Raw genomic sequence first — 51,717 nt, forward strand, 5'->3', positions numbered from 1 at the left:
GAGAGAGTGAGTAGGGCTGAAAGAGGATACAAAGAATATCAGCCAAGTTGAACTCTTTTTAAAACACACCCAGACAGGTGGTCCCCTACCTTAAAGCAGGTGATGGTTCTTGTCTATGTGGTGAGTGGCTCATATTGGGTGTGAATGTACAGGCAGTGATCTGTAGGGAGCAGACTAAACAGCATAGAGTGATCAGTAAATTTTATTCCAGCAAGCAACTCCAGAAAAGGGCATTTTGCCCATAGTAAAGATGGCTCTCATGGCCGGACGTGTGCGAGCAGGCAGCTGACGCAGGAGCAATGATGTCATGGGGAAAAGGCACAGAGAGAGTGGCCGCCGTGCCTAAGGCAGATAATGTATCCCCAGGAAAAAGGCAAGAAGCTGAACCAGGTTAAGAGGGGAGACCAAAGCAGGAAGAAGCAGACGAGGATAGAAGGAAACCAGAAGAGGTGGGGATAAGGGTGGAGCTTATCAGGAGTATGCTGCCATGGAGGCACAAAAAAATACATATTCGCTTCACTCTCTTAGTACTAGAGCAAGTAGTAGAGTCTTGGACCATGTTAGTCATTGATATTGCAGAAGGTTTGGAGTTTAACTGATGCCTTTTATTGCCAATTTAAGTTATTTAACCCCTTCATGACTGAGCTTTATTTTTGTTTCTGTTTGTAAATGACTGACTCACTTTTGACAATATTGCTGTGTGATTCTTCCACATCAGTAATATACTTTCTTACAAAGTGCACCCACACATATTATATATTGGTTTTTAGAGGACAGATAGGGCTATATATTTATATCACATATGTGTACCTAACACCTCACTTAGGACAAATCATATATAAAAAAAAGAGGAAAAAACTTAAAGAAAACACTTTTTCCCCCAGTTTTGATTTGTAGTATTTCTTACAAAAAGAGAACAGCTAATCAAAAATGCAATAAATGCATTCATTTATTTTTCCTTTATTTGGAAAAACCTCACATCCCTAGGGTTTTAGAAATGTTTTTGCACTTCTCGGCCTAGAATTAAAACCTAACATTTTAATCTTTTTTCTCTGAAAGCTAAAAGTGGTCACCTGGGCATACAATGTCACTGCCACTAAGTGTCATACTTTGAACATCACTGTCATGTGGGGGAGTTTAAAAAAATTAACCCCTTAGGGTGAAAAACAAATCTGCAGCTCAGCTGCAAATTTTCATTGTAAGGGGTTAATTTTTATATAAATGATAGTATAAAAATATATTTAAATATATCATTTTATTTGTTACATTTATTTTTATTTGTTACATTTATTTTTTTACACTTTTTTTTTTTAAACATTTAAAAAAACATTTTTTTATTATTTAATTATATCAAGCAGTCTTTGTGAATTAATCTCACTTTTACTGCTTGATAAATTAATTCATCAGGACTAGAAACATTATGTTTTTATTGCTGAAAGTTAAAAAAAAAAAAGCCGGTATACATCGAGTTTCCCGATCTATAGCAGCTGTCAGAGTGACGGCAAGAGCTGCAAATGCGGCTCTGCTCTCACTCTCAGACAACCGATTCCTGAAAGGGATCGGGTGTCTGAGAAACCTTAACTCTTTCATTAATGGATGCCTCTATACTGATTCTCAGTGGTTACCAGCATTGCAGAACGCAAATAACTGGTCACGTACAGTGTACGTGGCCAGTCATTTGGGCTTTTTGTGGCGCGACGTACAGTGTACGTCTCACGTCACGAAGGGGTTAAAGACCATTTCCACTTTTGCGGAGGTGTAAATGAGTGTAAATGAAGCAGGCATATGCATTTGCAGTATATGAACAAACAAACTTACATTGTTAGTTAGCTTTCCTCTTCATATTGTAATGGACATGGCTGTGGTTTGCAAGCAATCTGTGCATATTACACCTGAGCTCTCCACCCCCATTCATTAGTATTACATAGTGCCAACCACCCTGGACAGTGTATTGTGTATAAAGGCAGAGCTGGTGTCTAGTGACCGTGTTACACAGAATCACAGGGAGGGGGGCAACTGTTTACAGCCTGTACAAGACAATCTGACCCTGGTATCAGAATGAGTTTCCTGTGGAGAAAATGTTGAATTTGTAGGATTCAGGCCTAATAAAAAGTTAATAAAAAAATGAAGAAAGCCTGCAATGTAAATCAATCAAATGTGCACATGTATACATCATCACTGCTCCTCTTCATTACCATAATAAATGCTAATCACTTACAAAGGTGGAAATTGGCTATAAGTTAAAGGAGAACTATGGGGTCAGTGTTTTTCCCCATAGTTCTCCTTAGGGTAACGGGAGGACACAAACTAGCGTCCTCCCGTTACCCTAAGCTCAGTATACCGCGAGTTACAGCTCGCGGTATACTGAGACGCCGCAGCCGGGGCGGATCACGACTTAGATGACGGGATCTGCCCAGCTGCGTGAGTGACAGCTGGCTCTGCCTATCTAGAGGCAGAGCCAGCTGTACCCGCCCCCTCCCCCGTCCGTTCCGCCAGTCAGCGCTGGCAGATCGGAGCGGGGAGAGGGGAATCCAAATGTATCTTATTTGTGTATCATTTGGCTGTGATGGACTACACTCTCTTTAGTTTACTAATAGTATTGAGATTGTAGTCCATCACGGGAGTGAGCTTGGAGTAGTGACTACTTTACAACACACACAGGGACCATGGGGAAAAAAAGTGGTCACCCTCCAGAAGGAAGGACAGTGTCAGCACCAATTCAGAGATGATTTGAGGATCTACAGCCGAGTGATACACAAATAAGATACATTTTTGTTAATAGTCATGGTGCTTGAATGTATTTTTAAGGTTAAGGGCTTGTTCACACCAAATGCAGACCAGATCTGCATGGGTTTCTGCACATGCAGTGCAGTGTGTTATACCGCGTTATTTGCCACGTTTTTGATGCGTTCCGGGCCGTTTTTGGTAAAAATAAATAAATATTTATATTTTTTAGTTTAAAATCGGCTTTCAGTGTGTTCCAGGGCATTTGCATGCGTTTTGATGTGTTTGAATGCGTTCCAGAGCAGGTAAAATAGGGCTTGCTGCAGTTTTTTTACATGCTCTGGAACTGAACGCTGCAGTGTGAACTAGAGCCCAAAATATCATTGGAATAGATTGGATGCAGTTTTTGATCCAATCTGTAACTGCTCTGCTCCTGGAACGCGCTTGGTGTGAACAAGCCCTAACTCCAGAGTTTAGTGTCACTTTAAGGCCTGGAGATAAAAGTGTTGGTTGGTAGTTCCTAGGGATTTGGCTCTTCTTCAAATACTGTGGTTTTCCAGATTGTGTGTGTTTTGTACATTATGTAGAAATCATTTGGAGAATGTAAGTGACATCATTTAGTTGTGAATGCTGCTATAGACACGCAGATGTATTTCTGGAGGAGATATCTGGCTTCTGGTATTTCTGAGAGTTATACAGAACCAGCATGTGATTGCCAGCAACCACTCACAGCTTAGCAAAGGGTGAAACTGACCTTTCAAGCAGAAAATCAGATGATAATTTTGAGTAATTCTGAGAATTCTGCTGCTACTTAAGTGAATGGTTGTCATGTGGTTTTTGCTAAACTAGTGTTGGCCAATAGGCAGCTCTGCCTGAACAATGAGCCTTTACTTCAGTGGGTACTATGTGACCAATGATCTGGAAATGATCGTGTGACCAGCTGCCATATGAGCTATCACTCCCAATGTCTGGGAAAAGGTTGGTTGCTCACTGCTTTTATTAATATTTGTAAGTTTAACAGGATTTTAGCAGGTCCTTGAGAACTGGAAAGGATTTGGCCTTTTCCTTTAAATGTGGAATATTAAAAGGCCAAATTTCTTTCTAAGAGTGAATAAAGTGGGAAAGGATATCAAATGTATATGCAAGTGGTTACAAATGTATCTTCTAGTGTGAAAGGGCTATTTATTGAGTAAGCTCATATAGAAAAAAAGAGATGTCTTGTTCTCTTACATGTTAACAGATTGCAACCAGCTCTTGTGAAAGATCTGAGACCAAGGAGAGTTCACATTGCACAATGGAGTCTGATGCTATTGCTACACTTCGTACAGGTCAGTAGGCAACTACAGAATTTAGATCAATAGACTAAAAGTGTCCGTACACTCTTTGATTTTCGTTCTGAAATCGAACACGAACGTGGTTTCGAACGATAATTGATCAGTTGATGGGCAGCCAACGATTTTGATTACTGTACTCCTGGCTGAATTTCTTAAATCGGTCAGGCTGGAAAACTTTTTTCAAATCGAATGAAAATTCATAGATTACTGGTGTAATCGCAAAAAATCGCAGCAAGAACACTGCACATGCGCAAACGAAAATCCGTTCTGTCGATTGACAGAATTCGGTTAGTATTGCTAACGAACGATTCTCGAAATCCACATTGGTTTGTGCTTGATGGGCTATTTGGGCTAGAATCGAACGAGGGTTCTTGGCAGCAACCAAAATTTCTGCACGAAAATCTGTAAGTGTATAGGCCAGCTTAATGCAGGTCAAGCAGAGTTTCCTGGAGTCATTTTAGAACCAAATTCACATGGCATAGCCAGTTTCCCTGGCCATGTCACTCCTCTTGAATTTGATTCACTGGTGGCCTCATTTAGTGTCTGAAAGAACTGTTTCTGATGTGTCACAATATTCAGTCACCATCAAGCAGTCAGTGCAAGCTCAAACTATCCAGTATAGGTTAAAAAATGCACATAGGCTCTTAATTAAGACCTACCTACTATTAAATTTCGTTATCTCCCAGTAGGGTAAAGCTGGCCATACACCGGCGGTAGATTTTCATACATGAACTCTCATCAGGACATTTTATAATGCCGTCAGAGACTTGACAAATGTTAGAAATGAATGCAGTTTCTCCAAAAGGAAAACCACAAGTGTTAGGCTGACTAGTTAGCCGTGTTTGTGGGAGGAGTCCTGTACATTAAAGCCCCCCCCCCCTTTTCCCTATACTCACCCGTCGGCTTGTTGTTGTCGTCCCACTTGCCTCACCCCTTTTTAGTAACATTTACTCTGAGTATGCCCCCTTATTTTGCATACTGACCATATGTTAGTGAAGGTTCTCATTCATCCAGGTTATGGTATATCTGTAAAAAATATTACAGATATACAAAATATACTTATTTTTTACAGACATAGTGACCATGGCACACCCCAGATCAATGTAGGCAGGTTTGTTATCTCAGTTCTCAGGTACGTATCAGTGGGGCTCTGACTACAATCACTGTTAGAATTGTGAAACATTTTTCATCCTGCTCCTTCAATTTTTTTTAATCACTGTAGTCGAAAATGGTCATCGATTTGACCCCATTAACCATTAGAAAATAAAACAAGTGCCCTGAAAACTATTTTTTTTAAAAACAAAATTCTGCTAGTATATGGCGAGCCTGAAGCATAACTCTGGGCACACGTTTTATTAACCCTTGCAGTGGGGCTACCTCCGCACTGCAAGGGTTAAGTGCTCCTTCCAGCCTATTTCATCCTCTGCTGCAGCGATGGTATGTCCCTCGAGGTCCTCACATTCTATACACTGTGTATAGAACGTCATGACGGCTGCAGCGGATGGAGAGAAAGGCTCCAGGGACCAGTCTTAGAGCTGGCTCAGAAGATCGGGTGAGTATAACTTTTTTTTTTATGAACTTAGACACAAACTAGCACTTAACCCCTTACAGTGAGGGGGTATCCCCACTACAAAGGTTAATAACATTTGTGCCTGGAGTTTTGCTTTAAGAAACCGTGAACCAATACACCCCCATACAGTGACACCCCCACCAAAGCACAGTCAAAGGACACTATAATGCATGTATACATAAAACAAGCGAAATATGACTGTGACTGCTTATGACAGTCATGCCAGAGATCTGCTCGTCAGCTGTTTATAACCTGTACACAAAGTCATCTTTTTCTGAACATGCAGGAACGCTAAGTCTTCTATGGATAGCATTCTGTTATCTTCTGTCCTATGCATACCTTGCTCTGGGTGATCAAGCTTTACTGGATCTTCATAAATGCTTAAAATACGTACAAATATATTTTGAGATAAAATTCTAAGTGAATAAAGCTTGCCAGTTGCATCCTGGTAGAACCTCCAATCTGTGTATAGAACTGTACTATATTGCTAAGCTAAACTATTACAATAGAATTTGCTAGGGGGACAAAAGTAGAATATCATTCATTTTATATTGGATGGGATGAAGACTTATGAGTCATTGTATTACTATTTATCTTGCATATGGTGTATTCTAGGTTTATGTATTGGACTTTGTATTGGCAGTTTGTGACAGGACGGAGCATATTTTGTGTAAATCTTGTTCCATTATTTTACTGTGACTGCAGTAATATGCAGAAGGCACGCATATCTCTTCCGTAATGATACATTAACCTGAGTGCAAGGAATATTCCAAAACTATGTAATTATCAGAATTATTATTATAAGACCAACCTGGGTGATTTTAAGGGCAGGGCAACCGAGACTTTAAGCCAGAAGACTGAGGACATCTAGTGGTGGAAAAGAGTTACAGCGCGAGACAGCGCTGAAGAGGAGGTGAGTGAAAAGCAGGGATTTAAATAGCAAAATAGAAAAGTCACCAGCACTTCAATAAATTAGTTTTTTTGTAAAAAAATGTTTTCATCTCGCATCTAGTTGAAATAGGGGGCTTCGGGGGTCCCTTTCTAAGGGAAATTGATTTATTGGTGTGCTGGTGACTTCTCTATCTTACTTCCAGGCATTGTAAAGGGAACTAAAGTATACCAGCCTTAGCCTGTAACAATGTGTACAATTGATAAGCTTAAGCATAACATAAAGCATGTAATCAGGCCGCCCAAACAATTATGTCATGGGATGAAGAAAAAAGCCTATGAAAGAAACATTATATGTAAATATGAAAAAAAATAAAAATAAACGTTAATAAAAAGATAATACCAAAGTAAACCAGACAGAAACAAAACCCTTATATATAAATACTCAACACAGTTAAAAACTATAGCAGGGCTCTGTCTACAAATAATGTATCTTCCCTTTAGTTATTACCATTTGTATCACTGCCTCTCCTACTAGATTGTAAGCTCTCAGGAGCAGGGCCCTCCTAACCTTCTTGTATTGAAATTCTATTGTTAACTGTACTGTCTCCATCCATTTTGTAAAGTGCTGCACTAAGTGTTGGTGCTATATAAATCTTGTATAATAATAATAATAATGTTTCAAAGATGTATCCACAACTGACTAAACCAACTGTTTACAGTGCCACAAAGTCTAATCTCTTCAAAACCACCTTGAGTATTTCATAAATATCAGATATTAATATGTGACTATAGATGAAATACATTTAAATACATCAAAACGTCTTTCTTAGGCCTTTTTCCATATCCCTTAAAGGAGAAGTATTGGGAGCGTAAAATGTACTCTTCCCAATACTTGGAGCAGGCATGTGACAATGCAGATGTCACATGCCAGCTTTATAGATTGAGATCATGGTCTTCTCCCTGCGGGATTCCCCCCTTCCCTCTCTGTTCCTCTAGCGCTCATTAGAGGAACAGACAGGGGAGGGGACGACCACGGCTGGCTCTGGCTCTAGAGAGGCAGATCCAGCTGTCAATCAGGCAGTGGAGTAGATCCCGCTGGTTTGGCTTTAGTTCTCTTTTGCCAAAATTCATACCTCCAGGTGTGTTGGATTCCCGCTCCCCTACTCTGTGGTTCCATTCACTAGCCCCTATATAACTATTTTACTTGGTAGTGACATACCGGGCAGCTCATGTATCAGTAGAAAAGGCATGTGACACAAACAGGAGTGTATCATATACGGAACATTCCTCATTGGCTGTTGCTCTTAAAGAAAGCAAACATAGGAGCCACAGACAGCGGAGAGGTAAGTGTAATGCTTCTTTTTAAGGACCTCTTTTTGGGTGACGGCTGTGTTGCTTTAAGTGCCACCACAACATAGCCTATATTTTTTTACAAAAAAAGGTGTTGATATTATGTTTGTATTTAAAATCACAGGCCGGCATTTTATAGTGCAATAAACAAGGCATTTAGGCTCCATGTTCCATATTTGCCTTGGAAAACAATTTGTTGAGTTGGTCCTGATGAGGATGGCAAGTATCTCAAGAGATGAGAAGATGCTGTAAACATCATTCCTAAAGAAATGTTAGTGTGGCAGGAAAGAGACGATAATTGTGCCATTTTATTGGCAGCTTACTGTGATTAGTGAAGAGAGAAGACAATCATGGTTATCATCTCAATGAACAGAAATGGTGGCACAATGAGACTGGTGTAAAAAAAACCTTGGACTTCAGTCTTCAGAGAAGATGGTGTTATAATCACTTATGTCACTGTGACTGGTGAGGGGAGAAGATAGAATAATGCTCCTTTCAGATATATCACTGTGATTAGGTATGATAGTCCAGTAATGCTACCGAACAGTCAGTTTTACCACTGCGATTGGTAACAGGAGAAGCTGTCATTATGTCTTTTCAGTGATATCACTATAATTGAAGAAACTCGCAGTCCATTTATGTCAATGTGGCTGGAGAGAGAACAAGACTGATAGTCTGTTCAGTTATATTGGTTTTATAAAAAGAAATATCAGAAAAGCTCAAGGAGGACTGAACAAAAATGAATCAATATTATATCTTCAGCATGTCATTTTTAACACAAAAGATACAACTGCAGAACTCTTTTTTAATGTTTTGAACAAAATAAAGTCTTCATTTTATGTAAAGCTTTGTTACATTTTGTATTTTTGCATGTACACACTGATTTACATGAATACACGGATTTCTGCTGTAAAATCCAGTTTAAAATGCAGTGGAGGGCATGAAGGTTAGCTTCCTCATTCAGCATTGCCCATTGCATCCAATCAGAATCCATCTTTAGTTTCCCAACTCTAGTAAAAAATGTAATCTGACTGGTTGCTATAGGTTAACGTGCAGTACACAACATTTAAGCTTTACTTGTTTATTGAGTAATCCCAGTAAAACCTTCATAGAAAAGGTTTTTTACATGTTTCAGTCCATCACAAATCCCAAAAATAGCCATGCTACTGCGCTATGCACTGGTTCAGTGGGAGGTGTTTTTTTTGGCCCCACCTCACCATAACCTGTCTAGTTGTACCAACCTGGAGTTGAGCTTTATAATACAGTATATCTAAAGCTACAGCCATGGACACATATGTTGGTACTTTTTCACGAAATAAAAAACCCCACAATTTTCTCTGACATAACTTGACACTGACGAAAATAATTTTTTATTCCATATTTATTAAAAATCAGACTTTCTTTTTAATTTAATCAACAGAGTATTTTAAATTATTAAACAAACTACTAAGACATGGCCTAAAAGAGACAATCACTGCAAATACTTGATTTCTGTAACTCTCCTCCTTACCATCTTGTCTTGAATTGTATTGTGATTGTAATGTCTTCCTTATATTGTAAAGCGCTGCGTAAAAACTGTTGGCGCTCTATAAATCCTGTATAATAATAATAACTCTTAATGAGATATTTGCATCTGACAACAGGTAGTTTGGCCCACACTCCCTGAGTGTGGGCAAACTGCTGCCTCTGGTTTGAGGGATGCCTTCCCCAGACTGCATTTTTCAACTCATAGATGTTCGATAGGATTCAAATCATAGCTCATAGAAGGCCACTTCTTGTTTTTACTCATTCCTTCAGCTGTGTATTTTGGATCATTATCTTTTTGGGGGACCCATGACCAGCAACTGAGAGCTTTCAGCCACCGGGCAGTACTTTTTGCTCCAAAATTCCTTAATATTCTTGAGATTTCATTGTGCCCGGCCCAAATTCAAGGAATCTTGTGCACGATGTTGCCTCAAAACCTAACCAAGCCGCCTTCATCATCAGTATAGTTTCTTATCTTTACAAATTAAGCAGTTGAGCATCAGAGGGCGTCCGTAATGTTTCAGCAAGCTCTAGAAAACTAAAAGTGTTAGAAGCTTGTTACATCCTGAGAGAGCATTCCAAACGTTTCAGGTTACAGGAGAGGATAGACCAGGTATTTTGGTGAAGTTACATAGGTTAGAGGTGTTAAAAGATGTGGGAGAGCATAATATGATATCAACTTGGGTTAAAGGGATCAATAAAGAGGGTGACAAGGTCTGGGTTTAGCAGAGTGGAGTGGAGTGGAGTGGAGTAGAGGTGAGAATAGGATATCTAAGGGGTAGGAGTTTGTAGCAGAATGGGAAGGTCATTTTACAAACAACATACGTTCATAGGAAAAGAGAATGGGGTTGAACAATTGGGAGGGGAACTGCATAGTGACTTTCCAATGGTAGGAGCAGGGCCGCCGTCAGGGGGGTACGGTCAATACTCATGTAAGGGGCCCGGGCAGCCCCCGGGGCCCACCCAGGACCCATACATGAGTATCGGCTGACGGTGAGGGGCGAGGACGCAGCGGTGGAGGCCTGGCCCTAGCAGCGCAGGGCCCCAGCATTGCCATTCCAGTGGCTTCGAGACAAGCAGCGCAGGGCCCCAACAGCGACGCTGCTCGTCTGAAGTCAGTCCAGCGGGTCGGGTGTGCAGGTCAGTGGCGGATCCGAGAGGGGGGAGACGCTGCCGTCCTGAAACTGACAGTAGGATAGCGGCACCATATTGTGGTGTACACCAGGCACATGCGCTGCAGTGCGTTGTTAGAACGCATCGCAGTGCATGATTTTTTTCTATCATAAAAAAACATTAATTTAACTGTGGCAGCGCATGGCAAAGATTTGTGACGCATTGTCGTGCGTTGTAATACCTTGTGTTGCCTGTATCATTTTATCGCAACACAAACACCAACACATCACAAAAACCATTTATAACATAAATCACTTATTTACAATTTAGCATTCCTTCATTTTTTTTATAATCTTCCTTTCCTCAGCCTCTCATTGGTGTGGCAGTATTAAAGTAAAGTGTTAGGCCTCATTCAGGCGCCATTCACACCAGGGCTGAAGCATTTCACCATGGTTTCTGCACGATTTTTGAAAGAGCATTTTTGGATGTTTTTAGTCGCGTTTCAGCGCTGAAACGCAATTAAAAACGCTCAAACGTGCTGGGATTTCTAGTTACGCCCCTGGTGAGGACACTCTCCTGCACTCCTCCCCTCCACTGGCTGCCAAGGTCTCTGGAGAAAGACGTTCTGCAGGAGTTAGGTGAGCCAGTGGGATCTATGGGTGATGGATGGTACGCGGGGGGGATTGGGAGACTGTAGAGCTGACAGTATTGCTGACTTTATGTAAAATGTATAGCTAGTGGTATTCTGCATGGATGTATAATGATTATGCAGGAATGCAGAATACCACCAGCTATACAGGACTACAAATTCCAGCACTGGCGGAACTACCGGGTCGCAGCGGTCGCAATTGACACGGGGGAAGGGGGGTGCTGGTGGTATTTTTGAATCGATTATACAGATCCAACTACATTGGCCTATACACATACAGCACAGCAATGAAGTAATAAAATGAACTAGGATCACACTAATCCAGCACGTTATTAATCTCATGTGCCCCACTCAATATGGCGCTCGTGCAGAAAGTTTATTGGGAAAACTCACCGGCCCAAGTGGCTCCGTCGGCTAACGAAGGGGGGAGGAGTCCGGTGATGTCACGGACATCGGCGTCACCGGACTCCTCTTCCCTTCGTTAGCCGTCACGGACACGATCAAAAAGTTTGACGATTAAATCGAGAAATTCATCTTTAATTTCCACAGCCCTAAAATATATAGTAATGGTAATCCACAAACACATACTTACAGATAATTGCTGTACATGTGACCATGCACATCATCTCAGGGAAGGAAAATGCCTTTCCCTGAGATCTCGTGAGATTACAGATGAGATTTCCCAGCAATGCTCTGCTGATGTGACCGTCCCAGGATGCAACGCTTGGGCACAATTACATCATCAATTACATCATTTGTGCCCAAATGGACCAGGAAGTAGAAAAAATAGTAAGTAAAAAAAAAAAATGTTTGTTTAACTAATGAAAGTATGATTATTTCATATCGGCACACAGATGCGATTTTTAGTCAAGGGGGGTAAAGGACCACTTTAAACAAATCTGCTCAAACAATCATCCAAATAAAGACACTGAAACTTCTCTATAGTTTTGCTTTTATTAACACTGGTGCTTCTGGTACAAAAATATTATAACTGTAAAAACAAACAAATTCATCCAAAGCAGAAAAAAAATTTGGCGCTGTATTTTAAGGCACAAATATTTCCCAGAATAAACCTATGTGTGATAAAATCTAATACACAAACAGAACACACAAAGAGTGTTATCAGCTCTGGCCATATTCAAATCATAAGACTCCTGCTAAGTTGAGGGGTCTGCCACCCAAAGCTTCTTTCCTAAAACAGGCATACAGGTATGTCAGTCTAACTGTATGAAAACGTGTGCAAGGACTGTCTGTGTTGCCCATGGCAAGGTATCACAATTTTTTTTTCAACCACTAGAAACCTGAAACGTCAGACACTGGCTGCTATGAGCAACACAGACAGTTCTGCTCTGAAACATGTTCAGATATGAGAAGTGACTCTTTTCCACTCATGCTCATTCCAAGAAGATATCCGTATTCTTTTCTTGTTTCTTCCTCCATCTCCGGAGCTGGAGCTGAAGTTGCAGTTTGTTGGTGAAGAAGAACTGCTTCCAGCCAATGCTCTGGGCTAAAGATCTCATCTCTGTGGTGACGGTATCACAAGACCTTTCCACAATGTGCTCCCATAGCTTGTCCGAATTGCACAGCTGTATGTAAAACAAAAAAAGGAAATGCTTAATATTTATCCACATTCACATGTCTGTTTCAAATGGTTTTTATTAGTTTTCAACAAGTAACATGGCATACAATGAGTACAGTCGTTGGTATAAATCAAGTACCGATATGCGTTAACAAAAGGTGTACTGACCTTAAGGTCGGTCGGACCAACAAAAAGGAAAGAAACAGTAGGAATAAACATTGCCAGCTAGTATTCACTGTCTATACATATAACATCTGCTGATGAGCTGGCGGGTTCCCTGGGTCGCACCAAAAGGAACATGTGCGACCCATGTACGCATGGATGTCATAGGTCTTATTCGTGGGTCAAATGGCCTCTGTGCCACAGTGGCGATGCGATGTATGATCGAGGCAAGTACCCTGGTGTCTGACCTACGGAACGTTGGGAACCCATAAGGGTGAGGTCCTAATTAACTAAGAGGGGAGGTGGGGGATTGGGGTAGAGGGGGTGTGTGGCAGGAGGGGGTTTGGTCATGTTTGGCAGTTGTGCTGGGACGAGTTATGGGAAAAGTGATGCCTCGTTATCTTCCTATCAGAAGTCATTCTTGTTTTTGCAGGTTGGTAAAGTCCGCTGTGCCTATAAAATAGGCCCAGCAGGTCCACATCTTCCTGAATCTATCTAGATTGTCTAGTGGCCATCAGTTCCTCCATTTCGTAGACATGGCCTGCTTGTGTGAGCCATTCGCTTACTGTGGGCATATGTTCCTGTCGCCAGTGGCGTGGGATGAGTGTGCGTGCTGCGTTGATACACATTCACATGTCTTTTCCAAACATGTATAGCCTACAGAAACATATATGGGGCAGCCAAGTTGGTTGTGTAAGCACATTGGCATTATATTTCATTATTTATCTAATATTATTAATATATGAACATGACTTATTCAGTTCTAAAGCTCCTCCCTTCAAAAGGTCTACTTTCAGGTATCACAATGAGACCTCCTGGCTCTTGAGGGCTAGTTCACACCATAAAAACAGTGCGCTCCAGCCCAATTTGGTGATCGCCTGCACCCGAACGGTGGGCACATCAATGCCTGCATTTCGGTCCAGTGCAGCCACAAAAATGCTGCATGCGCGGAACGCAGACATCGATGTTCGGGTGCGAGCGATCGCACTGCAGCCAAGGGGGGAGGGGGGAACTGGCGGTTGCGTGGCTGCAGTGCCATTGACTTCAATGAACCGCCACGCCCCCTCCCTTGAACGCAGGGAGCCGGCCAGGAATTGATCCAGTGCGTTCCAGCACCAAATCGAGCCGGAACACACTGTGGTGTGAACTAGCTCTTATAGTGCAGAGAACTAGACAGAACACTGAATTTAGAAACGCTTAAAGGGTATCTATGGTCAAAAACGGAAACAAAATCTGTATCTCTATATTGAATTTCCGTAAATTCTATCCCACTCCTAATAACAATATCTATCTAGAAGTTTGTAAACTTACTAATTGAAGATGTCCATAGGATGCACTGACACAATTTCACTCCGCCCTGTGAATATGCACTTCCTTGTATCAACACTCTAACAAAGCCTACCGTGTGAACTAAAACTGTAAGCTCATCATTGCTTTCTGGAAGCAATGCATGATGGGATATGTAGTGTTGAGAAATGGAGATTGCATCACATGAGGCAGCGGGGAAAGGGATACATGGTTCACTGGGAATCCAGGAAGTTGATGAAAGTGTTGGGCAGATAGAAGGCAGCACTCACTATAGAAAAGGGATGTTTTCAAGTAAGCTTTGATTGCATTAGAAACAACTCTACTATGTATTCCTATTACAATGCTGATGGTATAACTGGAGAGGATATGCTGGGACTCTACAACTCTTTTATTTTTTACACTTCTCGATCAGGGCGAGTTGACAAAAGGAACAGGGGATGCTTTTCCATAGCACATCCCCACTATACTCAAGAGTATCCTTACTGCTAGGCCAGAAGACCAGTAAGACTATAGAAGGGACCTGGCCTGGGGAGGGGAGAGGAAGGGATTATTGTAGGAAGGAAACCAATGGTTTAGCAATCATCCTACTGGGTTTTATTTAGTAAAGTGTCTTAGCTACCAGGGCTAGCTACAAAATGTTCTAGGCCATGTTTTTCAAAACAAGGTTGAACATAACAGATGGCCTTTTTTTAAAAGCAAAGTCACAATCTATCTGTTGACATAATGATGTTGTCTGCACATGTTTCTTTTATGCACTGATGAGCAGCAATTGCCGTCCATTCATGCACGGGGCCGTAAACTAATGGACCGGCTCACTCACACTAAGAAACCTGTAGAAATGAGTATTACCAGCTAATTAACTGCTGAATGACCAGAAAGTGACGTTATTTTCTGTTTTAAAAAGGGACATTTTAGGTTTTACATTAAACTGCGAGAATCAATATTAGAAGTAGTATTAAACTTTTAAAGATTTTTCAATAATGAATCCAGATCAAAGAAATATACATTACGCAGCAAAGGATTTCTGTGCCCAAACGCCTACAGTCATCATGTTCCCAAACAGCTCCAACTCTCTCAGCTCGGCTTCTCTGAATTTCCCATCCAGTACAAGGTCACATAGGACAGAACAGTCTCCAGCAGCTGTCCATCTAATAGTTTGGAGAAGGGAGGAGGTGGGATTAGCTTGTCCTGCTGTGTCTGTTGACTGTGTAGATATCCCACCGCACACCTGACCGTTGTATCCCTTATTTGACGGGAGCTGACGTGACCATGTATATCCAAGGCATAAATATGTCACCAGCACACCAAGAATCTTCATCCAATAACACCTTTATTGACGTTCAATCATAGTGTCAGACAAATAGTGAAGTTTCGAGACCATGCAGGATCCCTTCTCCAGGCATCATGTCAGATGGAAGCCTGTGTGGTCTGGTAACATCACTTTTTGTCTAACACTATAATTGAACATCAATAAAGATGTTATTGGAGCCCTAAGGAGCCTTGGTGTGCTGGTGACATATTTACTTCTTGTGTGTTTATGGAGACAAAACAAATGACAAACGCACTCAACAATTTGTTACCAGTTATACAGTAAGGTGCACACGAAATGGGCTTTGAACAGTAAACCAGTAGAAAGGTATCATGGCACACTCACAAACCAGCATGTAAAACAACTTGTCTCACCACTAAGGTTAATAACGGAGGTTTGGATAAGCTGAGAACCCCCATGCGTCACTACACCAAATCGGTCAAGCAAAACAAATGACAAACGCACTCAACAATTTGTCACCAGCTATACAGTAAGGTGCACACGGTTCTCAGCTGCCATTGGGATGTGCGGGATCCCTTGTGTGTTCCTGTGCCTTTAAGGGAGGTTGGGCTTCCTCCTGACAAACCTGCACCCAATTTGAAATCTTCTGCCCCCATGTGCTCCAAGATGGAGACTCTCATAGTTTAGAGTTAGGACCGCACTATAAGAGGTGCCTTGGCGCGGCTGTGCGGCTTTCACATTTTCTGCAGAAGACGTGTATCCAAACCTCTGTCATTATCCTTAGTGGTGAGACAAGTTGTTTTACATGCTGGTTTGTGAGTGTGTCATGATGCCTTTCTACTGGTTTATGGAGACACACACGGCTTATTAGCACAATAATGGTGGCTCCATAGGACCCTGCAAGGCAAAGGAGTGACCCCAAAACAGGATATCAGAGACCAGCTGACTGTAGGAAACTAAAGCTTTTTAACATCATGGAGCAGCATCCATTGTTAGTTATTTCATCAGCATTTGAAACCTTTTGACTAGACGTCAGTGTTATAGAGTGAAAGGAGATAATAAGACAACCAAGGTGAAGAGACTTTCAGTAACTGAGCTGTGAACTTCTGCCAGGAAACTCCTAGTGAAAGCTTGGGGAGTAAGATGGAGCACAGCCAATGCAGAGGAGATGTTAGCTTTGGAAGACCAACTCTTTTATCTGCAGGTCTTTGAAGTAGCACAAAGCCCCTGTGCAGGTTAGGAGTTACACCCATGAAGTCCCATCAAACGCATTCACTCCGCTCCTATATTTACTTGCTCCTGGGTGCAGTGCAAGCACCACAGTGCCAGTTCTCAGTGTTCACCGACATTGTACGGACTCATTAGCTGAACATGCATGCACTGCCTCTAGCACAGATGGAAACCTGTCTGGAGATAAAGATGGGGGCAGCTATTATAGGTCACTGACTCAGAATATAATGACAGCCGGGCAGCTCACATTTCCAGCAAGGTCAGCAATGGCAGCCTGTATATTTTTCTTAGTACAGTTTCCTTCCATGTAAAAGCTATACAGATGGGGTAATGCAGCTGCACATGTCAGTATGAGTTCTCACATTTAACAAAAGTCACCCCAACCTTTGTTTCTCATTTACAAACATATCCCCCCTTCTCATTACATGAATTAGCCAATAGGCTATCTAGTCAATGATCTGGCAAAGCCAAGTTCCTGGGCGATGCAAACCGCTTTTTGGATCATTCACATTCATGTATATAAGTGATGGGTCTTGTGACATCACATAGGGATCCTTACAGAGGCAAACATGAAAGTAGATCTAAGCCCAAAATGGATGACATTTACAGGGCTATTCACAAAAGGGTGAAGAGTTTGGAGAAGTTTAGTAAAGTTCTGTGTATTATAAAAAAGTGCTATTTTTTTTTAAATACAGGTCTTATGTTTTCCATCATTTTGCAGCATCTCAGTAGTGCTGGTCTCCTCCAGACTCTTTCAGCCACTTCCTGTCTATATGCACTAGCTCCAGCATCGATTTTTAAATTATTGCTCTGGATAGCAATGGGATGATCCCAGCTTGGGGATGACTAAGCATGCTTGAATCTGATGCAACACCATCATACAACAAATGAATGAACTGGTGTGCACCACATTTATTCATTTTGTTGCAGACGGCATTAATCAAGCAGAAATTGGCACATATGTTGGCTTCCACCAGCCTTTAGAAATCCCCCCCATGAGTCCATACTCATTTAGTGTGTGACTGTAAATGAAAATGATGAAATGGGCCTGTTTTATCTACGTGTGATGCCAGGACGTTCTGCATCAAAATTGTTTTCGGATGAAAGGTTCCTTGGCTTGAAGGAATTTTTGGATTTCCTAACTCGTGACTCAAAAGCTTCTGATTAAGTGTTTGGATGCAGAACAAAGCTCAGAATTTAGTCATTTCACCCCCAAAGTCCCTGCTCTTTCCAATTCAGAACCTGGGATTTCATGTACTCCACAGCTACAGCAGGATTGCCACTAATCTCTTTAACACATTCTCTGCCCAAAAGACTGCCAGTTCCTGTGAATGATTATTTTTGTGTACGTGGCTACCTGCAAAGATGAACGCTGATGTGGCAGAACGCCGACTAAAAACCGGTTACCCAGTTATAGCATTACCCTTCATAACCTGGAACTGGGAAAGGTCTGGAGAAAGGCTTCACAAAGATCATTTAGTCGCCCTCTGCTGGATAACTTACAACACACAGATATCAAACATTTAGAGACGGAGAAAGGGAATAAAAGAGTGAACTTGTGGAAACAATAGTAGGTCTCTGCAGCTCTGTGCAAAGTCAGGCATGCCAGAACTGCAACATGTAATGGTAACGTTATAACTTACAATAAAACAAGGATCCCTCTGAAATGACAAGTCTGAGCAAAAGACTTATCCAGAACATATCCAGAGAGCTGCCACATCACCTGACTATTGCCATGCAGTCAAAAAGACTGCTCTGAGAGCTGAGCATTGCCAGAGAGACTGCTCTGAGAGCTGAGCATTGCCAGAGAGACTGCTCTGAGAGCTGAGCATTGCCAGAGAGACTGCTCTGAGAGCTGAGCATTGCCAGAGAGACTGCTCTGGGAGCTGAGCATTGCCAGAGAGAGTGCTCTGGGAGCTGAGCATTGCCAGAGAGACTGCTCTGAGAGCCGAGCATTGCCAGAGAGACTGCTCTGAGAGCCGAGCATTGCCAGAGAGACTGCACTGAGAGTGGAGTACTGCCAGAGAGACTGCTCTGAGAGCCGATTATTGCCAGAGAGACTGCTATGAGGGATGAGTACTGCCAGAGAGACTGCTATGAGAGCTGAGTACAGCTATGAGACCCGAGTATTGCCAGAGAGACTGCCAATAAGGGCTCGCCATATGCAGTCACCTGTGTTTTCCTGTCTGGGTCAATGCAGGTCACTGCAAGGGTGCATAGAAAGTAATGGTTTTCTCTGTGCCTTGTATGCACAACAGAGAGGTTTGTGAGCCTGGCTGAGTGGCATAGGGAGCTGTATGACACACACAGCTTATTGCCACACACTCCATAGGACCCTGCAAGGGAAAGGAGCCACCCTAAAACTGTATATCAGGGCCAGTGCTCGGGGGACCCCGCTGATTCTGCAGAAAGCTAAAACCTTTAAGTATTAAGAAGCAGCATCCATTGTAAGAAATGTAATCAGCATCTGAAATAGTTTAAATATTGTTTGACTTTAATATCACTTTAAAATACAAAAGAAGCTCCTAATCTGACAAGAACATAAATGTGTTCATGTGACTTCAAAAGAGGCACCCGGGGTTCATTCCTTATGTCCACAGAGCACCCCCTGACTTGGTGCTAAAAGCTCACCATTTACTATGGATTTACTAGAAGCCGATTGGTTGCCATGTACAGCTGCTCCAGATTCTGTCTTCTCCAGTCTAAAGGTGCCCATACACTGTACGATTCTCGTACGAGAATCGCGGGAAATCCCGCGATCGTACGAGAATCGTACAGTGTATGGAAGGCGTGCGACCGTTTCTACTGTACGGTCGCATGTCTTCTGTCGAACAAGCAGGCTTGAAAACCCGCCGAGAATCGTACGATTTTAGGCGGGTTAGTGGCCTGCTTGTTCGACAACTGCAGAAGGGGCCGGTGTGCGCACGCGCACACTGCCCGTTTGCAGTGATCGGAAGCCCGCCCCTCACTGCGGTCATCGGAAGCCCGCCCCTCAGCGGGGCGGGCTTTCGATGATCGCAAGTACGATCTGCCCGTCCAAGATGGGCAGATCGTACGAGCTTTCAATGAGCTTACGACCATCGCAAGACAAAAGGTCTTGCGATGGTCGTAAGGTGTATGGGCACCTTTAGGCTGGGTTCAAACCTGAAATCCCATAATTTCCTACGGGCATGGTTCCCACCTGGCCGTATTTCAGCTCGTGGAAACGCGCTGAAAAACGCCCTATGCCCAAACAAGTACAGGAGCTTCTTTGGGGTGCGTATCCATTGTTATTCCCGGTGTGGCTCGGGGTTAACAAAGCGGTAACCCCAAGCCACACTCGGGAATACAGCGTAGGTCTTACCTTGTCCGCGATCCCCGCTGTGTCCTCCGGCCGCTACCGTCTTCCGGGTTCCGTCCCTGGCGAGCGTCCGCATTGCAGGGGGGGCGGAACCAGCGGGAAGTTTGAAAGTTAAAAAAAAATAAAAAATCATACCGCCAGGTAGGTATAAACACAAGCGTCGAACGCGCGTTTCACTGAACGAAAAAAGGTGCTAAAAAAAGCACTAAAAAAGAGCTGAAAAAAAACGTGGCACAGTCATACTGTAACATGTATAGTAAGCTTTAGATATACTACACCGGATCCAGCAATCCCGCGCTAGCCCTACAACAGCTTAACAACAACGTCTACACCTTTTTAGTTTTTTTTACCTCAGCTATACAAGACGAGATCCAGTCATATATTCGCTATTTACCTTTTGGAATGTATGAGAGACCTGGGAGAGCTGAGCGATGTCCTCTAGGTCCAGAAAAGTCAGGATGTAGAGTAGCAGTGACTCAGAAAGGCGCTCCAAGAAATCATACTGACCCCGGCATAGGTCAAGGACGTAACTCAATACCTTCTGGCTGAAGACTATGCCAATCTGAGCTGTGTAGGACAAATCACAGTTACCACATCAACTTCTATACTCAATCTAACAGAGACAAGAAAGTGATCTCAATCCGTCTTATTATATTATATATATATATAGCAGCCAGCAGTATAATGTGAGGCACCGCCCTCCTTACACATTATGTGTCATTACACCTCCGAGTACATTTTAGGGGCACTACAGTAAAAACACACCAAAGAGCTCACAAATCTATTTTTTGCTTTTACCTGTTTCGTCTTTGATTAATCGATTTAACTTTTTACATTTTTTTTTATTAAAGCAGACTGATTGAATAACTGCGGACAGACCCAAATGATGGCACAGTGGCGTACTGGTTAGCACTTCTACCTTGCAGTACTCAGGGTCCCTGGTTTAAATCCCGGCCAGGCCGCTATCTGCAAGGAGTTTGCATGTTCTGCTTGTGTGCGTTTCCTCCAGGTACTCCGGTTTACTCCCACACCCCAAAAGACATGCTGGAAGGTTAATTGGCCCTGTATGTATGTATGTAAGATAGGGACCTTAGATTGTAAGCTCCTTGGGGCCAGGGACTGATGTGAATGTGCACTCTGTAAAGCGCTGTGTAAATTGTCGGCGCTATATACAGGTGAAACTCGAATAATTAGAATATCATGCAAAAGTAATTGCAGTAAGTGCTGCAAAAGGGGCCCAAACCAAGTACTGAGTACATATGCATGCTTGTACTTTTCAGAGGTCCGATATTGTTCTATGTACAATCCTTGTTTTATTGATTGCATATAATAATCTACTTTTTTGAGGTTGTGGATTTGGGGTTCTTGGGGTTTTCATGAGCTGTAAGCCATAATCATCACAATTATGACAAATCACGGCTTGAATTATCTTGCTTTGCATGTAATGAGTCTATCTCAGATATTAGTTTCACCTTTTAAGTTGCATTAGTGAAATAAATGAACTTTGCACGATATTCTAATTATTCGAGTTTCACCTGTAAATACCTGTAATAAATAAGAATTAAATGACCACATTTCCCCAAAGCAGGACCGTCCGTTTTCCATTGAGCGTGCACAAACTTGACGGGTACTTTGGGACATAAAGTGGACTTTTACCCTCTTTCACTAAAAATCACGTCAGCATACAGCTCTGCATGCCGATATGAAATCATCTTACAATCATGAGATCTCAGGGACAGGCATTTTCCTCCCCGGAGATGATGTGCATGGTCACATGTGCCAGAGTTCCAGGAAGTAAATGGGGAGCTAGTAATCTTCCCTTAGTAAACATGGCCACTGTTAGAAGACTGGGGAGCAAAAGAGAAACAAGGTGTGCAAAGAATACAAATCCTGGACTGATCTAGAAGTTTGCGTTTGTAGATTGTCATTACTAAATATTTCTAAAGGTGTCTTTGTTGTCATTTCAAAGATATGGGTAAAGTCATAGTTATATAATTACATGGTCTCTCTTTAAAAGGAAAACTATGATGGTTTTGGGACTTTTTTTTGTTTGTTTTTACATTTCAAAACTGATTTACATTTGTAAATGTAAATCCAGCCAGCCTAGCCTTCATTGCTGACGGGTCATAAACTTCTGTGTGTAGTCAGGCTATACAGCAAATGAGAGCCTAATGTAAAATATGAAATGAAGGTGAAAGTGTCGCCTGCTGGTCTAGAAGAAGAAAGAAAAATGTAAAATCATACAATATTTGATATTTATCTGACTTTTTTGATGACCCTAATAAAAGAAGAATTTGTACTGCAGCGATGTACAGAATATGATTTTTTTTAAAAGGTTTCCCAAATGTACACCTTAATGTGACATTAAACCCTCAGATTGTTTAACATAAACCAATACTGTAATGTGTGCCTTACTGTAATCCATGGTAGTTTCCCTTCTCTTTGCTGCTCTTCCATTTAAATCCTCATCTCTTCTCATGCTGGGGGAGAACTTCCCTTTGCAGCTGAGTGCCTCTTCCTGTAGTGCTGGCTCAGGTTGTGAACCTTCACACAGACACCATGTAGCCATTCCAGAGACAAGGCAGTCTGCTGCAAAGGGAAGTTCTGCCCAGCATGAGAAGAGAGACATTTTTAAAAGGAAGAGCAGCAAAGAGAAGGGAAACAACCATGGATTACAGTAAGGCACACATTACAGTATTGGTTTATGTTAAAAAATCTGAGGGTTTAATGTCACTTGAAGCAGGGAGGCCGAGCTGAAGCTGAACTCCGGGATAAGCAATTATTGTCCAAATACATGAGCATTGTGTATTCTTTGTGGGGTTTTCCCCCCAGATCTGTGCAGTAATCGAATGTGAAACATGGAGCTTCCTATAATTCAGACTAGCCACTGCTGCTCTATCTCCTGTGCAGGATGACTGGTCTGGTCTCTGCCCCCTCCTGTAGTTTTTTGCAGGCAGCCTGTAGTGGGTAGAGCCGGTTGGGCCCCTGCACAAGCCATGTACAGCTATGTCACTATTATGTTTACAAGGTAATAACCAGGTTTGCAAAGGGATTTTGTGCACGAAGTACATTTATATATTTTGTGGTTAAAGAGGAATATTTAAATGAATATCTTTGTACCCGGGGGTTCAGCATTAACGCAGAGAAATACAGAGCTCCCTCTAGTGGCTGATTTGCCAATCCTTTATAAAAGCTGAACCCTAGGAAAACAGCTGAATACGCATACTGGTGCTGCTTTTCCTTCAAATGGATTTGTAATTCTCTTCAGGTTGTGTTGAGATCCAAGAAACCTGTCAGAGAATACAATCAGAACCTCTATCTGCATGCAACAGCACAGCTTTATCAAGTGCACCGGTCACAACCAGTCAAAGGCAGAGGTGTTCTGTAGTCCAAATCAGGAGTGAGGGGCCATGGGTGATAACGGTGCTCTACCCTGGAGTGGGAAAGCATTGTCACTGAAGGACAGAAAGTGTTTCCTGTCAGGATCACCAGGTGATCCCACCGACTCCTCCGGCCTCCTAGACCGGTGCCTGCAACCTCTTCTACCCTGGGCTCCACCAGTCAAAGGACCGCTGATGTCTTATGCAGGTACACTGACCTGACATCAGACATAAGGACGCCAAGGACATTCCGGAGCGGAGGGAGAGAGTGCCGACCATGGTGGGACCGTGGATCAGATCAGTAAAGCAGCTTTATTTTAACCCCCTTGGACAAAATGAGCACTTAACCCTTTCATTGCAAGGGCAGGTTTGTGATTTTCATGGAGTTCTTCTTTAAGCACCTTTAATAGACATGAAAGGGCTCTCATTGGATAATGGCCTCATCAGTGGGTGGGGCTTAGCACTTAGGGCTCTCATTTCTGCGCTGGTCTAGCCAATAAATACATGGGCACATATGGGCGGGGGCAAATTTGGCATCTTCAACATGGGTGTCATGGGAGGCACCGTCAAGCTCCTGTAATTATAGATCGTCTTATTAATTTTAAACATTTTAAAATTAAAGATATTCACTTTAAACACAAATTCTAAATCTGTCCACTTCTGTAATCCCCATTGAGAGGTATTACCCCTAAGGGCTTGTTCACACCAAATCCGGACCAGATCTGCATGAGTTTCTGCATATGCAGTGCATTTTTTTGGGCCAGGGACTGATGTTCCGGTCCGTTTTTGATGCGTTCCAGAGCAGAAATAAAATAAGGCTTGCTGCAGTTTTTTTTGGAACTGAACACTGTGGTGTGAACTAGAGCCCAAAATACCATTGGAATACATTGGATGCATTTTTGATGCGTTCTGTAACCTGCTTGGTGTGAACAAGCCCTTACAAATGTGCTTCATTGCACTGGGATTGTCATGTCAGATCTCACAGGGCCACCTGCAGGTAAAATCCGATATCACAGGGTTACCAGTATTACAAACTGACAAAAGGAAAACTTTTTTCTCTTCTTAACCTGTAAAATATAAAAGCACATTAAACAACTCTTGGAGAACAATATTAGCAAAATATAACTTTGTATGTCCCCAATAAATAATGTATCCCTTCTGTATCAAAAGTGATGGCACAATTACTGCTGAATGCAGAGGCCCATTGCTAAAATGACTCCGGGGCTTAACTAGTTAACCATTGTTTTATCCAAGTGGAGTCTCGGCACACAGGTCTGGGCAGGAAAGGGGATCAGGCTGGACAAGTCCAAACTTGCTAAAACCCTTTAAGTTACTCATGTTGGTCACATATATTTAAAATCGTATTTTTGATCTTCTATTCAGTTTGTTCGACAACATCACAAAGTGCACCTACATATAAATCATGCATACTGATTTTGTTTCGGCACAAGCATGGGTGTTTTAAAGCAGAGCAAACCGATACTCAGATAGTAACATAAAGCTTGTGCTAATAGCATTGCAAGGGGTCCAAAATAAAGAGCAAAGGAAGGGCTAAAATACTTCACTTTTGTAAAGAAATGCTGCCCCGGGCTCCATTGTGTCCTGCCAACTAGGGATGCACCGATAACGCTTTTTCGGTATGGGGTACAAGAACCGATATTTTTTCCCCCGGTACTCGCCGATACCGAATACCGATTCCCGGAGTCTCATTAACCCCTTCGTGACTGACGACGTACAGTGTACGTCGCCAGCATCGGGGCTGTTTAAACAGACTCCCGGCGACTTTTGCCGCCGGGAGTCTGTTTAAACTTGTAGAGCCGACTGTCGGCTTTACAACAGAAGCGATCCTGGCGACTTACCTGTCGCCAGATCGCTTCTGCGTCCCGAAGAAGGGAAACTGGGCATGTTGGGTATCGTTTTACTCGTTGTAACCTCATCTTTTATATTTCATTAAAAAAATGGGTAATTTGTTGTGTTTTGGGGCATTTAATTAAATTTGTCACTAAATTTTGGGGTTTAATAAGGAGTTGCGCTAATATTGCGCAACATAAAAATTTTCAACTACCACCATTTTATTCTATAGGGTCTTGGCATTCAGAAAATATATAATGTTGGGGGGTTTTACGTCATTTTCAGGCCTAAAATGTGGAATATAACATGGGTGCAAAAATTGAAAAAAGGGCCTCAGTCATGAAGGGGTTAAGGAAGCGAGGCGGCATGTAAAGACTCGCCACCCGGCTTCCCGATAAGCAGGGAAGCCGTCTCCATGCTTCCTCGTCACCAGATGACGAGAAAGCATGGAGCTGGATTCCTTGCCAATCAGGAAGGTGCGCACCGTGTAATGACATGGTGCATGGCTTCCTGATTGGCCAGGAAGCTGGCTCCATGCACCCTCCTCACCAGATGACGAGGGAGCATGAAGCCGGCTTTCTGGGCAATCAGAAAGCCAGGGTGTGTGTAATAACTCACCGTCCGGCTTCCTGATTGGCCAGCAAGTCATTACACGCTGCCTGGCTTTCTGATTGGCCGGGAAGCTGGCTCCATGCTTTTGTCACAAGTGACGAGAGAGCATGGAGCCAGCTTCCTGGACAATCAGGAAGCCGGGAAGCGTGTAATGACTCGCTGCCCGGCTTCCTGATACCTGAAGCTCAAGTATCAGGCTAGGCATCGGAGCATTTGGGCGAGTACGAGTACTCTCCCAAATACTCAACATTGGCACCGATACGGATACTAGTATCGGTGCATCCCTACTGCCAATATATGTAAAGACAATGGTAACTGGTTTTATAATCCCTGTTGAAGGGCAGGATAGGCTAATAGGATTCCTGAATCTCCCATCTCTGCAGAAATCTGATGAACAAGAGTCTAGGCCGGGTGTAGCCAAACTCCAGCCCTCCAGTTGTTGTGGAACTACAAGTCCCATAAGGCATTGTATACAGTATGTAAGCAGCACTGAAAGAACCTGGAGCAGTATTTTTTCCAGGACAGCTGATCATTCCAGCCCTATTAAGGTGTTTATTTGGAATAATGTTTCCTGTACATACATTATGCTGTTCGCTTTGTCATGCTTATGTTAGTTTAGAACTGTTTTCATTGCCAGAAGTTTGCTTCAATATAAATAATATTTCCTATGTGTGTTTATAATTAATGTACAAGCAGCAGTCATATTTGCTCGTTTCACATGCACCTCCTGGCTTCTTGTTTAGTAGTCATGCACAATGACTCTGTAAAAACCAAAATCTGCGCTCTTGGAACCAGCTACAGGCAATTAACCCTAAAGCTGCTATGAAAAAAAAGGGGGATCCCTAACAAATCGAAAAAAAGTGACAGCGATTGTAGTTCACCTTTAGCGCGGTGTCACTTTTTTTCGATGCACAATTACTCTGCTTAGGGTCTATTAGTTCTTCTGCACTTTAAAAATAAGTTTTTTTAACTAGGGCTGTGGAAATTAACGATTAATCCCTCGATTAATTGTAAATTTTTTTTGTTCGATCAAAATTATTTTGATCGGTACTCACCTCTCCGCCGGCTTCCGGGTTTTCCGTCGGAGATCCGGTGACGTCACGGACATCGACGTCACCGGACTCCTCCTTCCCTTCGTTAGCTGAGGAGTTCCGCCTGTTCGGGGGGCCCAGAGAGAAAGCAGAGGGCCCGCAGCTCCTTCATGTAAATCCCCCTCCCTCCCCCGCCGCTCTGCCACCCGTAGCAGTAGAATGTACGGGCAGCTGTGCGTGGAGAGGAGGCTGTGTCGGTCACCTGTCTGCCTGGCTGAGCTGCTACAGACATTGCAGGCACCGCCAGGCAGCACAATCAGCTGTAAGGAGAGGAAGATGAAGCAGCTGCTGCAGGAGTCAGGTAAGGCTGGGTGAAGGCTAGATGGGGAAGGGGGGGTTTAAACTGGGGGTATTCTAATTTACATTATAATGTATTGCTTAGACTTGTAGCCCTGTATAGCTGGTGGTGTTCTGCATTGATGTACAATGATTATACAGCAATGCTGAATACCACCAACTATGCAGGACTGCAAGTCCCAGCAATACATTACATTAAGTAGGGATGCACCTGTGCCAATACTGGGCATTTTCACAAGCACTCGTACTTGTGAAAATGACCCAATACTAAATGCAGATACCGGCACTGGCGAAACTACCAGGGCTGCATCAGTCGCATTTGCGACCGGGTAGTTGGATCTCATGTAGTTGGATCTGTATGTGCGTTATAATTAATCGAAATTAATCGATTAAAAACAATTTAGATTAATCGAACACGAAAATTTTAATCATTACCAGCACTATTTTTAACTACTTGCCCTCTGCCCGTTGTATATAAAATGGACAGGCAAGTGCTTTAGGTGCGGGTCGCCGTACATGGACGAGGTTTTTTTTTTCTGATTGCGCTTGCAGGACACAGTAAAAGTTTTAAACAGCTGGTGACGGCTGTTACATGCTAGCGTTCGGATGGCTCTACAGCTGCCCGATCACTTGTATGGTGCCGAACAGTGTGCGGGACCCCTCCAGAAGAAGATCTCTGCTTCATCAGCTTCTCTAGGGGTCCCTAGGTGACATTGGGGTTCTTATAGACACTGTCACCATGTATTTGCTATCACATAGGGGGGCGTCTTAGCCACCTATGTGATGACAATAAAGTTAAGTGTTAAAAAAAAACAAAAACGAGTCACATAAAATAAAAAAATCCTCCGCCCTCACATACAAACGTAAATATGTGTCGGGTGCATCTACTTGCAAAAACATGGATTACACTGCACAAGTTACATATCAGCGCAAATTTTAACGTGCGAGCAATAATTTTAGGGCCAATCACTGATAACACTAAACTGATGAGCGGTAAAAGCTTTTAAAGCGTCGCCTATGGCCAATTTTGGGTATGGTAGTTTTTTGAGATTTTGCAGGCGGGTTCAATTATAAGGCATGTTTGGTGTCTATTTACCTGACGTGACCCCGTCTTATATATTTTAACAAAAAAAAATGGGTAATAAGAAATGTTTTAACATAATGTAGGGAAAACAGTTTGGTACATTTTTCTCTATATATTAAAAAAAGAAAATAAAAACCCCAGTGGTGATTAAATACCACCAAACGAAAGCTCTATCTGACCCCAAAAAATGGTATAAAATTAATTTCAGTACAGCGTTGCGTGACGGAATAAATGTCAGTCAAAGTACCGCAGCGCTGAACACTGAAAAATGGCCCGGCCAGGAAAGGGGTTCAACAACCTGGTCATGAAGTGGTTAATTGTACATGCGCTTTGAAGCATATTTTATGTGTTTTCATATACCGGATTTTTTTTCCTTTACACACTTTTCAGAAGGCTGGTACTGCCTTTATTCTGTTTTGAACTGCATGCGCTAAAATGCACATGAAACATAAATATAAGCTCCCTTTTACGCACACAGTGGTGACTTGTGGCTTACTGCACCAGAACAACGCAGTTCACAGCTTGGTCGCATAGAAAACAATTGTTATCTTTGTGCCTTGTGCACACAACAATGGGGATGCGCTGTGCAGGTCACGCTGTTCTGCCGTGCAGGGAACTGAATGGTATGTACACATTGTACATAGCGGACAGGATAGTGCATTGTGGCAGCTCTGGTGGTGAGAGGTACAACACACACTGCTACATTGCACTAGCCCGTATGCTATAACGCAGTGTTTTAGAGGAGGGACTAATGTGCACAGGCTCTTTTACTTGCAGCACCATACATCCCTATAAAAGATTAGTTTGCTGGAAGACACAGCTAAACGGTAGTAAGCAGAAATGTTCAAAAATACACTGCAAGATAACAATAGTACAGAGCCCTCCATGGTTTACAGGTGCAGGTTAAAGAGAACCAGTCCCAACTGGATATATAGATATGAATACGGTCTTAAATTATTTTAATTGTTCATGCTGATTTGTGAAATACTGTCGTTTTATTTGTCCCCTTATTTAGAATTATGCATCCTGACGGTGTCTGGCTCTCTAGCTTGAGTGTCGGGAGTCAGAGGTCACTGGAAGTCTACCCTAACAACTGCCTGCCATTACAATGGCTTTACCACTCCTGAGAATGGATAGTTATATCAAAACAGGAAATTGATACGGTGTCCCCTGAGCTCTGACATCAAATCTACAATGTCAGACTTAAAGCAAAACTAGATTCTCTACAAAAGTACACAGAATTGTAGAATAATCTTGTTTTATTGGTAAACTACTTTCAACTTTAAAACATTCTCCCTGGATCCCCAGATACAGCTGAAGCCAAGGAAACCAGGTAATCTTCTTGTGTTATCTCTTCCAACCTCCAAAAGATAACAGCAATTGCAGTCTGAAAGTGTGATATTGATCAGTTGCTATGGAGCAATAGAGATCCATCAGTCTTTAGCTGAAGCACTTTGATAAATTGGGTACACAAACACTCAGCAACAAGTTATAATCTATGGGAGGCTTTTAATTGTTTTTTGGTGCAAAACAGAATCTGATTTGTTTGCTTTTAACATATTTGCATAGTAAAATGTCAAGGCCCCATCTCAGACATATCTCACCTTCCTGTTGTTCTCGTTCCACTTTTGTTGCCAAATTGGGTTAACCTCTACTTTCTATTTGTTACATGTTCCCATTCATATTGTACAACTTTAAAAAAAAAATGTGCTGCTTATATTTGTAAGTGCTTTTTACTTACTAAAAAAATCCTACCTAGCTCCCCCCACCCCCATGTATTGATGAGGAGGGGGCAGTGCATAGTTTTTACTCTAATGAACCCTGTCTGTACTGTGCTGGAAGATTTTATTATCAGCTGTAAACTAGATTTGTACACGGTCTATCCTAACAAAGGGTTTAAGGCTTGGAGGTGTTGTATGTTAGGGACAGGAAGCTCAGTCTGACCTTCTAGGCTCACTTTGAAAACTGCTCAGAGTAGATTGGAATCTGCATAAAGACCTCCACCAACAAAACAGCTGAAAGGTAATATTTATAGGTATGCCGAATATATAGGAACACAAACATATAGTGGTGTTGTCTCAAATTTGACCTCTAAAGTTAAACTGCACTTTAAAGCCGGTCATAGTTTGCTGAAATGTTATCAGATTGCTGCTGAACGGGCCAGAATTTGAACAGTGGGTTCACTGTACCACCCCGTTGGATAAAAGTGGAAAATGATTGGCCGAAAAGTGACTGCATTATGGTAAACTCAGAAAAAAAGACCAGAGGCAACCACCTAAAATTGGTGGAGAAAAGTTTTCAGCACAAGGGGCGTAGGGGGTTCTTCTCGGTTAGAGCGGAAGTGGAACTCGCTGCTGCAAGCAGTGATTTCAGCTGAGTGTGGAATTGTTCAAAAAACAATAGGTACACTTAATAACAATATCACACATATACTCATACACATGTAGCAGCACATGCATACACACAATAGGTTGGACTTAATGGACACGTGTCTTTATTCAACCTCAAATACTATGTAACTATCCTGTCACATGCAGTCATTGTTCGTGTGTACCACGGGTACCACGGCTGCCTAAATACAATAACTGGGGGTGGACATTCCTCCATTCACACAGTTTTGCATGGATGGGCGAATCAATTTTTTCTTTTTTTTTGACCCGTGAAATGAACAAGAGAAAATCAAGCCATCTATGGCCAGCTTAAGTCCTACAAGTCACATACTAGTCCTTATATGTGGTGGCTGCATTCGTTTTCTTTACTGCAGTTTTCTTCACTTGGTGATCCTCCCGCTTTCTGTACATGGGTATCATCCTAGGACAGGAACTGTGCTAGCACTACAAAACACCTCCCCCTCTCCCTAACAAAGGGCAGAAGTGTTCTGTAATTCACAGAGATAAACTGGGCAAGGCTGATAGCACTGCTTGAGCCAACACCACACAGAAACTTTTAAGTTCACTGGATTTTTGGCGGAATCAAATATTTTTGCACTTGTCAAACTGATATATCAATATCCTTTTAGTGGCATACTTAACCCTGTGAGGGTTTATATGCACGTTACATTTGTATACTCAAAGCATGTAGATGCTGAGCTGCGATGCAAATATTAGCCAACAGTTGGAGTATCTACAATGGCTTTTGGTACAATAAATCTGCTGTAGTTGGGAACACCTCCGTGTCACTACCTGGGAGGTTCCAAAGCAACTAAGTGCAAATTCCCTTACAGCCCATTTGTCTTAAGTAAATCAACCCAAAACTCTCATATTCCAGGCTGGGGCGTCCCGAGGCTGGGTGACACCCGGAGCGGTAACCACTCCAAAGCAACTAAGGGCAAACTTCCGCTGCAAAGTGCAAATTCCCTTACAGCCCATTTGTCTTAAGTAAATCAACCCAAAACTCTCATATTCCAGGCTGGGGCGTCCCGAGGCTGGGTGACACCCGGAGCGGTAACCGAGTGTCACCCCGCGCGTGCGCGATGACGTCATCGCGCACGCTCGGCAGATAATTCCAGGTCATATTACAAAATTAAACACTAAACTATTTTAATAGGATTTAAATCTGGTAACGTGCAGTAACAATGATGTTAATCCTGAATTATGTCTGAAACACGGAACTATATTTATACAGCAAGGGTGAGGAACTGTGTTATAATTTGCTTGACAGAGGAAGGGAGGTATTTTGGCAAAATTCCCTGGAAAACAGAAGCTTTCAAAGTTACAGTAGATGGGAACACAGAGTCATGTACGTCAACCAGACAGGGAGCTTTTGATACGAAGTGTTTGGGTTTGCAGTTAGAAAAAAATGAGATAGCTGGAGCCAGATAGGGGAAGAGTGATGGGGAGTTCAGTCTAACATAAGGAAGTTGGTGCTGCCATTCCCACACAGGATCAAATTGAGGCAAAGAAACATATGACATGAACAATGAAAGAGGACAATTCCCTGGTCTGATTTCCTGGTATCCCCATGAAACCTGTAAATTAAGGAGTTTCACTGCCATTCACTTGTGTTCCTTAGCAACCTCCTGCAAGCGCTGCTCTGGAAGAAGGTACAGCAGAGTCTTTGGGACTTGTACAATTATGTAGTGCAAAGAACTGTCATGTGCTGTGTTCTATGCAAACCAATCAAAAGAATCTTTTAAAAGATCTAGGGATGGACGCAACACACGGGGACCTGATGATTCAAAATGTAACAATCTGATCCTTTCTATATTATCTTGAATTAAATTTGTTATATGATTTACCTATCCAATATCCCATTTCTCACTCTCCCAGTTAGGCTTCAGTCACATGGGACCCTCTGGAATTCCTGCAGCAGGAATCACAGGTGCATCTATCCTGCATCCATTGACAGTCATCTATTCCAAACCACATATAATCATATAATATACGATTACATGTGGACTGCCGATAACAGATGTGGCACCCTGTACAGCCGACTGCAACTGAATAGGGACACCTGGGATAAGAATCTGTAGATTCTTGCAGCACGAATGCCAGATCGCCCTGTGCGGAGACATTATTGTGTGGGGTTGGGCTGTACAGCTGCTCACATCACTTATACAAAACAAGCAGTAACTCCCCTGCTCTACATTTAGCCCTGCTTGCCCACAGTGGGGGCTAAATGTAGAAAACAAAAACCATATGTCTAGCGCCCAGAACTGCATGTCCCGGGTGCTGGGCGATAAGAACTGCGTATTCCTGATTTATTACATAAAAATACCTTAACTTGTATGACCACCTTTAGACATACTAATATACGACTTAACACCACACACTAGGGATGCATCAATACTGTTTGTTCCGTATCAAGTATGAGTACCGATATTTCTTTTTCGGTACTTGCCAATCGAATACCGGAAGTCCCATTAAGGAAGCCAGGCGGCATGTAACGACTCGCCACCCAGCTTTCCAGTTAGCCAGGAAGCCATCTCCATGCTCCCTCATCACCAGGTGACAAGGAAGCGTGGAGACAGCTTTCTGGCCAATCAGGTAGCCAGATAATGACTCGCCAAATGGCTTCCTGATTGGCAAGCTTCCTGACCAATCAGGAAGCTGGGCAGCGTGGTACAGGTCACCTGGCTTCCTGACTGGCCAAGCAAGAAGCTGGCCGGCGAGTCATTACACATCACCCGGCTTTCTGATTGCCCGGGAAGCCTGCTCCATACTTCCTCGTCCCAATATCTGCATAGACATCGGGAGCATTTGGGCAAGTACGAGTACTCGCCCAAATACTCAGCATCGGCACAGATACCGATACTAGTCTTGGTATCGGTGCATCCCTACAGCAAACCATTGCTATTTCGTCCATGCTATACAAACTTTTTTATTTTCTGGCAACTATTACCTTGCAGGGTTGAATCATCCACAAAGTCCTGGTGAGACTCTTTTAGTTCTCCAGGTTTTGTTTCCCGAAATTCACTTCGGAGGGAGATTTTCCACCATCTCCAAATAACCTGGATAAGAAAAAAATTTTACAACCAGGTAAGCCAGTTTAATTACAAAGCTGCCTCAACACAATAGAATAAACAATGTTTGTATAAGGAAGGTTTTTGCATAGTGCCACATAACTGGAGATTTGCAGTGGTATGCTAATGAAAATTAGTGACAAGTTTTTTTTTCATATTTGCAGTCCTGATGAAGGAGCATAAACATTGTATCAGTTGATACAAGTTACAATTTAAACATTTGACTGTTTCATAAATGAAACCATAGCCACCAGACATGTCTACCATGTTGGGGAGCAACTTGGCATCAAACTGACAACTGGTTGTTTTTGCCTTGGGGATAACTAGACAGAAAGTCAGCAGTGTGATTTTGAGTCTCTCAAAACTTTTATATGTTTAACCATGAATACATCTTTCAAATAATTCGCTGGAACAGGGACTGCAACCGCAAAAAAACACCTCAACCCAATATGGCGGCCAACTGAGCTCTGATTATTGGCTTACTCACATGCCACGATCTGCACAGCTGACTATGGATAGAATTGCAGAGCATCAATCATTTTTTTCCTTTTCTTTTACAAATAGCTTGGCAACAGATTTATTTCAGTTTGAAAAAATAGGATTTTTGTACTCACCGTAAAATCCTTTTCTCTCCGTTCATTGAAAGACACAGGGCAACAGATCGTATTACAGGGTATATCGCCACCTGCAGGAGAAGGACGCTAGGCACACAACAAAAGACAAAGACAGCCTAGGGGCGGCCCCTGCTGGTGGCCCAACCCCCCACCTTCTGACAAGTCTCCAGTAAGTAACAAGCAGTTAGGAGTACACACCCAATATAGAGGGCGGGACCTGTGTCCTTCAATGAACAGACAGAAAAGGATTTTACGGTGAGTACAAAAATCCTATTTTCTCTTCCATTCATTGAAGGACACAACAGATTGTAGATCCTGTACTGTAGGGACGTCATCAAGCCGTAACACACAGAGGGATGGGCAAAACAACCAAAATTCCCAAAAGACCCCTCAAAAGTAGTGTCCTTACAAACCTGAGAAACCGAGCCACCATGGCGGAAGGCCCAAGATGCCCCAACAGCCCTAGTAGAATGGGCAGTGACAGGAAAGGGAGGCTCACGCCCGTTAACGGTGTACGCCTGAACAACATCATGACGAACCCACCGAGAAATGGTAGCCGCCAACACGGCCTGGCCCGTACAGGTGCCCTCCGTGAACACGAACAATGAATCTGACTCACGGAAAGAAGCCGTAGCTACCAGATAAACACGAAGAGCGCGAACCACATCAAAACAGAGGCTCAAAAGGGAGATTCCTGCAACACCGAAAGCACCAAATTCAGATCCCACGGCGCCAAAGGCGAGTGGACAGGAGGAGCAACACGCGTAACCGCCTGAACAAAGGTGCGAACTAAGGTATTAGATGCCAAGGGCTGCTGGAAAAGCACAGTCAATGCAGAAATGTGGCCCTCCACTGTGCTCAAACCAACCCATGAACCACCCCCCCCCCCGCGCAAAAATGCAAAAATTCTCGTGATCGAGAACAAACGTGGAGACAGAGCCTTACCCTCACACCAGGAAAAATAGGCCCTCCACGTGCGATGGTATATCGTGGAAATAACCACATCGGACAACCCCCGGTCCCTTAGGACCTGGCTGTCAACAGCCACGCCATCAAAGCCAGCGACTGTAAAGAAGGATGGAACACAGGTCCCTGGGACAGAAGATCCGGACGCAGAGGCAGCCGCCACGGCGTCCACCACCAGCTGAACCACGTCCGTGTACCACGCTCTCCGAGGCCAATCTGGGGCCACGAGGATGACGGTGACGTCTTCAGCCATGATCCGTCGTAGAAGCCGAGGCAACAGGTAGAGTGGAGGAAAGTCATAAATCAGACCGTAAGGTTTCCAGGGAGCCATCAGGGCATCCGCCTCCGCCCAGGGATCCAGAGCCCGGGCTACGATCTCTCTACCTTCCGGTTGAGTCGAGACGCCAGAAGGTCCACATCCGTTGACACAAAGCGAAGACAAAGCTGATGAAAAATTTCCTGGTGTAGGGACCATACTCCCGGGTCCGGCGACTGAGGCACCAATTGTCCACCCCCGGAATGTGAACTGCCGAGAGGGCCAGAACCCGACTCTCCGCCCAGGAGAGGATCCCGGACACCTCTCGGCTGGATCCGAACCGACAGACCCCGAAGGCGGGTCGTCCAATGAAGGAGAGATAGACGATTCGCCCGAAGTTCCGATACATTTATCGATCCCCCTGTGCGGGGACAAGAGGGAAACATCCCACTGTAACACGATGTTCCTCTGAAGAGTCCTGGCCCAGGCACTCCAGTCGCAGGGAAGGCACCAGACAAGACTCCTGGAAGTTCAGGATCCATCCGAACTTCCCAAAGGACCGCAGTGACCTCCAGAGCAGTCACATGAGTAGAGTGCGACACTGCCCGCAGAAGAAGATCGTCCAGATACCCCATGATCGAGATCCCCCGGCAAAGCAACACCTTGTTGAACACCCGCGGGGCCGACACCAGGCCGAAAGACAGCGCCACAAACTGGAAGTGCTCTTCCCCCACCGCGAAACGAAGATATCGCTGATGAGACACAAATGGGCACATGAAGGTAGAAATCTTTGATGTCGACGGAGGCCAGCAGATCCCCCTGACGGAGATACGCCACTACGGACCTGATAGATTCCACCCGAAACCGACGGACCCGCACAAAAGTGTTCAAAACGTTTGAGGCCCTGGATGGGCCTCAAACCCCTTCTTTCTTGGGCACGGTAAACAGGTCGGAAGAAAATGCCCCGAACCTTTCCGAGAACGGAACCGGCACAATCACCCCCTGGAACAAGAGGTCCGCCACTGTGCGGTAAATATCTGCCAATTGTGGAGGGCAAAGTCGTGTGTTGGACGGGAAAAACCTGTTCCCGGGACGGGACAGAAATTCGATCTGGCAACCCAAAGAAAACCAGGCCCCGCACCCATGTGTCGGAGACGTGAGCCACCCAAAAATCCGCAAAAGGCCGAAGGCGCCCCCCCACCCTGGGACCCGGAGCTGGGGCCAGACCTACATGCAGACGAGGGCTTGCCGGCGGGCTTGGCAGACTTAGGTTGCCAGGGACGCTTGGCAGTCTGGGAGGGAGGAGGTTTGGAGGTTGGCCGAAAAAGCCATTTGTGAGCAGAAAAGAAGGGACCAGGCTTCCGCCGCTGTTCCTTCTTCTGCGTCTGAGGTAAGAAGGCACTCTTACCCCTCGTCAAATCCTTAATAATCTCATCTAAGGAGGTACAGATAAACGGTCCCCAGTAAAGGGAAGCTCCGTCAGAGCTTTCTTGGAAGCCTGGTCAGCGGACCAGCATTTGAGCCAAAGAAACCGGTGAAGCATAACCACCGACATCGACAGTGTCGCCACCAGGGGTGCCGCTTCCAGGGCAGAGTTGCAGACATACGGAAGGCCCTGCACCAATTGTTCGCCAATTCCACATAAGCGGGAGAAACATTTACCTCCGCAAGCCCCTGATGCAACCTCTTTGCCCATACTGTCAGAGTCTGGGAGACCAAGGCAGAAGCCAGAACCGGGCGCATCAGGACCCCCGAGACAGAGTACATAGTCCGCAAGACCGCCTCTGCTGTCCTATTGGTGGGGTCCCGAAAGGACGGGGAGTCCTCCACCGGGATAACCGTAGCCTTGTTCAGGCGAGAAACCGGAGGTTCTACCGCAGGGGGAGATGTCCATTTAGCCAAAAAGGCCTCCTCATAAGGATAGCGAAAAGAGAAACATTTCGGAACTGCGAATGACGTTGCAGGTGGCTTCCACTCTTTATAAATGAAATCATCGAAAAAGGGGATGTATGTTTCTTAGGGGGCTTCTGTGTCAGTGCACGTTCAATGCGCGTCACAAAGCCATCCATGGCAGAAGAAAAAACTTCAAGGGACAACACAGTACCCACGGTACTGCCCAGACCCACCAAGGACCTCGAGGGGGGCAAGAGTGCCTGGGAGGGAGGGGCCGGCGTAAAGGACGCACAAAAAGGGGGGAATGAGAGGAATCAGCAGAAAGCAGCCCGCAGCCCTCGCAAGGTAACGTGGGCGGTGCGTTCCATGAAACCCCGCTCACACCTCCCCACTGCCTCAGGAGACTGTCACAAGCAGAGAGGGATCCCAGCAGTACTTACGACCCCCGCGTCTGAAACACCACAGCAGAGCGATTCGGAGGAGAGCTGCACACGCCTGGTCTGCAGACAGCCCCGCTGAGGAATATAACGCCCCTTTTGCCCGTCCGAACTAGGCCATGTACCAGAGCTCACCACAGAAAGTGACAGCGACTGAATAGGGTGCCTGCCCTCAACGAAAATGAGGCCGAATTTTACCTCAGACATCCCCAGACACCCTCACAGAGCCCCCGCATGTAGAGGAAACGCCACAGAGGGCCCAGCAGACAGCCAACACCAACTGACAACCCACACTGCACCCATGAGGTATGGGGAAGGGGCGAGAGAGACAGACAGGGGCCCTGTGTAATACTAAGCTGTGGCCCCCCGCCACAGGACCCGGACCCTCACAGCACGTTGCCCACACAAGGGACTGTCAGTCAGAGAGCCATCCAGCAGGTAGGGTCCACCCGCACGTCCCCAGCACAGGTCCATACATACCATACCAAGTGAACTCCCATAGTATCACTGGCCGACTCTAGCAGCTCGAAGGGGAAGCCTCACCTCAGGACGTGCAGGAAATGGCGGGAAAAGGCCCCGACCTTGGTGGCGGCGCCGTCAGCCTGTGTGGGCTGCTGTGACTGTCAGGCCAAGACCTCCAGTCATATGCATCCCACCGGGCCAAAAAGCCCACAGGCGTCGAGGTATCACCGTCACAGCCGAACCACCGTAGTGGGACTGCATGCGCTCGTTGGCCGCACAGGGGAGACTCCAGGGATCTATAATCATCCAGCATGTCGCTGGATTTCCAGAGAGAATTTTATTTAGCTCCTTACTCCTGACGCTAGGCAAAAAACTGGAGACTTGTCAGCAGTTGGGGGGTTGGGCCACCAGCAGGGGCCGCCTGTAGGTTGTCTTTGTCTCCTGCAGGTGGCGATATACCCTATAGTGCAGGATCTACGATCTGTTGCCCTGTGTCCTTCAATGAACGTTAGAGAAAAGCCTTTTTTCAGGTGTTTTAGCAGTGAGACATGCAAACTGCAGATAGAAATGGTACGCTGAGCCTATGTAAAATGTTAAGATTAAAGATAAATAACATTAAAAGAGAACTATGGGGTAACCTTGTTTCCCTATAGTTCTCTTTAGGGTCACGGGAGGACCAACCTACTCCTGTGACCCAAAACTCAGTATATAGCGGGCGATTGCCTGCTATATGCTGGGAGCGTCGCAGCGACGATGGATAACGACAATACTATCGAGATCCACCCAACTAGCTGATTGAGAGTGGGCCCTGCCTATCTAGAGGCAGAGCCAGCTATACCCACCCCCTTCCTGTCTGTCCCTCCAGTCAGCGCTGGAGGATCAGAGAAGGGAGGGGGAGATCCCTGTGGGGAGCGGTGACAGCAGTCACCGCTCGCTGCAGGGAGATGATCGGAAAGTGAGTGGATCGGCAGTATGTTTTCACTCACTTCTCGATCAATAGAGCCGACCTATGACAGTTTCAATGTCACATGCCGGCTCCAACTATGGGGATGAGTGTAATCCACTCACCCCATAGTTCTCCTTTAAGCATGCAAAATTGACCAGTGGCAGGACAAAGAGCAAGACTAGGCCAAAATGTACTAGAAAAGCAGAGCACAGGCAGGTACTTTAAAGTGACACTAAACTCAGGAGTTAAATCTTAAAAATGCATTCAAATACCTTAAAAGAGAACTATGGGGTAAGTGTTTTTCCCCATAGTTCTCTTAAGGGTCACGGGAGGACACAAACTAGCGTCCTCCCATGACCCAAAGCTCAGTATATATATATATATATATACACTGAGACCGCTGCAGCCGGGACGGATCCCGACATTACTGTAGAGATCCACCCAGCTGCGTGAATGACAGCTGGCTCTGCCTATCTAGAGGCAGAGCCAGCTGTACCTGCCTCCTCCCCCGTCCGTTCCTCCAGTCAGCACTGGCAGATCGGAGCGGGGAGGGGGGGAACTCACAGCCACTGCTCTCTGCAGGGAGATGATTGAGAAGTGAGCGAGCGACGGTATGCCCAAACTATTGAGCCGATGTGTGACAGTTTAATTGTCACACGTCGGCTCGAACTCATCTCTGAATTGGTGCTGACACTGTCCTTCCTTTTGGAGGGTGGCTACTTTTGTTCCCCATGTGTGTTGTAAAGTAGCCACCACTCCAAGCCCACTACTGCAATGGACTACAATCTCAATACAAATAAGTAAACTAAACATGAGATTGGGGCTGAAACTACTGAACTGTGGGACATAAATGGCGGACAAGACTGGACTGTGCAATTCTGACCAGGACTGGATGCCATCTATCTCGCTAGATGGAGACTTCTGGTTCCTGGGTACTTCTGAAAAGACACTTCTTTCAAGCCAGTTCCGCAGACCAACACTTAACTAAAAATTGCTCTGTATGTTCACTGAAGGAGACTCATGTGAGAAATGAGATGTCTAATCTCTATCAATCTGCTGATACAGAGGCTCAAGGCTGCAGACCTTGGATCCAAATGTTCTAGGTGCAGGGGGTCAGCATACATAGGGAACAGGTCCCTTCTACTGACCTTAAAGAGGAACTTTACCCATATCTTCAAAATAACAACAAAGGCACCTTTAGAAATGTTTAGTAATGACAATCTACAAACACATACTTCTAGATAATTGCCGGCTTTTTATTTTTTGCATACCTCATTTTTCTTTTCTTCCCCAGTCTTCTGGCAGTGGCCATTTTAACTAAGGGCATGTTACTGGATCTCTCTTTACTTACTGGAACTCTGGCACATGTGACTGACATGTGACTATGCACATCATCTCGGGAGGAAAATGCCTTTCCCTGAGATCTCATGAGATTACAGATGAGATTTCTCAGCAATGCACTGCTGATGTAACCTTCCCAGGATGCACTGCTTGGGCACAGGTACATCATTTGTGCCAAAGTGTGCCAGGAAAAAAAGAAATTGTAAATAAAATAAAAATAGGTTTGTTTAGCTAATGAATGTGGGATGATTTCATATCAGCATGCAGAGCTGTATACCAATGTGATCTTTAGTCCAAGGGGGCAAAGGTCCACTTTAACCAAGTCAGTAAAGTCCGGCAGAGACGTATCACAGCCAAGGCAGGGTCCACAGCAACTCTGCCAAAGAGAACAAGGTCTTTAAAAGAAGCTCCAGCGCTAGTCAATGGGCTCCTAAAAGGCAGGTGCATCCTCGACCGGCATGGTTAATGTTTTGTAAAGGCAGAACACTGTCGTATAGACAGAATGGACAGACCACTTTTTAAGAAATTCTTCCACAAAAGTGTACAAGGGTGCTATTCATTTGGGAGGCATAACTTGTCACGGTTATATACATTTCCATAAAAGAAGGCGGAAAACAATGAATGCACCAAAAAGGTTTTAGAGGTCTTAGGGCCCGTTCACACCAGATGCAGTGTGTTCTGGCCCGATCCTAGCCAGAACACACTGCCTCACATTGTGGCCAGGAGGGGGCATGACGGGCCATTGAAGTAAATGGCACCGTAGCCACGCCCTGCAGCCGCAATGCGATCGGCCGCATGGGATCGCAAGTCACAATATGCCTGCATTCCGGTCAAAATAAAGCTTGCAGCATTTTGATCGGACCGCAGGCATAATGTGCCTTGCGATCCAGTGCGGCCGATTGCATTGCGGCCGGAGGGCGTGGCTATGGTGCCATTCACTACAATGGCCCGCCACGCCCCCTCATGCACCACAAAAAAGTGAGCCAGCCGCAATGCGAGGCAGCGCGTTCTGACCAGAATCGGGCCGGAACGCACTGCATCTGGTGTGAACGAGCCCTTAGGCACACTAAGGAAGCCTAAACTGGGAACATTGGTGTTCCAGTTTGAAGTGGTGCAAACCCCATCAATAAGAGGCGAGACAGGGTTTAAGTTAGAGAGTAATAGCAGAGCCCTGCGACTCACAGGTGTAGCATCCTCCGTAAGGGACTTATAAGGCTCTGTATTAGAGAGTTTCTTAGAAGCCAAAGGCTCAGAGGCTTTTACTGTCATGAGCAAGTCAGAAAAGGATATCCCACTGCACAGCGACTCCTGTATGGGTGTCAGGCGATCCATGAGTCCAGCAACCAGAGCAGGAGGAAAATAAACGCCCTTTCTGAGGATCTACACAAGGCCCATGTTGCAGCCTTGGTTACCCAACAGTCCAAACTCGTGGTATGCTCACCCACAAGAGGAAACACAGGATGGAACACAAACAATGGCCATGGCCTCCGAACAAGGTATGCCCCAATAAATAAAGGGCTACCATGTACTCCCCGTGGTCCCAGGTCTATACATACATGTAACAAATGGCAAACACACGCATAACTTCATAACTAGCTCTAAAGCAATGTGCACATGGAAGGGCTTTACACAGTACAAAGACAAAAATTCCCAGCACACTCACCAGTCAGCCTGCAAAAAAAGTACACTGACTAACTACTAAGGTTAAAAACAGAGGTTTTAGTTGCACAACTTTTGCAAAACCTGTGGAAGCCGCACTGCCTCGTCAAGGCCCCTCTGTATAGTGCGGTCCTAACTCTGATCTAGGAATGTAAATCCCTTCCATGTGCACCTTGCTTCAAAGCTAGTTATGAAGTTATGAGTGTGTTTGCTGTTCGTTTCACTTGCTGAATTGGGGGGCTTCAGCTGCCTTCGTGATGTGTGGAGCTCCTTGTGTGTGCCTATGCCTTTAGGTTGGGCTACCTCCTGGCGAACCTGCATCCAATTCATCCTTTGCTATAAATATGCTCCAAGATGGAGGCTCTCAAAAATTAAGAGTTAGGACCACACTACACAGAAGGGGTCTGACTCTAGATGAGGCAGTGTCCCCGAGAGCCGCACAGCCACCCTGAGTGCCCGTACAGACCCCTTCAGAGTTGCACAGCCCCCCTGAGCCCATACAGACCACAAGAGAATCCGCAGCGCACCCCCCTGAAAGTCACACAGCCCATCTGAGAACTGCACAGCGCCCCTAAGAGCCCACACAGCTCCCAAGAGCCTGCGCAGCTCACCTGAGAGCCCACACAGTCCTCCACAGACATCAGGCCATCAGCCTGAGTATGTATGCAACACAGAGTATGTAGCTTCATATTATTCTGCATTGCTGTATAATGTATTGCTGGGATATATAGTCTTCTATAGTTGGCGGTATTCTGCATTGCTGTATATTGTATTGCTGGGCTATGTAGTACTCTATAGTTGGCGGTATTCTGCATTGCTGTATATTGTATTGCTGGGCTATGTAGTACTCTATAGTTGGCGGTATTCTGCATTGCTGTATATTGTATTGCTGAGCTATGTAGTCCTCTATAGTTGGCAGTAATCTACATTGTTATATAATGTAATTTTTGAGATTAGTTCCTCTACAGGTTGGAGTCAGTGGCAGAGCTACCAGGGTCACAGAGGTCACAGCTGCAACTGGGCCCAGGTGCTCCACCACTGACTCCAAGCTGTAGAGAGACTATTCCCTTGCAGTGTGCTGCAGGACATGTACCTTAGTAGCACACTGCAATGGAACATTTCACTCATTAGCACAGTACAAAAGGTACATGTCACTCTGTAGTGTAGTTAAAACCTCTTGTATTGTATTTTTCTTCTACGAATGCAAATAATTCATTCAGACAGTCGTATGAAGTGTTTTTGTAAAATAAATCATCAGTATTCGGGTCTAAGTGCGGGGTTGGCACTTTGAGACACATAAGTTGGTTTAGTGATGCAGTTTGGGCACTCGGGCTCAAAAAGTTTTGCCATCACTGGTCTATACATACCACCCAGGGAGGGGGGATCCCATACTGCCATCGGTGACTTGGGACAGGGAGCCACCGCCAGCTCCGCCACATACCATAGACTGTCACCCTGCGTTCTGCCGCATTCCATACACTGCCACCTGCAGCTCGGTCACATTCCATACATTGCCACCCTCAGCTCTGCCACATTCCATACATTGCCACTCTGATACTGGCACCCATCCGATCAACTCTCCACAGAGCCCTGCAGAGATCCACATGCAGCCCAGGTGAGATTGCAGCCTTCTGCTCTGCTGGGATCTATTGTGCTGTGGTGGGATCTATTGTGCTGCTGTATCTACTCTATTGTGCTCTGCAGACATCTGTATTATGCTCTGGTGAGAAACTGACCTAAAATAATTACTGTATTGTTTTAGAAAAAAATGTCACATGACCCTTTAAGAAAAAGTATGGTAATTGGTATCGGCAAGTACCAGTACTTGGTCTTGAAAAAGTGTCATCGGGACATCCCTAATTGCCCCCTCAGCTCTGCCACGCTCCATACACTGCCACCCTCAGTTTGGCCACATTCCATACACTGCCACACTCAGCTCTGCCCCCATTCCAAGTACACTGCCACCTTTAGCTCCACTCCAATTCCTGTAAACTGTCATCCTTAAAGCGGACCTCTTTACATTCAAATTATACCAATGCATTCCTCTATGTATGATGATTAATAATAACATAGAGATGTCAGGTATAAAATGCTGTGATTATGAAATACTTACACTTGCAGAGCATTCACTTCCTGCTTTGAAAGGGCAAATGACTTCAGTTTGCCAAAGCAATGCACACTGGGATTGTCTTGTCATCAGCAGAGCATTGCAGGGAAATCTCATCTGTAGGCTCATGAGATCTCTGGGAAAGGCCTTTTCCTCCCTTGAGATGATGTGCATGGTCACGTGTCTAGTCACATGTGCCAGAAATCCAGGAAGTAAAAGGAGAGCTAGTAATCTGCCCTTAGTAAACATGTCCACTGTCAGAAAAATGGGGAAGAAAAGAGAAACAAGGAATGCAAAGAATAGAAATCCTGCACTGATCTAGAAGTATGTGTTTGTAGATTGTCATTACTAAACATGTCTAAAGGTGTGTTTGTTGTTATTTTACAGCTATGGGTAAAGTTCCACTTTAACTCCACCTCCCCCCTGTCACCCTCACCTCTGCCCCCATTTACCGCACACTACCACCCTTAGCTCCGCCCTTGCTGTATGACGCATAGTACACTCATGGTCTCCATGTACGTACACGTACTCCGTACCCAGCGATAACCTGCTCGCAGCTCCTCCCTGACAAAACACTGTCAGGAGCGCACCGCACTCACCTCGCTGCGAGTGACCTGCAGCTGGTAGAAGTCCTTGCTCGGCGCCGGCGCTTGTCCGTCACACTCGAACAGGATCTCCGGCAACAGCGCCGCCATCTTGAGACGCTAACGCGGTTGCTAGAGAAACCAAGGCGAATTACACCTTCCCTGAGGGATCCCTGCGCGCTGTGGGGGGGTGGAGACTAGTCGTCCGCAGATCCCTCCGCCTTGCATACATACCCGAACAATAAGCACTGGACGCCTAACAGTTCGTCCTGGGAAGTCACAGCGGCACAGCGTGTAATAATCGTCCGGGGCGACCCTGGCGAAAATAAACCGAGTTCGGCCAGCGGAGGGGTCCTGTGGGGACCAACAACTCTTCCCGACAATCTCTTAATAGAGAAATCGACGGCAATAAAAGGGAGCATTACGTAAAAAGAAAATTGCCCTCGGCGAACGGACGTCAGAGTCACTGATCACGTCATCCAGAGAGGGCGAGAGGCCCTATGAACCTTTCCACGTAAAGGCCGAGAGCCGCGGTAGCTGTCCCGGTGAATCTGCGTTTGCCCCTTCTTTTTCCCCGCAAAGTAGTCCGCGGAGGGATACTGACTAGGCCGCGGCATGGAGATGTAAAGTAGAACCGGAGCGGAAGGATCCGTAGCAGTAAAGTAGTGCGCGGAAGGATCTGGGCCGCGCGTCCTCAGCTGATCGGAGAGACGGCAACCGGAGAGAAGCGGAGGAGACAGAGGTACCCGGGGAGGGCCTCGTAGGGCTGTTCGGTCACACTGGACGGTCGCGTCCGGTGGAATATCAGTTGTGAGGAGGAAAGTGAGCATAGAGATGTGAGTTCCTGTATGCCAGGGAGGCTGAAATGGCATCATAACACATGTAGGCATTGTACACAGTGCTATACAATAGGACGAGCGCTGCCATGGAAGAGGCCAGCTCAGGGCTGCCCCTGGACTGCCCGCAGTCTCAGCCATCCAGAGCAGGACGTGTTATCAGCCTCGTATGAGGTCATTGCTGGGCCCTGTCGTATCATAACAACACAGGCCCAAGTGAGCTCCGTTCCCTATTACATCTAGTTCTAGGCCCTTAGTGAGCTCCGTTGTCCATAACATCCAGGTTCAGGCCTCATAACATCCCACTCCAGGCCCTTGGTGAGCTCCAATCCCCATAACATCCAGGTCCAGTCCTCATTACATCCCATTCCAGGCCCTCGGTGAGCTCCAATCCCCATAACATCCAGGTCCAGTCCTCATTACATCCCATTCCAGGCCCTTGGTGAGCTCCATTCCCCATAACGTCCAACTCCGGGCCCTCGGTGAGCTCCATTCCCCATAACGTCCAACTCCGGGCCCTCGGTGAGCTCCATTGCCTATGACATCCTGCTCCGGGCCCTTGGTCGGCTCCATTGCCCATGACATCCCTTGGTCGGCTCCATTGCCCATGACATCCCGCTCCGGCCCCTCGGTCGGCTCCATTGCCCATGACATCCCGCTCCGGCCCCTCGGTCGGCTCCATTGCCCATGACACCCGGCTCCGTGAGCTCCATATACATGCATCTCCAGGCCCTCAGTGAGCTCCAGGCCCTCAGTGAGCTCCATTCCCCATTACATTCCAGCGCTAGGCCCTCAGTGAGCTCCATTACAACCCGCTCAAGGACCTCCGTGAGCGCCATTACATCCAGCTCCGGAACCTCAGTGAGCTCCATTCCCCTTTATGTCCATCTCCATTCCCTATTACATTTAGGTCTTGGACCACAGTGAACTCCATTCCCCATTCCTTATAGCTCTAGGGCCTCAGTGAGCATCATTTCATTCAGTTCCAGGCCCTCAGTGAGTTCTGTTCCCATTACATCCAGTTCCAGGCTCTCGGTGAGCCATATTACATCCAGTTCCAGGCTCTCGGTGAGCCATATTGCATCCAGTTCCAGGCTCTCGGTGAGCCATATTGCATCCAGTTCCAGGCTCTCGATGAGCCCCATTCCCCATTACTTTTAGGTCTTCGACCACAGTGACCTCCATTCCCCATTCCTTCTAGCTCCAGGACCTCAGTTAGTTCTGTTCTCCATTACATCCAACTCCAGGCCCACAGTGAGCCCTATTACATGTATCTCCAGGACTTTAGTATGCTCCATTCCCCATTACATCTAGCTCCATTACATTCATCTTCAGGCCCTGTATGTCCATTCACATCCTTCATCTGCTTCAATTTGTCTTTAACTAGAAATGTGCTTTATTTTCTATGGGATTGATGTCAACACAAGTGTTCCCAGTGCTGGAATGGGAATGTACTGAATGTATAATGTTTTAAAGCTGTAGAACTTGGGGGGGGGGGTCAGCTTTATTATTATTCAGGATTTATATAGCGCCAACAGTTTGTGCAGCACTTTACAATATAAGGAAGACATTACAGTTCCCAAACAAGACAAGATGGTAAGGAGGGCCCTGGCCCTAAGGGCTTACAATCTAAGAACACAGCTTTATTTATATCTAACCTGGCCTTTTGGATCAAGTCACAAGCAGCATGTCTTGCCATACCATAATAATATCTGTAGTAAGCTGTCATTTTTGTTTCATTTCATAGCATGGAGGAGTTAGTTATCCAATGCTCTTTCGGGAGCTTGTTTGAGTTCTTAATTTGGAGTAAGATCTCCTACACGGGTGTAATAAAATACCAATATGAACGCAGGCAGAAAGAATCTGCTTATAAAAATCCGCATGTAATGCTCCTAAAAGTGCTTCTGTTTACACGTGGAAATGTAAAATTCTTTTTGCATTCCCCCCAACTCTGTTTTCAATCCTAGCTTGCACATGTGTGCGCTATTGCAGAAATACTGGTCGCTGGCGCAGAAATGTCCAACTTTTATTTTACGTAACTGAACGCAGTGCACATTTACAAAACGCTCCCCAGCTGTGCACGGGCCCAGAATATATGCAATGTTTCTGCACGCGGATCTATAAAATAAAACTATACGCCGTACAAATCTCTAACGCCGCTTTAATTTTTTGCGCCCGTGTGCATGAGTCGTAAACGATCTACCCGGGGCTGTCTTCTACAGGCCCTGTGGTATTATTTTCATTTCATCTTCTGGATCTGATTTCCATGGCTGTCTTTTGTGTTCTATGCCATATCATTAAATTTGGACTACCGTTGACCGGTCTGCTTGCATAACCGTGTGCCATGTTTTATGATGTGTCACGTGTGAAAACAAAGCTCTTGTCCACGTATGAACTGAACGTTTCCGGCCTTTGAAGGCTTTCAGTATGTGGAAATAATGAGATTATGCAGACGTTCTCTGTTGCGTTGGTCACGGTAGACGTGAGCTAAATAAACATTTTGTGACGTGCTTAGTCATCTGGGGTATGTGTCCCCCTCAGTCTGTGCTTTCTGTCCCCCCATCAGGGGTATGTGAAGAGCCGGGCTCTTTGTCACAGCACAGCTTCCTGTTATTGTTCTTGAAGGATTTGGCCTAGTGACGTTCTAGGTGCTCTACCTGATTAAATCCCACTTGTCAGTCTCCTCCGTGTACTCGGCCTCCTTTTGCAGTATGAGGAAGGGGACGTCTCCTCGGCTCTGCTGGTCACGAGGTCAGTGTCGTGCCTTTTGATGGCCTTGACATGAGTGTGTTGATTTAGCATAGACACAACGCACTCTGCTCAGCTTGGAATAGTCTGACGTTGCTTTGTTTTTTCATTTTCTCGGGTTGCAATGATTGGAGTGAATGTTAGAGGTCGGCTGCAGAATGTTGTAATGTCTGCTTTTATTTGATAGGGACGGGGAGGTTTTGGATGAAAGGATCTGTATCCTCTGCGATGCCTGTCGGAGATCGGCCTGCAGTGTCCCATATAAATTGTAGCTGGTGAGACGTGACTGCATGGGCATAGCGCAGAACACCCAGGGCAGCATTAGCCATGAATGTCACGCAGGTAGCTGGAACCAGATTACAGGGATATTAAATTCAAATATTGTTATTACACATTCATAGAGGGACCATTTTTGTTTTCAAAGTATCTGTACAGAAAAGTGTCCGTGCCCCTAATCTAGGCTACCCATAGTTCAAGCAGCTGTGCACCGTGATATACACTTATACATGATGTCAGAGTATTGCACTGCGCTAATAAGTAATTGAATAATCAAATATATTAAATAGAATAGACTGTATTCAAATTCACATCAAATCCAGTATATCAGTGAAAAAAAGTGTATAAAGCTACAAATGCCAGCACTGCACACCCCCAACCAACTGCAACCTCTCACATGTGACATTTGTAGCTTTATACACTTTTTCACTGTTATACTGGATTTGCTGTGAATTTGAATAAAGTCTGCAGTATTGGAATTCTCCGGATAGTGCGGTCTGTTCGCATACTGCTGCATTCTAAGGTGGAGACGCACCTATTGGACCAGCACCTGGGGAGTCCTGATGGTGGCTAAGGAATTGGAGCGGTGAAATTTCCTTTGGCTCTACATATTAAATAGAATGTAACCACAATAATCTATGACCCAGTAAAAAGAATCATTTTTAAATTCATTATTTAAATGTGACCAAGTACCCAAAAAGTGTCAGCCCCCCATAAAAATCAGTCATTACTATAAGTATGGTATTTGAATTATTGAGATTTCTTGAAAACAATTGGATTTTATTTGATTTTGATTTCTTATGAAATTGTTTTCAATTGGATGCATTTTGATGTGATATTTGGGAGATTAATGTTTGAATTTTTTGGAGGGCTATTAAAAAAAAAAAAAAAAGCGGTTTAAACTTACCCCTGTCTTCGCCACGCGCTCCCGTCCGAGAATCCGAAACCGCTCAGGCGGCTGCAAAGCATCTTGGGGCAGGCGCAGTTCGCAAGGTAAGTCTATGGACGCGTGCACCCGCATGCAGACACCGTGGGACAGGAAGAGTAGTCAGTGCTGGATCGGAGACTTGCAGCAGCGCTGGAGAGAAGACTGAAAAGGACAGGAAAGAAGATCGGATTAAGAGACATCATTTAAGGTAAGTGCTTTAATTAACATTGGGGGGGGGAGAAAGTGATCCTTTAATGTCACTAAGTATTGAATTTGAATATAATGTTTTGTTATTGGTTCATAGATTATTGTGGTTACATTCTATTACATTAATTAATAACACAGTGCAATATTCTGACATCATTTTGTTAAAGTAGCTTGTGGTAAATGAGGCAATATCTGTTTTCTTTACATGGATAGGGGTTGTTTTGCTTTTTACTTCACAAATCAGTAAAAATCTTATGTTCTGTTAGTGTATCTATAGGCATTTTTGTTTTCTTCGCTTCCTTCTGTATTTTCAATGAAATGTTTCACTTGCCTTCACCCTGAAGCTTTGAAGTCCTGTGTTTAGCCCCTGTAATGTCATAAGTCAAATGAGTCAGGGCCCGAGCCCGGAGGAGGGCTGCTGGCGTCACTTCCTCCAGATGCTATGTAGACACCCTCTTTTTTTTTTTTTTTTTTGGAGTGTGGGAGAAAAGCGGAGCTTCCAGAAGAAACCTACGCCAGCACAGGGAGAAATGTCATGCAGATAGTGACCTGGCCGGCATTTGAACCAGGCACCCCAGTGCTGCAAGGCAGAAGTTGTAACCACTAAGCCACTGCGCTGCCCATTGTGTACGGTGACTGGCGGTTTTCTGCACTGGATCAATACACGGGCACACAGAAAACAATGGTTTCCTATGACCAGAACACTGGTGTGATGTGCCATGTGGAAAAATTTAGGCGTGCTGCGGTTTTTTTTGCAGTGCGCTGGATTGCAGCGCAGGTCACCGCAACGCCAATGCAGCATACCACATCACGTTGCTGTGCGAAGACCTTAAATGGCGTGTTTTTTTTCTGTCGGTGAACAAAAGTGAAAACAATGCCTTGCATTGCAAGACGCCACAACACACCACTGCCTTCTAGCTGAACCAGCCAATCCCTATGCTCCCAGGTGATGCGCACATTGATTGTTGCCCATAACACTTGGGGGTGGAGCTGAGGAGGAGGGTTCTCTGCAGTGACAAAGCTCCTACACTGAATTTGCACCGGTTTTTAATGAACTGTCCAAAATGTTCTCATCAGGTGGCCCTGTCAGTGTTGACCCAACATCCTTCAATCAGATCTGGATAGAATAAAAAAAAGCCCAGCAGGAAATGTATCTATCCACACAATTTACTGTGGATGGAGGAATCTGAACTTTTTTTTTGTTCTACACGCAGTTTGAATGAAGAAAGAGTGTGTCAGTCCGTCCGTCCGTCCATGCAGCCCTGGAGTCCTAATGGCTACAGCAGCTGCACAGGGTGACAACCCTGCAGTAAATTCTCTGCAGGGCATATAGCGTTGCTCCCTGTCATTCACTGGCAGAATGGGATAAAGTTGCATATATACAATATTTGCAGTGTCATTTAGGTCACAAAAATGTTTCGGCTGTAGATTTTATACTTTTTACTTAATAGTTATGATTTTAAAACAAAAATTGCCATTTCCGCCGTTTAGTCTTCCATGAGAACTATGAGGTGAGTGCTTTTCACTCACCTCAGAGTTCTAGCCGACCTGTGACAATGAGACTGTCACAGGTCGGCTCAGTAGATCGGGAGGTGAGCGAACACATACCGGCGTTCGCTCACCTCTCGATCCTGTCA

The 51,717-nt window shown here is 44.8% G+C and overlaps 1 protein-coding gene across 1 annotated transcript; it reads right to left on the reverse strand.

Annotated features, from left to right (window-relative positions):
* Nucleotides 1-12,549: 12,549 nt before the first annotated feature.
* Nucleotides 12,550-45,836, reverse strand: FBXO36 (F-box protein 36). Its single transcript, XM_018568351.1, has 4 exons — nucleotides 45,101-45,836; nucleotides 33,700-33,808; nucleotides 20,439-20,611; nucleotides 12,550-12,741 (listed from the first exon to the last, which is right to left on the reverse strand). Exons 1-4 carry the CDS (start codon nucleotides 45,194-45,196, stop codon nucleotides 12,550-12,552), a joined length of 570 nt encoding a protein of 189 aa, XP_018423853.1. The 5' UTR covers nucleotides 45,197-45,836.
* Between the last annotated feature and the right edge of the window lie 5,881 nt (nucleotides 45,837-51,717).

This window comes from Nanorana parkeri, unplaced genomic scaffold (assembly GCF_000935625.1).
Source record: "Nanorana parkeri isolate BGI_ZX_2015 unplaced genomic scaffold, ASM93562v1 scaffold1176, whole genome shotgun sequence".
NCBI classification, from domain to species: Eukaryota; Metazoa; Chordata; class Amphibia; order Anura; family Dicroglossidae; genus Nanorana; species Nanorana parkeri.

What these genes read in the sequence shown, in the direction of transcription:
- FBXO36 (XM_018568351.1), bottom strand. Translation starts at nt 45,196, where the DNA reads ATGGCGGCGCTGTTGCCGGAGATCCTGTTCGAGTGTGACGGACAAGCG. An exon ending in TGCAGGTCACTCGCAGCGAG is followed by an intron (nt 33,809 to 45,100) that starts GTGAGTGCGGTG and finishes TTTCTTATCCAG; the next exon opens with GTTATTTGGAGATGGTGGAA. An exon ending in TCTCTCATACATTCCAAAAG is followed by an intron (nt 12,742 to 20,438) that starts GTAAATAGCGAA and finishes TTTTACATACAG; the next exon opens with CTGTGCAATTCGGACAAGCT.